The sequence below is a fragment of the Tachysurus fulvidraco genome, chromosome 12 (genome assembly GCF_022655615.1).
Source record: "Tachysurus fulvidraco isolate hzauxx_2018 chromosome 12, HZAU_PFXX_2.0, whole genome shotgun sequence".
Classification (NCBI taxonomy): domain Eukaryota; kingdom Metazoa; phylum Chordata; class Actinopteri; order Siluriformes; family Bagridae; genus Tachysurus; species Tachysurus fulvidraco.
In genome coordinates this window covers 2728911-2789858 of record NC_062529.1, presented here as the reverse complement: position 1 = coordinate 2789858, position 60948 = coordinate 2728911, and the positions used below count along the sequence as shown (strand labels likewise).

Sequence of the window (60948 nt, the reverse complement as noted above, 5' to 3'; positions counted from 1 at the left end):
GCATTATTACTATATCTTTTAATTTCTTATTAAAAATCACATTTATTTTCTGGTCAGATTTTATTAATAGACATGTTTTGGGTTCATGCGTGTGTAAATATTTACAGTAGGTTAAGGGAAAATCAATTAGCATTTAGCACCCTGTTTTATTTATTTTTTATTTTTTTACTTCATATTTTAGCTAGCTAACATGAGCTGAGCTAATACAGTTTCTGAGAAACATTTTAAGTTAATAAATATTTTAGCTAACTGTTCATGCCGTCTAACATGAACTACCTTATTTAATTTTTCTTACAGTCCATTATTTTTCCTGCTAATGCTAGCTTTTGGTTTTTGACAAGTTATTAAGGCATGTGTTTGTTTCATACTCTCAAGTGTTTACTGGTGATGCTAGCTAACTTGCTAGCATGAACTAACCTGACAGGATTTCTGAGGGGATTTTAACTCATATTTATGATGTTCATTTCTAGAGCTGGCTAGTTAGCTAGAGCAAACCTGAAGGGATCTGATGTCATATTCACAAATGTTTATTATGCTCACAGCTAAAGGTAGCTAGTTGGCCAACATAAGCTAACCTGACAGGATTTCTAAAGGGGATTTTATGTCATAGCCACAAATAGTTTTCTTTCATTTCAGCTTGCTGGATAGCACAAAAATAGGAAAAAAAAGATTTTAAGTTTTATTTATAATAATCACTAATGCTAATGCAAACTAGCTGACTTACATTAGCTACTGTTACATGATTTCTGAGGGGATTTTCAAGTATTACTAATTTTTTCACTGCCTTAGTTAGCTAGCTGGATAATTATATTCACAACATTCTCCGCTAATGCTAAGCTGACATGATTTCTGGGGGGATTTGAAGCCATTTAACAAATTTTCATTCAATGCTAATGCTATCTATCGGGCAAAAATGAACTAACCTGATACCATTCAAATGGAAAAGAAAGCTTCTTATGTTAGCTAACTTGGTGTTAGATTTCTGAATGAACTAATTCATATCTGTTCATAATTTTCTTTAAGTAACATCATCGAAACCTGACAGGATTTCTTAGAGGACTTTTGTAGATTTGTGTAAAATGTAATGCCAGGGAATTTAGCATGTTTATAAATTACATCTCCATGGTCAAAGATTGAAAGCAACAGCCATTTTTCTTCAGAACAGTGTTACAGAAACGATCGTTATTTATGTGTAGAAGGTTTTTTGTTCATTTTTGAGATATCCAAATGCGCTAGTGAATCATGCTATAGGTATCTACCCGACGCTGGACTGTATGATTGGAGTGATTAGCTTTACGTCCCCAAAGAGACACGAATCTGGTGTGTGTGTGTGTGTGTGTGTGTGTGTGTGTGTGTGTGTGTGTGTGTGTGTGTGGTAGCTCCATGGAGAGGCAGGCTGAGTGTGTGGTTATGAGTGCTGGTGACCTGTCTCCACTCAAGCTTTGATTTATGATGTGACAGACGTGTGGAGACCTTGTCTGGTCGGACAAGCCTTTTTCCAGCTGGTCACTGTGGTTATTTGCAGAAACTATTTTCTGGAGATGTAGAAGGCCTTGGAGAGAGCAATACAACCCTGATGTGCTTAAAACTATAATTCTGGGCTTATATTTCTAAATATAAATATACCAGATGACCGCCAATTCCCCTTTTTGTGGCTCTAGCCTGAGTGAAGAGATAAACAGATTTAATTTTTTAGCGGTTTATGGCCTTTTTGGACAAGGCTATAATATGAAATGCCTTCTTGTACTAGGATATTCGACCACTAATGGCTGCGGGTGCCCGCTGATGTTAGGGGTCAAATTGTCAGAAAAGGGTTTTGAGTGAAATCTGACCATAAAGAAGTTGCTTGAGATTCTTTATCTTGTTACATTTGTTACGCTGCCTGTCTTATATTATTAATCTTTCAACTGTCTGGAACATTGTCATGTAGTGCAGCCCAAATGATGGCTAATGTACTGTAGGTTTGTTTATTTCCTTCTCCGTTATTGCTTAGTGGTGAAGTCTATAAGGCTATAAACTGATTATTTTCCATTAACATCACTTCCCATCCATCCATCTATCCATCCAATTCCTCTTCTGCCACAGCAACGTTTTTGTAAGCTTTTATAGTCATCTTTAATTCTGTTACTTCCTGTTTTCACTTACTTTATAGCAGCTATGAAGTAATTCACAAGAAGGTTTTTTGCTAAGGATTTTTTAAATTATGCACAGGAGTCTAACAGAAAGCTCACAGAAACCCTATCATCACGACCAGCGTTTTTATTACAAGCCGTTAAAAGTCTTTTACTGTAGAAACAATGAAGTATTAGAAGTAAAGCGAGAAAAATGTATATAAAATTGCAGCCATGATGACTGTCGGAGATGCTAACAAACAATAATGGAGTTTAGAAGTGCCTAATAATAATAATTATTATTATAATATTTATAATAGTAATAATAACGAATGATTTGAAATATGTAATTGTTCCAATACATTTTTAATCAGCTAGAAATAGCAAGGACAGGCTTAAATTAAAGATTAAGGATTATTCAGTGATATGTTTAAAAGGAACCTGTGAAAAGTTGAGCCACTTCCATGTGTGTTAACCTGCTGTTATATTCAACCCAACCAGTTATCATGAGCTTTACATGACACAAAAAATGATCATTGCAGAATTTCCCCATTAGCTAGCATCCAGCTTATGCTATAATGACTTGTACGTACACACGTGGACAAAATTGTTGGTACCTTTCGGTCAATGAAAGAAAAAACTTTAACTTTTCTGGTCACAAACTTTAATCTGACAAAAGTAATAATAAATAAAAATTCTATGAATGTTAACCAATGAAAGTCAGACATTGCTTTTCAACCATGCTTCAACGGAATTATTTTAAAAAATAAACTCTTGGAACAGGCCTAGACAAAAATGATGGTAACCATAGGAAAGACTGGGACATGTTAATTCAAAATGTGTCCACTAATTAGCATCACAGGTGTCTACAATCTTGTAATCAGTCAGTGGGCCTAAATATAGTGCTCCAGGTAGTCACTGTGTTGTCTGGTGACATGGTGTGTACTAGAGGTGTTCACGGGTCCAGTTAGATCGGAAAACCCGAGGTCCGACCCGAGACCCGAGCGGGTTCGGGTCTAAAAGTTTCACGTGTACCTCAGACACGGGTCGGGTTTAATAATAGCGGCATCGGGTCTTGGGTAATTTAAATTGGATGTATTTTTACCTAACGGACCTGAGAAGACCAGAACTACTGTATCTCGCGTATGTGCATCGACTGGAGTCCTTTTCCAACCTCTCCTCTGTTTGCCAAGACCGCTGGCGACATGTGGCTGGTGACGTTTGGCTGGCGGTAAGCTAATTTTTGTTGAAACAGACCTGCCAATCAATTTTGAATCCACTCTGTAGCGGTTACTTTAGTGTAGAGTTATGCAACATTCAGGTCCAGTCGGGTTAAAAAAAAAAAAAAAAGCCAAAGGTTCCGGACGGACTCGGGTCTATTTTTTGGGGGTTTGTCTCTTGTAGGGTTTTTCTTAAAGTAAAAATAATTATGCACCTCGGGTTTGGGTAAAAAGTGATTCGGGTCACTTTGGGTCAGGTACATTTCTTTAGACCCGAGAAGACCTCTAGTCTGTACCACACTCAACATGGACCAGAGGAAGCGAAGGAGAGAGTTGTCTCAGGAGATTAGAAAGAAAATTCTAGAACAAGCATGATAAAGGCAAAGACTATAAGACCATCTCTAACCATGTGACTTTTTGAACTTTTATAAAAAGATATCCTAGAAGCAAAAATCTGGAAAAAAAAATACACAAAATAAAAATATACAGTATATATATATATATATATATATATATATATATATATATATATATATATATATATATATATATATATATATATACTGTATATTGAAAAATTGTGTAAGAAAAATAAATATCGTAAGAAAAAATCAGGTTAAAAAAATAATGTGGTGAAAATTAGATAAAACAATCTAAAATGTAAAAATGCGTGAAATGACATGAAATGTTAAACATTTCTGTTATTTTTTTGTTACATTTCCAGACTTGTAAATTGAGATGAACTGCAAACATCACTAATTTATCACCTTATTAAATAAAAAGGAAAAAACATTCAAAATGTTAGCTGAGAGGACCGAACAAAAATGACGATACTTTCCCACTCGGCGGGAAAACGGGAAAAAACTGCAGCGTATTAACTTGACACGTGCTTTCAAAATGACTCTTTGTTCTGATTTTTTTTTTTTTTTTTTTGGTCTCCACAAAGAAAGTGTAAAGTAAATATGACAGCAGTGTTGGGAAACACAGCGAGGCAGATCAGAGAAAGCTTCTCTTCGGCCCGCGTTTTCATCTGCAGGCCTCGAGTGTGTGCAATCACTGGAAATTATACGCTTTTAGAAGGATTTGATACCAAATATTGAGACGCTCAGGGATGTTTGGCAACTCGGATCATTCAGAATTAGATTCAGAGGCACGATGGGCTCTGAGGAATCCTACATTTTCCAGCTGCTTTCTGAGATGAATTGGATCCTGGTGGATTTGTGGAACAGGATAAATACAGACATGGAGCGAGGCTCGTGTTCACATTGGGCACCACATGGCGGGATGGAAACTTCATTTCCAAGCTGCTCAACCCGAACCAGATTCCAACAGCCCTCTTCAACAGGAGCGTCACAGGAAATTGAAGAGGTTTCTTTTTCTTCTTCTTCTTCTTTTTTTTTTTTTTTAAATAAAGTCCTCCCTCTTCATTCAGCTCGTTCTGCTCACGAGGAGCATTGACGAGGTCTGGTGTGTTTAGTGTGAGAGACGGGACGGTTCACTGTACCATCAACTCGCCATCTAATCAAGCCCAAATTTCAGGAGATCGTATAGGATCTATAGGAAAGCAGTACAGGGGTTAGTTACGGAGCTTCGTCAGGTTACGTCAAGATCCAGATTGTTGTGTAGAGACGAAGGGAAATCTGAGATGCTTATGACGTGTCGTACGATGAAGTTGTAATCAATGAACAGATCCTTTTATTACTAAAAAATTTTTTTACAATATAAGCTATAAATACTGTCTCTGTAATAACATTTATGGCACATGACCTTATCCAGAGCGACTTACTTTTCCTTTTTAATCCCATTTGATGCAACTAAGCAATTGAGCGTTAAGGGCCTTGCTCGGGGGCCCAGCAATGGCAGCTTGTTGGCCCTTTGAGCTCATGACCTTACGGTTGGCAGTCTAACACTTTAACCACTATGCTAAAACCTCTCATAAGTTGCTCTTGTCATTATACAGTATATTATGATTATCATCAATATTGTTAATGTTATATTTAGTATTAATAAAATTCTCCTATATTCTGGTCAACTATTCTCAAACATGTCTGACTGTTACCATAGTAACAACTCATTCACAGGGAATTGTATATATGACGCTTCACATAATCTAAGCCTAATAATACATTTATATATATTTTAAGCGTGTTAGGCTCTAGTTCTCTCTCTCTCTCTCTCTCACACACACACACACACACACACACACACACACACACACACACACACACACACACACACACACGGTATAATCATATTTTTTTCTAAAAACAGCTTTGTGTGTGTTTTTTTTTCTTTCCCAAAAGTGTATTTTTTTCTGCCCTCGTTATTGATACGCTATCGTTTCCATAGTAACATGTCATGACGTCATAACATGCCTGACGTCATCCGTTCCCAAAGTAGAACCGTACAGTCGTAATTTTTGTAAGTAAACATTTATTGTGGAAGGAGTCTCCAGTGTCATTGGGTGGTGGTTGCCCCCCCCCCCCCGTCACAGCTTTCCTATTCTTTTCCTAAGCATTTTTTCCCCCTTACATCCACAATGTAACTCTATAAAATAAAGTTATTCTAATTCTAGCAATATTCTAATCGTTAACAAAATCATGTGATTTTAAAACACTTTAAGACGTGCTATCACAAGGAAACGATCCACTTCTACATCCCACCATCACGTCGTTGATGATTTTCCCACGACTGCACTCCCTTTTCTTCCACATTGCACCGTTCTCTCTATTATACACAGTATACCTTCTCTAATTTCGCTTATTCTACCCGATTTCCCTGCGCGTCTGCGATGACACTAAATGTTTTCTATTCTATTTACTCCCTGTCTGTATTTTTTGTATTTACCCTGCGATCACAGCTGCTTTTTCCTGATGAGAAATGCAACAATCAGACCTTTAACAAATAATATATTAGAGGGTTTATCAAAATGGCTGTGCGCGTAAAAGCCTCATTGCGAGTCCAGACCAGTCCGCATTTAGCATTAGGCTCGCACGGATAGGTGGTAATATAAAATAACAGACATAACAAATCAGCAGATGCAGTAAGAGAAAACACATGTGATGGGAACGCAAAACAAATTAAGGGTCATGCCACGAGGAAGCCCATTTAATTTCCAATCTCCAAATACATCTTCTCTATCAATATAATCTAATCTGTTGGACGCTCGGCCAAGAGTAATATTCGCAACAAGACAAAATTGCATATTTGGATAGACAGGCAGCTGTGTTCGTACTCTACGGGGGAAAAAAACAGAGAGAGGGGAAAAAAAAGAGACATTTGGAAAGCTTTTATTCATCAGTGAAGATCAGGATTGGACTCAGAGTGTGTACGCTCTCAGAAACGAGGTGCGTCTGATCTACACTTATTTTCATGCAGAGGGAGGGGGAAAAAAAATGTAGCGTCCACCAAACACAAGCCAATGTGTATTTGACATATGGCTGGGGTTTGAAATGTCATTTCCTTGTCAGAGCTATCTTTGTGGGTTCACATCAAAAATCTTTTCATTATCCAGAGAGCTTTCGGTGTCAGCGGACATGTGACTGGGGAGGATGTTTGTTTTATTTATTTATTTGTTTGTTTGTTTGTTTATTTATTTATTTATTTATTTTGGTGATAAAATAAGTTTCTAATTGCCAGAAACGTGACAGTGGTGCTTGATATCACGACGCACAAGTTGATTACTTGTACTGATTATGATTTGCAGATCTATTTCACGTCAGTTTGTAATCAAAGCCTGACATCTTGTAATTACTTTCGCATGCAATGTATGAGGAGGAGGAGGAGGAGGTTGGACACTTTTCATCAGTTGTGTTAGTCTGTCAGGTAAGATAAATTGAGGTGTTGTATACGAGGAACGTTTGCATGCGGCACGGGTTCACATGCGATTCCTGGGTTCACTGCAAGGTGAACTCCTGACTTCCTGACTTCCGCAGGCCAGGTTCGCATTGCATCGCATCGCCTCGTCGTCCTGCTTTACAATTATAATTATAGCCAACATGCACATGAGGTACTACTGATCATCGGCTGCGGCTGATCAAATCCTCGTTTACGGCTTTCCGATTTCTGCAAACTGCTCTTTTGTCTGCGCAGAAGGGATAGGATTGACAGGCCAGTTTGTATTTTAAGTGCTCCTAATCCCCTGTTTAAGCACTCGCTTGGTTTTTTCCTTGAAATGACTCCAGTCATTCTTCAGCAGCGTGATCCACAAGGCCAATGTGGTGCGAAGAAGATTTCCAGATCCAGAGTGTGGCCAGGCGGCACGGACCACCCGTACGGATCAGATAAGAGTGTGGAAAGCCTGGGCTGAATCAGCCTGGCACTGGAAATTACAGTGATGTTTGCAGGACGTGAAACGTTCCCGTCGTCCTCATTCTTTTTGCCCATAACCACACTGTTCTCAGTAATAGATTTCAGGAGGGGCTTTCTCTCTCTCTCTCTCTCTCTCTCTCTCTCTCTCTCTCTCTCTCTCGTCTGTGGTTGTTTATTATTGTTCCAAATGACAGACTGCAGAGTCGGAGTGAGGGAGGGCATTGAAAACAATCATCGTCAAACTCGAGCACGCCGACTGTCACTCGCAGGAAAGGCCTTTGGAGAGGGAGAGAGAGAAAGAGAGAGAGAGAAAAAGACAGAGAGAGAGAGACGATTTATGAAAAGGTTAAAAGGAATAAAAAGGTTTCAGTGTGTGGATTGAACACATTTTTTTTAAAGGGTGCATTTACTTATACAATAGTTGCAGGTGAGTGATCTTAGAGTCTCTGGTCAAAGCAAGCCTGGTTCTCACACACAGACACACACACACACACCAAGCTGCCACTGCTGGGCCCCTGAGCAAGGCCCTTAACTCTCAATTGCTCTGGATAAGCGTGTCTGCTAAATGCTGTAAATGTACACACACACACACACACACACACACACACACACACACACACACACACACACACACACAGAGGCCTCCTTACACTGGCACAATGTGTGTGTTCTTTCAACAATCCGAACACCTGAGATGCCAGAGGAACAAAAAAAACAAACCCCCCCAGAATGAGCTTAACAGTTACAGCCTCTTGAACAGCGTCTCACTCAGTTGTAAGGAGAACTCGCCGAGTTTGACTTCACTGTACTGAGAGATTAGCATGGATTTAGTTTGCAACCGCAGCCCAAAGTCAATTTAGTGCAAGAGATCACAGTAAGGGGTTTCTACTCTTTTCTTCTTTTATTCTGTTATTTATTTCATGGCCACCATAAGGATTTTTATTCACCGCTCGATATTATTTTCCACTTCTTTAATAAAGGAAGAGTCCGTGCTGCTGCTCCTGATTTTATTTATACACTGCGTTTATTTATTTGGTTGCTCTTCAGGTCTCTGGGATGGACAAATAGACAGATAGAAAGGTAGACAGATAAACTGACCGACGTAGTTGCGTAGGCTTGAATTATTTCTATTCTTCTTAGTGAGATACCAGTTTACATTTTCCTTTCGTCCTTACTTACAGATTTACTCACTTCATTATTTCTTATTTACCTACCTATGTACCTACTCATGTAATTAATATATATATATATATATATATATATATATATATATATATATATATATATATATATAAACAAAAAAATAAAAAATAAATATTTATATTAAAAAAACATTTTTTTAAATAAATAAAAATCAAATAATTTTTGTATTTAAAATTTTTGTAATTAAAGTATTTTTGTTATATATAACGATAATCCCTACGTGTCATACTGTGTATTGAATTTATTTTATTTATTTTATTTTTTATTTTTTTTACATTTTTATTTGTATTTTTTTTGGATCACATGCACCCACAGGATACAGAGTTTCTCATCACTTGCCCACTTTGTAAGCTGCAATCTGATTGGCTGATTGACTTCCCATACCTACAGTTAGCGCTCAGTAGTCGTGCATTATTGCTGACAGTTAAAGTTACAGGTAAAGAGATGTAGTTGGTCACCTGCCATGTCAGTTCAATAGCCTCTTTCTGTGGATGTAGCAGCACTTGGCAGCATTTATGTACCAGACTCCATAGTAAATGTAAGCGAGCTTGAGCTTGAGTGACTAAGCACACAATACATACAAACGTGTCAAAACAAGCTGAAGATGTTTCATTAGATTGATCTAATCTGTCAGGTAGTATATTTTGAAACCGAATAAAAATTTCGGGTGTTTATTTGCTGCGTTTAATGACTAGCCTCGGTCTGATTGATTGTTGGTCCTGGTTGGTTAAATGATCTGAGGTGGTACCAGAGCTAACGTAGGCATCTCAAAGCTCAAGGAACTGGATCCGGTGCTTGGTTTACCGACCGAGTCTTTGTTTTGCAAGTCCTTCAGTTTTCCTTTCTGCCTTTAGCTCGATGCTACGTCTGATCTAATAATAATTGACTATAGATTTAAACAAAACGTCTAAATCCTGGTTGTGTCCATGTCCAAATATGTCCATTTTTCAAACTACTCAGCTTGCTGATTCCTACTTGTGTACTGTCTTCATCTTGCAGCCTAAAGAAGCTTTTATTGTGGAATTTGAAGCTTTGACCTGATCAGAAGTGATCAAATCCCGACATCACCAAGCAGCGACAGTCAGGATCTTGTGCTAGATTTAGTCACACAGGGAGTATATAATTTAAAGGAACAAACTAAAATATATTTCTTACCGGTTCTACACAACAATCCCTTTAATAAGTTATAACTACTGACCACCCATAAGAAGCCATCTATCTATCTATCTATCTATCTATCTATCTATCTATCTATCTATCTATCTATCTATCTATCTATCTATCTATCTATCTATCTATCTATCTATCTATCTATCTATCTATCTATCTATTTATTAATTTTTCCCAAGAGTCTAACCTTTAACCTTAACGTTTACTTACGAAGTTGCTGAGATCGATGGATCCTTTCATGGGCAGTCAAAACCCTGAGGTTATAATAATTCTTTATCTCCGTAGGTCTGTAACTCGTACTCAATTAAAGAAGTTATTTTCTAAAAGATAGAACTGCAACCTGAGAGGTGAACTTTTTCAGGAGCAATTGAATTTTTGGAACCCGGCGTTGCTCGTCGCCGTAAAGCTGATGAGGCCTCTTTAGCTAAACACTGCAACACTATCCGAGTTCTCCGTCCTCGCACGGAGCGTACGTTCACGTTTCACTGTTGATTTAATAGAAATGGAACAGGATGGATTTGGGGATATTTCATTAATCTTCCTTTCCTTTCACTGGGGAGGAAATTGAACCAAACAGAACTCAAAACTTTGCTCCACTATTGTGCTCTGGGCTGCCAATGAATCTAAATCTCTCTCTCTCTCATTCTCTCTCTCTCTCTCGCTCTCTCGCTCTCTCTCTCTCTCTCTCTCTCTCTCTCTCTCTCTCTCTCTTCTTTCTCTCTTTCTCTGGCAATGTAGAGCTCCATTAGTCACACACATTCCTGTGAAATCTCTCATTCACTTGACTGCCCCATTGCCCATGTACAGCAGGTGCTAACAAAATCATCCTACTTATTTATTATTTATTTAAACCCGTCTCACTTCACTACACCTATACTTTATTACTTACTAAGTAAATTATTCATTTCTTTTCTTTCAGCATTAAAATTTCAACCTTTTTACAGTCTCATTCTTGAATTATTATTATTATTGTTATTATTATTATTTATTTAAAAAAAAAAACCTTGCTCAGTGGACCACCCGTAAACACGAAGGTCAACAGGAAGTATGCATATTTCTACCTACAAGAAAAGTACGATCTTTCTGTATTTTTTTCCCTCATTTTCCGTAACGTTGATATATTTAGTGAATAACATGTAAATTAATCTCAAATTTAAAAGGTTTAATTTGTCCTGAATTGATCATTGATCAATTCCTTTAAAAAGCTACTTGGCAACAGTGTCCATTGTTAAAAGCTTTATATTTAAAAAAATGATTTGAGCTTTCAAATATATATATATATATATATATATATATATATATATATATATATATATATATAAATTTATGCATGTTTTTGAAATGTCATCGTCCTTATGGCAATAGAATGGATGTTTATTAAGCACAATTCAATAATAAGAATAAATTTTATTTTATTTAATTAATTTATTAGTTAATTGATTAATTTATTATTCTTTAATATTATATTATTTATTATAATAGAGACCTTCACCAAGTTACTCAACCTGTCTGAAAAGAAAAAATGTTTAAAAATTAAAAAATAAATAAATAAATTTACAAATGTTTAACGTTCCGTCTAGCAAAACTAATACTTTCGATATTTTCAGAGTTCAATGTAATCGTGTATAGTATAATTTTCTTACTATTCTTTTGGAAGGTAAAACACACAATGCTAACCTCAAAAAAAAAATAGTGAACGTATGTACGACAAACACGAAACATTTCCTCATTTTTTTTCAGCATGAAACTTAAATGCAGTTTGTTCTGATTGAATTAGATTCTGATAAAAATCTAGCGGAGTCGAGAGCCAACAGCAACACACTAAAAGCAGTCTAATTCAATAGCTTGTAGTTTGGGGCTGTTTCGGGGTTTCCTGCAGTTGTTTTTACGAGCAACTTGGTTTTTACTGTAATTGAGCGACACGCATTTTCAGCCTGGATTCACGTGATCGAGTAAATGTGGCCGCTGCTACAACCGGAAATAAAGAAATCACTACAGAAATAAATATGTAAATATGCGAAAGACCTCATCGATCATGAGCGATAACTTTTAGCGAGAGTCGAACGGCTAGCCGGGGAGAATCGTGAACGAAGCCTTCGATGAACCTTTCTGAGGGGGGCAAAAATAATTAGTTGATGTTTTGCCCTGAAGCAAAGAAGCTAAGCTAGCAAAGTTCTCGGGTCAGAAGCAGCATTAATATGTGCTTCCAGGATTATTGAATTACGTTTATGATACATTTCCTTAGAGCCTGAGCGTACATTTAAAAAAAAAAACAACCTAAATCCTAAAACCTCGTTCTCGTGCATGCTCCAGTTACAGCTAATGAGGGTAATTATTAAAAAGCTTAACTGTAATGCTGCATAGATTCTTCAGCTTCGGTAGGGTTAATACCCGAGCGTATCAAGACAGGATTAGGGCCTAGTGTATACAACAAATAGGAAAACTGGAGAGTTTTGTGGACAAAATATGTGGCTAATTCCATTCTGTCAACAGTGGATATTAAAGATTATTACCTGGCACGTCGGGTTATTCGTAAACGACAATGGTGGCAGTGTTTAATTCATCCCTAATTTCCACAGGCAACAGAAAAGCCTGTGAAAGGTATCATATTAACGTAAAGCTCTCTAACCTCATTATGGTATTATGAAGTTTCTGTTAGCTTAAAGTTTTAAAGATGTTTGAACCAAACATGCGCATGATAGGTTTTGATGATATTGTGAAAGACAAATAGAGATAAAATACATATATGTACCGGAACGAAATTATTATCATTATAAGAGTGAATTTAAGAGTGTTTAAAATAAATTCTAGAAACATCTCTGGAAGTAATTGAGTGGACGCGTAATGAATTTACTGACATGACGATCTGGTGGTACGAGTCGTTTAGCACCTGTGATGGATTAACCTGAGCTGGACCACCAGCAATTCGGGCTCGGGTTAAGCTTTCAGATTGAGTTACTTCTCCGTGTTAGCCATGTTAGTCCAGGTGCTCGCCGTCCTTCCTCCTCGTGTCCAACAATACAGTTCTGTCTCAGCGATCGCTTCCGAATTATGTGACGTATCCGAAGCTAATTTAGCCGTGCTGCTGCTTCTTCTTCCTCTTCTCCTTCTTCCTCTTCTCCTTCTTTTCTTTTTCTGTTGTGTCCACTGGTGTTATTCATCCAGGCTTGTTTTTCTCCATGTGCTACACTTCACTTAAAAAAAAAAAAAAAATGACATCAAACTGCAAAACAGAAATACAGTACAACAGCAAATTCCAAACACAACGGTAAAAAATATATACATTTTATTATATTAATATGGTTTCTGCTTTTGGTTACAGCGCATTTCAGGACGACTCCTTAATCCCTAAAGATAAACAGCAAATTCACTTTGTTTCACGGTAAATAGACCATGTAAACAGCATTTATTTATTTATTTATTTATTTATTTATTTATTTATTTATTTATTTAAATTGGACAGCAATATTGAAGCTTCGAGGAGTCTTATCGGAAGCACATTCGGACACTTGTAGCTGTCCATGGTGTGTAGTGCCTATGCAGTGAATGCATTAGGTAGTGAATTAAATGCAGTAGGTTCTGAGTCACAGGAAGGAAGTACTGAATCGAATGCCGTAGGTACTGAATTAAATGCACGAGGTCGTGAACTGAATGCGTAAGGCAGTGATTCGAATGCAGTAAGTAGTGAATCAATTGCTGGAGGTTCTGAATTGCATGGAGTAGGCACTGTATCAAATGCAGTAGGTAGTGAATCAAATGTATTAAGAAGTGATTTGAATGCAGTAGGTGCTGAATCGAATGAATTCGTTAGTGATTAGAATGCATGAGGTAGGGACTCAAATGCAGTAGGTACTGAATCAAATTTATTATGTAGTGATTCGAATGCAGTAGGTACTGAATCGAATTAATTCGTTAGTGATTTGAATGCATGAGGTAGTGAATCACATGCATTAGGTACTGAATCAAATGTATTAAGTAGTGATTTGAATGCAGTAGGTGCTGAATCAAATGAAGTAGGTAGTGAATTGAATGCATGAGGTAGTGATTTGAATGCAGTAAGTAGTGAATCACATGCATTAGGTACTGAATCAAATGTATTAAGTAGTGATTTGAATGCAGTAGGTGCTGAATCGAATGAATTCGTTAGTGATTTGAATGCATGAGGTAGTGAATTGAATGCAGTAAGTAGTGAATCAAATTTATTATGTAGTGATTCGAATGCAGTAGGTGCTGAATCGAATGAAGTAGGTAGTGAATTGAATGCATGAGGTAGTGATTCGAATGCAGTAAGTAGTGAATCACATGCAATAGATACTGAATCAAATGTATTAAGTAGTGATTTGAATGCAGTAGGTACTAAATCGAATGCAATACTCACTACATTTGGGAAGCATGCAAACCTGTGTGTTTTTTTATTTTTGTTTGATTGTTTTTGTTTTTTGTTGTTTTAAATATAGAATTTGTTGATTTTTATTGTCTTCTAAACAGAACCTGTCTTGTGTACATTCCGTAACATCAAATGTAACTATAACAGTACAAAATGTGTCATTCTAGCTGTCCATTATTTTCCATATTTTAACAGCACGTCAATTTGTGAGTTGTTTCGTACAAAAAAAAAAAAAAAAAAAAAAGACAGCTCTTTAGTGTTTAGACATCATATTAAACAAGCATAATAACGCATCAACTCGGCAATCTCAGGAAATTAAATGAAAAATGAAAGAAATTAACATGTCGCTAGACGTTAAGAGGCCTGCGCTAAGGCTGTAAGATGCTACATTCGATTCATTTGTGTCAGGCCCGGGCCTCGACTCGCTTGATGGAATGATTCTAGGTTCTATTATGATTCTGCCAAGTCTCGCAGCCATTTTAACATTTCTGCGATCCCTCTATGCTCTTTTCAAAAGCACGCTGACGTGAGATGGAGATGGCGATGGAGAGAGATGGAGATGGTGGGGGTGGGGGGAGAGGGAGAAAAAGAGAGAGAGAGAGAGAGACTGAGGAGGAAAAGAGGTTTACATTTTCCTCTCAAATGCATGAATGTGTCTCTGAGTTTCAGCTTGACACACGGTCCAGATAACAGGCCTCAGAGTGCACTTCAGGCTCAGTGATGCCTCCGATGCTTTTAATCAGTAATTGCTAGGACAGAATGATGGCTTCGCGCTGTAACTAATGATTGATACTCAGCCTCTTTCACACCCGCTGACATGTGCTCGCGGTGAACTCTTCTGGAAGTTTCGTGATAAAAGTAAAGAAAACCATTTAAGTAGAAAATGGCTGCGGATGGCTAAATTGCCAGGTTCGGGCTGATCGTCCAAAAGCTGCTGTGTTTGTGATTCCTATAAGCATTACACACTCAAAAAAAAGAGGCATTTCATTTCACTGGCAGCAGCAAGAAAATATCTTTCCACTTATTTTGTTGCTTGTAATCTAAAAAAAAATATGTCCTTATACAACAAATATCGGCTGTTTGTTCCTGTTGCTCCGTACTCCAAAATTAATGGCACCCTTCGTGAAAATAAGCAGAAATGTGACACTTCTAGTATGTGCCATTTTCAGCTTAAACCTACAAAGGATGGTGTGTAGCTTTATATGAGTACAGCATTTCTTTTTTTCCAAGCCAAAAAAAAAAAAAAAAAAAATCCTAAATGGATCCAAAATGCTTGAAAATTATTGGAAAGAATAACAAAGCCGAGCCACTTTCTGTAAAGTGTAACAAGGTAGAGATTTTAGAGAGTACTATAGAGAGTATAAACGATACCTTCTTCCTTCATACACAACATTTTCTATTCATCTTGAATTATCGGCACCCCAGTATATATATATATATGTATATATATAAACGATGACTTTTTTTTATATATATATATATATATAAACGATGACTTCTGATCGTTTATATATATATATATATATATATATATATATATATATATATATATATATATATATATATATATATATACGATCAGAAGTCATAGCTGAGTTTCTGTTGATGTTATAATCAATCGTTAATTGATTATAGAGAGTCTGAGATGGATTTAAATTAAAATGGATTTAAATTAAAATTTTGTTTTCTATTTATTGAGTAATCTTTTTTTTTTTTTAAATGAATTCCACTATCTATGAGGCTTCAACATACAGTACTATAAAAAAAATATAAATCACATACTGTGCTGTGCGAATTATTTATTTATTTGTTTGTTTGTTTGTTTATTTATTTATTTATTGGAGAAAAGTATGAAATTTTAGAGAAAAGTTTGAAGAAAATAAACATTTGTAATCATACAGGATTAAAAAAAAATACAGTTTTAGCTGAACTGAAATTTTGCTAAAATATTTTTAAATCAGTTCCTTTCTTTATCCTGTATCAGGTTTTGTACAAAATGCAGAAATCTCTTCAGAAATTTCTCATTCTCACATTATTGCATGTATTGTTTATTTGCAATGTAAACTAATTGCTTCACATAAGTCATACTTGCATACACACAAGTGCGACCCTGCTATATTGTATTGGCTATAATAATGACAATATTTTACATTTCTTTATCATGGGGTGAGGGTGGGGTGTGGTGGGGCGGGGTGGTAAAAGGGGTGGAGTCAGTGCTCATGTATAGGATCTTTAGCTGATCTTTTGATGGATCTTTTTTAGTAAGGTGGTCACCGTATTGCTGACCAACTGTTGAAGCTTTTTAAACTCAGGCTGTGCGGTCTTGTAAGACACACACACACACACACACACACACACACACACACACACACACACACACAAACACTGTATGACAGCTCAGACATGAACAATAAATACACAATCTGCAGCGGCACCACTCCGCAGTGATGGATTAGATTCTGTCCTTTTTTTAATCCCGTGTCCGTCTCCCCCTCACCTCACTGTCCCTGCTCAAATACACAGGAAATAAACACACACTGCAGTCTGGCACCAGGCGATACTGAGCCTGCACCTCTGTCTACTGCTTCAAACACATACACGGAGCATAAATATTGACACCCTGTCTGGAAATAATCAACACATTTAACCATATAGGAATGAGGTATAGTTTACACACACACACTGAGTGATAGTTTGAGCTTTAACCTGCTATCTCTATATGGACTCCAAAAAATATTAGCACCCATTCTGGAAATGTGGGATGTATGTAGTATATAATGATTTGGTATGACTCTCTAGGAAGACTTTACAGTCAATTTTGGAGGTTGTCTGTGGAAATGTGCGTATTCATATCAGGTCAGGAGGCCTGGGGTATTATCAGCATTCCAGTTCATCCCATAGGTGTTCAATGGGGTTGATGTCAGAGCTCTGTGCAGGACAAACCATCAGATGTCTTCATTGACCTCTATCCTCAACTCTATAAAGTGTTTTAAAAACAAATATTTCATACATTTAGTGATCTATCTATCTATCTATCTATCTATCTATCTATCTATCTATCTATCTATCTATCTATCTATCTATCTATCTATCTATCTATCTATCTATCTATCTATCTATCTATCTATCTATCTATCTAGCTCAGATGAGTGATAGATGAGGACTGAGATCCCTTTTCTCAATCCTCTCTCCCACATTTCTCAAACATTCTTCATTTTTCTTTCCTCTACGGTTTGTTTACGCCAGTTACGAAACAGTTATATTGCAAAGTCCACTTTGATTTGCTGCATTAAGCTAGATTTGAGAGATCAGGCCCATGGCATATAATGTGTGTCGTGCAATAAAGATGGCGGCGTGTTGAGGCTCCATTGTAGAGGCCTGTCAGTGTGTGAGCGCAGAGCCGCCATTTAGCCTCATGATTGACTGCAGCTATTCAGGATGTAAGTGCTGCCTTCACACCTCTTTGGAGGCTTTTCATTTCAGATGGCCATCTCAATTTTACCAATCCTTTTTTCCTGTCTCCTTTCAATGGTCACTTTGAAATACATACATAAAAATAGTAAATAATAAAAAATAAAAGGTGCCATTTATTTTTTTCCCCTCATCTGGAATTACAGGGAAGGCAAAGTGCATGAAATGGATGAAATCTTTACATATCAAAGGAATACAGACCAATCTACATGAAAAATGATAATCAGGCCTGAAGTTACAGCTCCAGCTTCGGAAAGCTTCGTGTATAAGGATTAATTTATTAGTTAATTTATTAGTCCTAGTCCTTAATTTATAAAATATTAGTTTTGGTGTTTGATATCACGTATAAAAATTCCTGCAGGTTTTAGATCAGCATGGATTAATGTTAACTTTTAATACATTTACAAAAAAATTAATTTGTCAGTATGTATCTGTGTGTGTGTGTGGGGTGAAAGGTTGAATAAATATAATATAAAAGTGAACGAAAGAATTCTGCCCTAAATTAATTCAACACTTCTTGTTTTGCTGTATAGTCTTTATAAAGATCTAGTAAAAAAAAAAGACCTCAAACCATCTAAACAATCAAATTCTGCAACTTGTTTTTCCACTTTGTATATAAAACGTGCTGCGTCTTTCTTTATTTTATAAATCCATAATTGATATAATACACATCCATTTATGAATCTATTTATGTATTTAATATCTCCCGTAGCTATACAATGCATGTCTATATACATATAATTACATTTTTTGTTCCTGATTCGTCCATTACATACAATCCAAAGACAATTTTCTAATAACAGCTTCTCTGTGATATTGTAATTATATTTAATTTGTAATTTAGAACAAGGACAAATAGTAAACGGTCACCAATAGTAAAAATATCCATGACAAAAGAAGTGACTTGATTAGTCTGGATTCCTCAATATCATTAAGTACAATCTGAACTTCCTGACACACAGCTCCTTCCTGCTAATGAGATTGTTTTTCAAGTAGCCTAATAAGTCTGTTTTCAGATTTGTTAACGGGAGGCGTGTGTGTGTGTGTGTGTGTGTGTGTGTGTGTGTGTGTGTGTGTGTGTGTGTGTGTGTGTGTGTGTGTGTGTGTGTGTGTGTGTGTGTGTGTGTGTTTAGTAGAGGTGTGTTGTGTGAGAAGTGAACACGGGCGATTTGCAGCAGCTGAATAGGATGTGGTGGTGTGTGTGTGTGTGTGTGTGTGTGGGGGGGGGGGGGTTGAAAACCCACCCTAATCTCCTCTCTGCATTAATCTATCTTCCTCCATTAAGAGTCGTGTCACACCGAGCGCTTTACAAATAACACACCCCATTAGGATTCATTTAAGCAAAACACACCTTCATAACCTGTAGAGATAAACACCAGCAGGAGCTTTGAGCAGAAATAGAGAAACACTGAAATCTTCATTGCAATAGACGTCCTTGTATAATTTAGCATCACATTCAAATGACAAAAATGGTGTTTATCTTTGCGCGCCTTTATAATAATTAAAGATACGGAAATAGTAGTATTTTTGCGCACTACACGCACTTTTCTAGGTTAAAGATACGGTACTAAAGGTACTGAACGTGTACCAGTAAAGGTCCAGAGTTTAATACCTTGTTTTCTAAACCCATCAATTCAGTAGAACAAATGGACGCCGGAGAACATTTTGCGTCTGCGTAAAATACCGAAAGGAATTTATTCTGTTTAATAATATCATATTTTTTTAGACGCGTCCAACCAGAATACTTTGGACCTTTTAAAGTTTTACTTAAAGGTCAAATTGTGCACTTTATTTTTAAGGTACAAATATACTATTATACACAAGCAATGGTGTCTTTTTTTATTTTTTATTTTTAGTAAATAAGAAATAAAGTGCAATAAACAAATGAAACATAACCAAGCGTTCTTCTGATTTTTATTAATTAATTAACTTATTTATTTATTTATTTATTTATTACGAATTATTCGTGCACATTTTCAGGACCCTGAAAGATTTCTCTAAATAAATTTTCACACAACATCCAAAATAATTTATCAGCCAACAGTTCGTCCAAACGATGCATATAATTTGGTGCGCAAACAGCATTTTATTACCAATCAGGACCATAATCGAATTATCCGTCCTCAATACACAAACTTGTTTTCACACCTTTGAGTGTTTGTGCATGTGTTAACATGTTGCTAAACCCCAAAACCCAAATCCAAAATGTCCATCCTGTACAGAAAGTCAGAGGTGTGCGCTTGTGTGTGTGTGTTTTACCCCTCCGGCGGATATGCAAAAAAGGAAAACTCCTTCTCTGACGTCAGAGGGGTATAAAAAAGGCCAAAAGGGGAAAATTCAACTGGAGCGCAAAACACGAGCCTGTACACACACACACACACACTCACACAAACTCTCACACACACACACTCACTCTGTGCTGCTTTGGAAATTTTTATTTCAGCAAAAATGAGGAGCTCTATCGGAGTCTGATTTCGGATCCGTAAACTTTCCCGACTTTAGGTATTGCATTTTTTACTCTCTCTTTTTACGCATCGCATAGGCACATCTGTTCTCGCGCTTACAAATCCTTTACTTGTTTTATTTTACCGTTCAGTTCGTTATTTCTTACTGTTAGAGTCTGCTGCGTGTTTTAGGCGCCCTTGGTTCCTTTCCGTCTTGTTTTTTTTTTTAAACCCCGGTGCGCTCTGCGTGATGCCCGCTGGCATGTTCAGCATCGACAGTATCCTGGCCGGCAGAGCTGGCAGAGCTGGCCGAAGTGCACGAGCAGGCTGTAAGGACTCTCTCCTGCTCAGTGGGGATGAAGGGCCGCTCATTTTCCCCGGTTTGACGGATTCATTGGCAGCCGCGGCTCCTGACTACAGCGGAGTGTATTCAGCCCGGATACCGGCTTACAGCTCCTACTGCTACGGCGCGAGCGCGGCACCGAGCTGTTGCCCCGGATCCTTACCGAGCCAGTGTCCGTGCATGCCAACAGGTAAAGCACCTTTCCTAAAAGTACCAATTTTTACTAATAATAAATACAGAATGCTGCAAAAAGATTCTTTGCACTCTATAATAAAGCTACTTTACCTACACAAAGAAACTAACTAAACTGTACATTTCTCTGTCGCTCACGTGTCATTGACGTGAAAATGTGCATACCGTGTCATCAGTTACCCTTTACACTAGTGGCCCTTAATATCCAAAAATATATAGCATTAATTATTTGTAAAGTTTTGAGAAGAAATATAGTGCAATTCTTTTCTTTAGAAAGACATAAATAATAATAATAATAAAAAAAACAAGTGCAGTTTTGTTGAGAATGAAGAGAAATGATCTAAATAATCATTTCCTTTCCCACGGTTCACGTGTGTTTGTTCTATCAACGAAAATAGTTATATACAATATCTCTATTGAATAGTATTGTAGCTCTGCTTGTCTCTGGGGTGATACTGTGACTTGTACATCTCTGGTACCTTATGTATGTGTTTTGTTTAAACCCACGTGCAGTGTACTTTAGTGCGTTTCTCTAAAAAATAAACCAAACAAACTTAAAGGTTTATTACGTATATACAATATCCTGTTAAGGATATATACATATTAAATATACAAGCAAATGTACATTGTCCCCACAGGAGTGTATAGCATCCATAATTTATTATTGCACTTTTAAGACAATACTTGAATTAGAGACACAAAAATTTTGTTTTTAAAGCATGAAAGCTATTTTGAAATTGGGGACATTACAATAATGCGTTTATACAGACAATCGGTTAACTTTACACAAGCAGTCCGAGTTTTTTATTTATATGGAAATACGCGTGTAATTTTAGGATTTTAATCATTAGAAGAAAATAAAGTTTTTAAATTATCAGAATATCTAGATCGTGTGCGCGACGTATCTGTTGGGGTCAGTCCAACACTTTAGCTTTTATAGATTGTAGAAACAATATATTAATATATAAATAAATAACAAAATGTAATGACACATCAGTCCTAGGTGTCATTTAACTGCTTCTTTTCCTCATAGAAGAAAAAATAAACGACAACAAAATCTTTGTGTGTGCCTTGTACATATGTGAGAACTGTGAGAATTTAATTAATCTCAAATGCATAAAACTGGTGTCTCTCTAGTGTCTATCTATCTATCTATCTATCTATCTATCTATCTATCTATCTATCTATCTATCTATCTATCTATCTATCTATCTATCTATCTATTTGTTTGTTTGTATGGAGTGTGTGTGTGTGTGTGTGTGTGTGTGTGTGTGTGTGTGTGTGTGTGTGTGTGTGTGTGTGTGTGTGTGTGTGTGTGTGTGTGCGCGCGCTTGCTTGCTTGTGTGCGTGTGTATTGCATATTTACCTGTCAATTTGTTTCTGGCAAACACACACACTCCATAAATCCTACAAAACATTAAAACAAACAAAATAATCTGTATTTGAGTTTTTAATACCTGATAAAGCAGCAGCAGTCTGTACACATTAACAGTTTACTAATCAATGTTGTCAGCACTTTATAGGCCTCATAAACCCATATTAAAGTTAACTGAAACGTAAAAGTAATGATAATACAACCACTTTTGTTTTATATGTCGAGTGACGTAAGAGTCACTGATTTCAACTATGGATCAGAGAGGATGGATCAGAGAGGATGGGATCTCATGATTAGAGCATGCTATTGCTGAAAAAGGGCGTTCACGTGAAAGCCAGCAAACAGGAAGCTTTAGTAATGGGACATTTCTTGTACAAATGATGCCATATTCACACCTTTATGTGTATTAGCCATTAGTCACATTGCTTTAAGAGGACATTTACATGTAAGAATGTGTTCTTTCCTTCCTGGGCAAATTGATCCTTTTGAGATGAAATATTTTAGATTCTTTGTACGTGTGTGTGTGTGTGTGTGTGTGTGTGTGTGTGTGTGTGTGTGTGTGTGTGTGTGTGTGTGTGTGTGTGTTTTCTACTTATTTAATTATTTAATATTTCTATCTCTGTAGCTAAAGACTTTTCCCTCGAAACACATTTCTCATCCCATTTCTCTACATTTACTGCTTTGAGTGTTTAGAGAATTAAATCTATTTTGATTTACAAAATAGATTTACAAATAAATCTTTGACTGGGAAATTTCGCTTAAAATACAGGCAAGTAAAATGTTTGGACACTTGCTGTGTAAAGCAGTTTATTTTATTTTAACAGTTTATTTTAAGAAAAAAGAGCAAGTTTATTATTTTTATATATATTAATGTAAAAACCTTCTACCTTTTTTATTTATGTGCTTTATAGTCGACTCGATGCGTCATATTAAATTATATTAATTATATTGATTCACTTTTTTTTATTATTATGATCATTTATTCCTGACTTCCAGATTTTACGCATTACAAAACAAATCAAAAAACAAAAAAAACGTTTATATATGCAAGTAATAAATGAATTTTAAACGGAACAAGAATAAAACGTTATTAAAGCAATAGCATGAAATAGTCTTTTTGTTCTCGATAATTACACGTGATATTTTGTACAAAAGTTATTCAATGTACGTTCAGAGTAGAACAGTGACGTCAGCGGTGGCATTTTTATGTCTATGGATATTTATTCATTTATTAGAAATGCAGATTTTTGACGAAGATATTATTATTATTATTATTATTATTATTATTATTATTATTATTATTATTATTATTATTATTATTGTCTGTGCTGAGGTCACTCATTTTTTTGTCCATGTTTCATGGCTGTATTTCCGAGAATCCTTGAAATGCCATCACAGTTTAACCTGTTTATTCACATTTATGCTGCCTGTGTAATAGTTGCTATAATAATGAAATGGAAACAGAGATAAAATGTATGTATTTTTATTTTCCGTCTAGTGTACGACAGCCCTGGCTCGGTGCTGATGTCTCCGGTTCCTCCCCCTCACATGATGTCCTACATGTCCATGTCCCATTTGGCCCCTCTGACCCCCCTGAGCTCGGTGTCGCGTGCAGAGCTGCAGCTCCTCAATCAGCTGCACTGCAGGAGGAAGCGGCGGCACCGCACCATCTTCACCGACGAACAGCTCGAAGCGCTCGAGGGCCTTTTTCAGGAGACGAAATACCCAGATGTGGGCACGAGGGAGCAGCTGGCCCGAAAAGTGCACCTGCGCGAGGAGAAGGTGGAGGTGAGGACAGAGAACAGATGTTTTTAGATGTTTGATTTATTTATTTATTATAGTTTTGTTTATTTAAACAACTACTAAGCTTTAACATATAATAATAGTAGTAGTAGTAATAATAATAATAATAATAATAATAATAAAAAACACTTTTAAATACAGACAAAGGGAAATCACAAATGTAATGCAATAAAGTAGGCTATGAAAATAATAAACACAATCAAGTGCATCTAAGTACAATCCAACTGCATTTGTTAAAGAAATGGATGAAAAAAATAGACATTTTTCCCCATAAGATAAGATCCACATTGTTTTTTTTTTTACAGGTTTGAATCTGATATTGATAATATTTGAGAACTTAAATGGTGAAATAAAGTGTACTAGTAGTAAATAAAACGATGATGCAAAGAATGCAATTACATTAAAAAATTGTCTTATGTGCACATATGCAAAGATTTGTCTTATTTAATCTTTGCGGTAAACAATCAACCTGTATTGTACGTCTGGGCGATACCTTTATCTGTAGTACCTTTAACATGCCTATTGCACGTGTAAACGTAGATGTAGTGTCAATAATTAAAATTCATACCTTAAATTCAGACCGTAAAATTATCGATTAGATTTAAGATTAAAATGCGTTTTTTGTAGGTAAAAAGGGTACTAAAAGGTACACAGGCATTGTTTGCATTAAGGTCTTTAAAAAAAAAAAAAAAAAAGATTTAAGATTTTTTTCCCAGATTTAAAATTAAAATTGCCCGCGATTCTTCCGTTTTTGCGTTTTAAAGTGCGTGCGTAATGTTTTACTGCGCCAATGAAAGTGCTCAAGACGTCATTATATTGCGCAATATGCATAACAACAACAGTAATGTAGTTGACATTAACCTTGATTTTTTTTGTCCCAAATCAATTAATTATTTAAAAATAAATAAATAAATCGGAACAGAATCGGAAACATTGCGTATTTGCGGCGCTACGCGTCTCCTGATTCCAGGAAACATTTCCATTAATCTATTCTGCTATTTTCCGCTTAGGTTTGGTTCAAAAACAGACGAGCAAAATGGAGAAGACAGAAAAGATCATCCTCGGAGGAATCAGAGAGCGCACAGAAATGGAACAAATCCGCCAAAAGCGCCACAGCAGAGAAAACAGAGGAGAGCAAAAGCGACGCGGACTCGGACAGCTGATGAAAGAAAAGAAAAGAAAAGAAAAGAAAACACACACACACACACACACACACACACACACACACACACACACACACACACACACACACACACACACACAAACTTACAATGTCTTAATATAATCACCGATCGGACTTGTATATATGTAAAAAAAAAAAAAATGTCGTGTGAAACTGAAGACGTAATGTTATGTTTTCATGCTGTTGCACAGATGTATAGTAAATGTGACAATTTAGCATTGATTATTGTTATTTATATTAATTTAAATATTTTTTTTATACAACAGACTATAAACTATACCGTGGTCTGGTCATATGAATATTAAATATTACTATCACGTGAAAGCTCTTATTATTATTATTATTATTATTATTATTATTATTATTATTATTATTATTATTATTATTGTTTTTTTTAAGATATGATCTAATTAAAAATAGCCTTTGTCATTTCATTATTAAAAAGTTATTGCGTTATTTGTACGTTTAAAATATTCATGTCTGCATTAATATTAAATATTTGGCCTCATTACCATCGGTTTTCCAAATGAACAATAATCTAATAAAATCAGCAGACTTGCGATTTCGCTTTATTTTATTTATTTCAGTCGTGCGAATTATTATCAATGGTGATAAAATAGTACAGCATCTTTGTTTTAATGAATCTTTACAGAAACGTTAAAAATAAAATTTAAATATTAGGTTAAAAAAAAGAAGCTATACATTAGAAGAGACAAAAAAAAAAAAAAAAAAAAAAAAAAAAAAAGCTAATCAGATCTATAACTGTAATAACTTTATAGACCAGGAGTTCTCAAAGACCTGGAAAGTATACATACTGAATATAAATTAAAAAAAAAAAAAGAATAAAGAAAAATAAAGAAAGAAAATCACTGATTTATTTTTTACAAACAGTTTTTTAAATCAAGCATTTTAGTGTGTGCAGTAATATTTTGGAAGCACAACAGCTTAATAATGTTAGATGGTGATTTCCATCACATAATGTGACATATTTATTGACCCCCTGGTTATGCTTTAGAACCCTGATGGTACCCGGGACCCTCATCTGAGAGCACTGGTTATAGGTGGTGTGGTTATTTACCAGACCACATAATTACAGGTACTGCACTGTACTATGGCTGTCACTGGGGTTACTTTGCATACTTGGTAAGTAGTTGCACCTTGAAAGTGCAACTCATGGACGAGTAACAAAAAAGAAAAGATATCCCGTTAATAGAAAGCAACAAGTACAGTGTGGTCCTTGTATATCTGAGCGTATACAATAAGCTATATAAGGAGAATGACCTTGTCAGTGCCTGTATTATTATGCTCTGTATTTTATCTACTGCTTTTTAAATCCTAAGCTTAAGGGTTGAAGTTTGGTATGAGTCTTATCTCATTAGGATGTGAAATACATTTTTAGCTCAATTCAGTGATCTACAGTAGAAATTAAAAAATCTCTAAGACTCAAATCCCAAATACAGGCATTTAATATTCTTAAATTAAGAATCCTTTGAATTATACAGAACTTTGAATAAAAGTGTTGCGAATAGAATAAATGGATCAAAATGTGACACTTGCACTCTAAGTTTAATAAACTTCATCAGCTGAATAGTTTAATATGCATATTAATAAATAATATTGTTTTAAAAAAAAGCCTTAATGTGTAACGTTTAATAATAAAATAGAGATGATGGGAAGATGATTTTTCCCTGATCTAAAAAAAACAAACAAACAAAAACAAACAAACAAACAATAAACAACAACCAAGAAATCAAGAAATTACAAATTATTATTATTTTTTTAAATTTATTATTTACAACTAATTTCATTTACATTTGTGAGCATATCAAATCCAAAATATAGGGAATTTACACAAGGAATTAATAATTTACATTTGATTTTCATAGTAACTTGAAAGAGGTTGGAATTTCTGCTGATTCTATTTAATGTAATATTTCTAAGCTATAAAAATGTGTGTGTGTGTGTGTGTGTGTGTGTGTGTGTGTTTTTGTAATTAAAAATGATCAGTTACAAACGATTTCTGTGTAACAGGTTTTGCAGTTACGCATGAGTTTTGCCCTTAATAAGTTTGACCATTGATGATGATCGTATTATCGCCTTACAGACATCTTGGATGTGTTTATTTCATTTCTGTCTCATTGTTAATTCGATTAAAAGTCTGTTTTATTTCTACAGCACATTTTCCCAGCAGTCCTTGTGACAAAGAAGCTTTGGATCTGGGTTTGGATGTATGAGGAGCGAGCAAGAGGTAATAGTGTGGGGAAGAAACTGACAGAATGAAACAGGGAACATAATAATAATAATAATAATAATAATAATAATAATAATAATAATAATAATAATAATAATAATAATGGTTTAGTCTTATCATGGATCTTTCACTTGCTGGTACATGTAATCTGGTACATATCGTATATTATAACACACTCACATACAGTCGTTGAACTGTAAAATCATTTCCCCAGCCATCAGTACAGATTTATTTTTTTTTAACATAATCGATCATAAATCTTCGAATATTACGCTCAATATTGTATTGTGTACAAAACCATTTAAGCTATTTAAAAGACATTTAAAAGAGTAAATTTTCTCATGAAACATGCGTCCAATATTTTATTTCTACATTTCTTTTATTTCTTTATTTTGGATCAAAGCCTATGACCAATCAAACCTATATATGTTTATCTCTAATAAATAAGCACATTGCTAATTAATATTTATATTTAGAATATTTTTTCTTGTGAAGCATAATTAGTTAAAAGCCTATATAATTATTTATGCAGTTCAGGGGTCTCTCTGACTCTCACAGGATAAAAACTCATCATCTTCTAGACTTTTATGAACCTCACTGCGATGACACGTGGATGCAAACGAGTAACATTAAATCTGTCTCTTTCTTTCTCTCTCTCTCTCTCTCTCTCTCTCTCTCTCTCTCTCTCTCTCTCTCTCTCTCTCTCTCTCTCTCTCTCTGTCTGATTCAAAACCTTCTTTTTTCCCCTGCAAATATCTATCTCAAATTGAATCCAGCTCCTTATTGATGTCACACAGATGTGATGTGCTGATGTGGTTTAGGACACAATGTGATTTACTGTCATCTATAAACATGAACAAAATGTCACCATGGAGCTGAGACTTGTATTGTTTTATCCTTCATATCCAGTCCAGCATTTCTGGGAAAATAACAGTGTGTGTAAGATGTAAAAATATCATGCAGGTTGATCTTGTTGTTATATACTGTACAAGTAGACATACATAATAGTTAGGCAGAAGAAAAGAAGAAAAAGAAAGATGAATATGTGAGATGAGATTGTATTATGGTGTAAAGGGAACGGTTCTCACCGATCAGCTCGCTGTTTCCTTGTCTACTGAACTGTAATGCATTTAACTTTCCACGAGATACAGAGACGGGGAACAGAACGAGAAACTCTTCAAAATCGATGGCTATTCCAGACCCAGAGAGATTCGGTGTCAGAACATGAGAGTTATGAGAATAAACTCGGTATTGTAAACTGGGAAGTGGTGAAGGAAGGAAGTGTGTGTTTGTGTGTGTGTGTGTGTGTGTGTGTGTGTGTGTGTGTGTGTGTGTGTGTGTGTGTGTGTGTGTGTGAGTGTGTGTGGGTGAGAGACAGAGAGAGACAGAAAGAGAGAGAAGAATGGGAGAGTGTGTATATGCATGAGGGATTGAGAGGGATAAGAAAGAGTGTGTGTAAGTGAGTGAGAACTTGAGTGTGAATTGGAGAGAGAGAAGGAGGGGGGGGGCAGGATGTCTGTGAGAGTGTGGTAATGAGTCAGAATACGAATGTTTGTGTATTTGTGCATTGTTTTGGCATGTTTTTATATCTTGGTGAGAACCAAATTGTCCCCACAAGGCTAGGAATGTTTCATACTGTTGACCTCGAAAGTCAACGTGTGTGTGTGTGTGTGTGTGTGTGTGTGTGTGTGTGAGAGAGAGAGAGAGAGAGAGAGAGAGAGAGAGAGAGAGAGAGAGAAAGTGAGCGAGAGAGTGAGGGAGTAATTCATGTAAGTCCTAGGTTTAGTTTAGCATAGTATCAATTAGCTACAGTAAGAGGTTAGGTCCCGACAAAGATAGAAGATGACTGTGTGTGTGTGTGTGTGTGTGTGTGTGTGTGTGTTAGATGGAGCATAGAGTTAATTAATTTCATCAAATATAAAGGTCCCCATAGAGTTGTGATGAACATCTGTGTGTATGTGTGTTTATGTGTGTGGGAGAGGTTCATGTTAGCCTTAGCTTTAGTTGTAGCATAGCATTAATTAGCTTCATTTAGAAGTTAGGTAGTAGATGACTGTGTGTGTGTGTGTGTGGGGGGGGGGGAGTAGTGGTGGTGGTAATAAGGTTCAGGCTAGTTTTGTTTGTAGCATAACTTCAGTAAAATTAAAGGTCCCCATAAAACTTTTAAGATGAACGTGTGTGTGTGTGTGTGTGTGTGTGTGTGTGTGTGTGTGTGTGGGGAGAGGTTCACATTAGCCTTAGCCTTTGTTGTAGAATAGCATTAATTAGCTTCATTAAGAGGTCAGGTCCCGCAAAGGTGTGTGTGTGTGCGCGCACTCTTCAGGTTAGCTTTATTTGTAACTTTAATTAACTTTAACAAAAGTGAAGGTCCCCATACAGTTATTAAGATGAACATCTCTGTGTGTGTGTGTTTTATGGTAGTATTAGCTTTAGGTGTAGCATTGCAGTAAATATCTGGATTAACTGAGAAAATCCCCACAAGGAATCTGACTGCTGACCTTGTGGAGACATTCTGTGGAGAAATTTTTTTTCCTTCTGAGATTAAGGTCAGATTTACGTTCAGGTCCTCATAAGGAAGATAAACGAGTTTGTGTTGTAGAATATGAGTGTGTTTATATGCATTAGGGAGAGAGAGTGTATCAGTATGTATGCGTGAGGGTGTGAATTGGCATCTGAGAGAAAGGAAGAGAGATGGGATGTCTGAGAGTGTGTGTGTATGATTCAGAATATGAGTGGTTTTATATGTGTATGTGTGTATATGTGTGTATATGTGTGTATATGTGTGTATATGTGAGAGAGAGAAACTGGGGGATGTGGTCTTTGTAAACATGTATAATATCCTTATAGTCCTATATTTCATTTAATTGGACCTAACAAAGTGTGCGTAAACGTGCACGCCTTTCATAAATATGCCTTTTGACGTGGGCACACACACACACACACACACACACACACACACACACACACACACACAGCACACACTCCACAGCTTGACGAAACCCAGAGCGTGAAAGGTTGGCAGACTTGCAGACTCAAACTTAATGCATATTTATCTGTGTTTGTTTACCTGCATGTGTTCTGGATATTTATCACCTAAAAGAAATAACCGTGCATATTACAGGAACACAGATTCACTTAGCATTCGTCTGGACCTTTGGAATAACCGTGAGCTATAAAGTCTCTTTCCCTTCCACGACAAGGGCACGAAAGAAAAGAAACGCAGCTTGTCACGTTAACCAAAATCCGCCATTTTGATGACTTTCAACCGGTGAAAAACCGACAAGTTAAAGTGCTCCGTTTGACTGACACTGGAGACTCCTTCCAAAATAAACATCTCCTCACTGGATCAACAAATCAGCTAAGGCTTCGATGGAGTGTCTGCTTTACATGTCCCGCTGATTAAACTGTTACTATAGAAACGGTAACTTATTACAAAAAAAACGTGCTAACATAAATTCCCGCGATTTTTTTCCCCCTGCAGCCGGACCTACTTTCGGAAGTGAGGCCTTCAGACCAATCAGAAGCGGAGAATTCAACGAGGTGAAGGCATAAATCACGCTAATTGCCCGTGTTATGATTTCTTAACCGCCGCGGATGACCGATGTCGTTTTCTCGGCTTGTATACGTTCCTTATAGTTCCCAGTGTTTATAGAAATCTCATGTGTTCAGCACAGAGCCGTTATTTCTTCATGGACTTTTTTTTTTTTTTTTTTTTAAGATATATGTTTATTAGAATTTTTATGTAATTCTAAACTTACAATCCAAACAAAAAAAAGGGGAAAAAGTGCAGAGCTTCTATGGTTAAAAAAAAAAAAAAAAAAAAAAAAAAAGGATTAGAGAAGAGTCCGAACAGGTACTTAAAGATTTGGCGAAAACACAAACCATGAAACAAAACACATCGTAATAATAATCCCTTATATGTCCAGCTATGATTTATAAAGTGCTTGTCCCCCTGAGCACCAGTGTGATATACAAAGCGCAGGGCCAGGACCATTAATCTCCTCCTTTTTTTTTTTTTTTTACTTTTTTTTTTCCAAGGCTGTAATTTTGTATTGCAGAAAATTTAATGCAAAAAATAATAAAAAAAAAACATTATTTCTTTGACCTTTTTATGCATAGTTCCCGGCACTTGGAAAAACATAGGTGGAGTCCAAGAAAAATTAGGCACTGAGTTAACTCCAAGAGTAGATAAATCTTCTGTCCTTTAGAGAAATGCCTGCGTTCTTTTTCATTTTTCACAAGTGTTCCTCTGTGTTAGACGGCGAACCGGCGAGACTTTTCCGTGTTGCTCCTGCGTCTTACATAAGTGGAAGGTTTAGGCACTTTATACATCTCTTTCTACCTCGATTTTAACAGATGTTATCGAGTAAAGAGTGCGGAGTATCAGGTTTGATTGTGTTAGCATGTGCAGTCCGGCTAACTGTTTTAGCATTGGCAGATTTGGCAGCAGGAGTGATGGCGTTAGGGTGGATTCCGTCCTCTAAAGATAGAAAAGGGTGGCGGCAAACTCTGCGGCGTGCTTCGAGAAAACACGAGGAGTTCGGAAAAGAAAGCGAGGCGCATGTCGTGATCTTTTCTTTTTTTTTTTTTTGTGGAACATCATGACATATTGTGGACAGCCAGACAAATTGCTGAGACTCATTTCAAAAACTTTAACCAAACACATTCTTATAGAAAACTTCACCACAACATATATTTAATCAGCGCATCATCAGTAGATGTCGCGTCGTACCCAGACAAATACCCTGTAAATTAGCTGTTACCATAGAAACCGTTATGTATTATATAACAGGAACCTAATTATTATATAATAGGAACCTGCTATTTGGATTGAACCCGGCGCTACTGTACGAGCTTCCGGTATACAAAAAATTAATCAGCACTTTCCAACCAATCAGAATTTAACGCTTGGAAATAAGCAGCTGATTATATAATCGTGTGGCTTCTCGCCCTCCTGACACCTGAGTGGCCTTTAGGATTTGAAAGCCTCTGTTCTCCAGCCATGCGTGTAATTACCTCGCCTGTCACCACACTCGCTCCAACACACCAGCCATCAACTGTCTTCAATTAGCGAACCTGCCTCTGAAACCGCACAGCCGCTGGTGCGCACACACACACACACACACACACACACACACACACACACACACACACACACATATACACAAACACACACAGTGGCCAGTGGCCTCTTATCTCTCCTCTGTAACAGCTAATAATAAGCTAAGCCAACTTTTCGCCTGATTTTATATGTCTCAAATCACATCTTCTCTCAGATGTTCACTCAAATCTCTAAGCTTGCTCTCCTTTAGGAAAAAGACAGAGTGTATAATCTTTGAGTTCTGCCAATTCTTGCCAAAGCAAACAAACCTGAGCTTGAGTAATAGCTATGAATAATATAGCTATGTGTATCTATATAGCATGTAGCATACACTCATTTATAAAGCTGTAGCTTAGTCACGCTAGTACACTTAGTACTCTTACTTATTGGGTTGCATTTAAAGGAATCATTTTTCATAAATAAATACATACTGTTTTTTTCCCATATGTTGAGTCCAGTTCAAATTCTGTAGCATCAAATTTGATTTAAGACTAAACGTAAACGTAATATGAGCTGTGCTGCAAGAATGTGTTTTTTTTTCTGGACGCAGGTTTCAATGCCTAACGATTTACACGCTAAGCCCGAAGCGACTCCTCTCAGGTAGAGTGACACCAGATCGTGGGATATTCTAAAGATGTATACCTTGAAGTCAAAACATCACTAATCATGCAGATTGTGAATATGAGTCCTAAGAACAGTGAGGGTTAAGGGCCTTGTTGAAGGCCCTAACAGTACTGGCAGTGCTGGTACTTGAACCCCCGATTAACAACCCAGACCCTTAACCACTTGAACCAGCAACTGCCCACCACAATGAGCTACCTCTTGGGCCACCATTTGAGATACCACTTGAGCCACCACTTGAGATACCTCTTGAGCCACCACTTGAGATACTTCTTGAGCCACCACATGAGCCACCACTGCCTGCCACATTAAGCCACCATTTGAGCCACCACTTGAGTCACTACTTGAGCCACCACTTGGGATACCACTTGAGCCACCACTGCCCACCACATTAAGCCACCACTTGAGCCACCACTTGAGCCACCATGGTGTTGCTATTAAAGTGAACCGTTAGAGAATTTATGTTATGGTAAATATGCATGTATGTGTAAAGGCTGCAGTATTTTTTAAAACACGTTGCCGTAACATAATTAGGAAAGTAAATTTTTTCCTAATATTGACTTGTTTTAGTGTAATAAGATAAGTAATGTAGTAATTATATGGCATCAAGACACATCAAGTGAGAGTTAGTTATTAAAACAGTTACTATAAAATACCAGATAAAAGGCAAGCCATTGAGGACATGGCTTTTACAGCACAGGTACTGCAGTTAGCAGCACGATCTAACTTCATTCCATTACTGAACACAGTCCAGCTTTCATTCCTTTACAGCACTTTGAGCCAATTCAGGGTCCACCAATAAGGACAACCTAATCTTCATGATTAACTTCAGTCGTCCACGAAGTGCAGCTGAGGCTTCATGATTAGGTGACGTGACTAATGTTTCTCTGTCACTAATTGCTGATTAACGGTGTGCACTAATCCAAGGCCTGTCAGCGAATTCTGCCAGGTATCATGATTAGCAGCATGGATAAAATCCAGTTCAGCACTGAGCACAGCTAGGTTTTATTACTAATTAGCAGCATGGGCAAATCCAATGCCCATCTGCAAGCACTGCTAGGCTTCATGATTAGCCATATGGACTAGATGCTAATTTGTCACAAAGAATGCCTCAAGTTTCATTTTGGATTAGCAGTGTTTGTTTATGCTAGTCCATCACCAGTTGTGGTCCAGACTTCATTGCAGATTAGTGCTGAATGCTAAGTATAGTCAGTAATTAAGTTTGAGGTTTAAAGTCAAGGTTTAAAGTGTAATTAGCAGCGTAGGGTAACTCTAATTAACTGGCAAACACAATGTTTGCTTAGCAGTGTAGGCAAAGCCAAGATGCACATGGCTCTAGATTCTTTGCTAATTAGTGGAGTGTGATAATTATAGTCCAACTCTATACGTACTCTAGGCTACGGGTAATTAGCGGTGTGGTGTAGTTTGGTACAATGTTCACAGCCAAAAATATAAATGTTGAAAATATTAGCTGAATGCGATTATAAGTTCACAATTAAACCCATAATTAATAGCAAAATTTATTAACACTCATAAATATTCAACACTGTGAGCTAATCCAATACCCATGACTGAGCATAGCCAAGTATTATTCCTAATTAAAGAAATGTCCAGGTTTCTGTCAGTGAATGCTAGCTGTCAGATGTATTACTGTACACTAAGCTTCTTTTCTTTACAAAGTTTAAATGATTAATCTACTAATTCCAGTTTAATGCCACACTCAAACTGATTAACACTAGTTGCTAATGCTGGTTCTGTAGCAGGTAACGGATTCAATTTTAAACTAGCATGAAAATGAGCTAGTTATGCTAGTTGTGGGATTACATTGTTTACATAGCATTCTTCTTAAAACATTCAAGCTAGAGTTGCATTGAATTGCATTGTTGTCTTTCTTCGTCTCCTAATTGCACACTTTTTGGCCGTGACCCTCCAAAAGTCAACATATTTTGAGTTGTAAGAAAAAGAAAATGAGCAAAATATGACTGACATAACCATGGCGACCAGTATAAACGTGCCAGAGAGAAATACCACAAGATTTGTTGGGTCGATATTTATTTATTTATTTATTTATTTATTTATTTATTTATTCATACATATTGTTCCACATGAGCAGTTAATAATAATAATAATAATAAAAGGCTGTGTAAAAGTTTTGCCCCCCCATCAAATACAGAGCAGCTCTAGGAGTCTCCGTTGCCGTGAAACAGTGACAAACACGCACGAATCCGAAGCCCATAACACTGTCCAGAAAGATTTTATTTCAGCCCACATCAGTATTTATGACACCTCATAACACGAAACCATACTTTTTCCTCCTTTGAGAGAGTCCGAGCTAGCCGTGGTTTGTTGCGGCCCAGCAGGATGAGTGTGTATGTGACCTCTTATGTGCTGGGAGCTCAGTATAAATAAAACATTGTGTAGATTAATGATCGAATGTGCACAGCGCTCCTCCTACACAGAGGAAAGCACACACATTTTAAGGAGATCAATCAAAAATATTTGGTCTGTATCAACAATGGAGGTCGTTAATGTTATGGGGGATAAATCATGTCCGACCACAGAGGCCTGGCTATAAACTATATAATTATTAGAATGATTATAGAGGAAAGCTATATATTTTTTATTGCTTTTTTTTTTTAACGTTTCCTTAAACAAAAAATTTCACAGGCATGACAAAATAAAATAGGATGCTGTCACCTCGACCTAACCATTTATAAATGACATAAAAAAAAAAAGGTTTAGCCATCTAGATTCGGGAAGCAAGTGGAAATTATGAGTTTCTGCTTTTTAATGGATGAAACAAAGGTATTATATAAAGTAAATTTATCTCAGCAAGACAGCAAGTCTTTGGTAAACAATTTATGATCTTGATCATTGTTATAGCGGATCCCGAGCCAGTGGATCACAGGAAATTGACACAAAGCGAGAATAGACATTGGAAATGATGTCAGTTCATTCATTCAGTAGACCAGCAGCTTCCTGGCCTATTTTTGGAGGTGAAAGGAAACCAGAGAACCCTGAGGAAACCCACATGGACATGGGAAGAACTCCTCGCAGAGGAGCTCCCCTTGTATCACACAGTAAAAAAAAGAGTGAGTTTTGGTCTTTTACAGTTTTATACAATGAATGGCATTGTTTGTTTTTAAAAATCAAGAGAAAAAAACAAAATCATCCCAATCGGCTTGACTCAATTGCACAGCGTAATTCCAATAAACCTATAAATTCCAAAAACAAATGATTAAAGACATTACCTAGAGATTGTTGTTCTTTCTGGGCAGAAAATTATACACTATACACCATTTAACTTCTGAACGAATTGCCAGTTACGGATGCAGTCTACAGGATGTAATAAAACATAAGCATATGTATCTTAGTTCACAAGGGCCATGTAATTTTCTATCTTTAGCTTTGAGGCTTCAGTTTGAACACGTATCAGAAACAGTCGGTTCAACCGAAACTCGAGACCAAACAAAGATCTAGAGCAAGACATCTGTGTGATAAATGCAGCAGGCCATCAATTAATCAACATGACACATTTACAATATGATGACAAATGAACCGTTATGCAAACACTGAGGCCCACGATGACCAAAGTACTGCTTCGGTAAACGCAGACTGAGATTTTAATTTGAATGTAATCTAATATTTAACTCTATAGGATTTTTGTCATTTATAAACGACATACAGTAAGAAACTTTTCAAAACAGAATAAACATTTAAGCAATCATGTTTTATTTAAATGCTGTCACTTGATGTCCTCTTTAATCAGGAAAATTGAAGGTTATTTGTCATGTGATGAACATTTTTAGCTACGAGGACATAAATAGAAGGCAGCATGTTCAGGGAGCCGCAAGGTTAAATTTGGCCTGGATTCTTTTTCCAGAAAATATAATTACCATCTCTAAATATACTTTCCTGAAGACCCGTGTCTTTTCCCCACTCTAGATTTTTTTTTTAAATAAATAAAAAATAAGGCACCAGAGGTCAAAAAAATGTCTCAGTTGGCAAAATATTACGGGGGATTTTAATAGAATGTGTTTGTTTGCTCTCCTGAGATCCGCAAGTCAGAAATCGTATTTGTTGCTCGCCAGCTTTTACTCTAAACAAGGAAATGCTGGGAATCATCAGTAGGACATGCGAACATAATGGATTAATAAAAGTCTTACTTAAACGCACGTGTGATGTAAGAATGAAACAGCAACAAATGTTTGGATTTAACAGGCTCCAGAAGCTTGGAAAATGCAGCTTTTTAACATTCATGCCCTTCATCAGTGGAGGGAAATGAGGTATAGACTAAAACTTCATAATCTGGTATCAATTTGTAGATTAAGTCATTTCATTTGACCTAATTAGTCATGGCAATTAAAAAAAAAATTGGGTTGGAATTTTTTTTTTTACTTTTTAAATGTTTTAATATTTCTTAAGTATTTTAATGTTTTAGTTCTAGGTATTATTATTCTGATTTTTTTTTACAATTTATATTAAAATATTTCATGTCTTATTTATATTATTATTTATTATATTTGTAAATTTATTTTATTTAATTTTTAATTTATTAATTTAGTTCTTTTTTCAATTACAATTTTGGTTGAATCATATTAATTTCAAATTTATTTATAATATTTTTATTGCCATTTTCTCTGCAATTGTATCTTTGGCAATAAAGAACAGAAAACTAGCTAGTCATGCTAGTTACCGCTAATATTGATGTTTCTCCATTTATGTACTACCTCCAAAACGTGAGCTAATATGGCTCTTAAAGAACATTTAAACACTGCTTAACTGCACATGATTGGCTTTAAACTCCAAAAGACAGCTCATTTTTCCTGAGAAGCTTATTTACCTAGTAACTGGCTGTGAGAGCTAACTGAAAGTAAAAATAAAATTAGCTAGTCATGCTAATCGTTTACACTGACACCTTGACTCCTAATAATTTTCCTAATAAGTCCTTCTTAACTTTGTTGAAGTCTTTCTCAGTTGACAAACTGCATGTTTTCTTAACTTTAACCATTAAAAGCTTTATGCTAATCAAGGACTATTAGCAATGGCTAAATGAATAAATAAGTATTTTGCTAGGTTTTAGAAGAGCAAATTTAGATATTTTACTAATTTATTCTGAACTTCCTCAAATAATGAATCATCTAGCAGTGACTAAATAGCTAAATAGATCGTTTTTATTAAGAAAATTAATATTTTTGTTAATATTTTGTCAACTTTTCTTCAAAGCTTTTATACTTTACATTAGCTACTTACTTAGGTTACTTTTGAAATATAAAATTAGCTAGTCATACCAATCTTGTTATTGTATTGCACTTTTCTTCTAAAATCCAAGCTAAATTGTGTGATTTTTTTTTTTTTGATAACTGATTCATTTCTTAATTTTGGCTTTGACCTCTAGAAGTTGGAGTCACACACAGCAACTGTGAAAATATACCAAAAAAAAAAAAAAAATCACATACACATGTTGAAAAACCTGCATTCAATAAATCACAACCATGACGCAATTATTGACCCATCAGCTAATAACACTAACACTAACACTAACATACATTTAAAAATATTAGTGCATATTACAACACATCAGACTGAGATAAAGTGTTGTGTCTATGCTGCCCTCTAGTGGAAATCATTCGTAACGACATGGCAGTCAGTAGGAAGTTAAGTTCTGTTCCTAATATATAAACTCATGCCATTTTCTATCAAATCCAGATGAAACATATCAAGAGGCACTTACACAGTAATGCAGTTTCCATTATACACAGACTATAGACTATTCAGGGCCAGCAGTGATTCCAGAAAGAGAGCAGGGCGTCGTTGTTATTGTTGATGTTGATGTTGTTGATGATGTCACAACATGGCACTCTGCAACCAAACCGTACAGCACTGAGCCATATAGAAAGCGTGTCATGTTATTTTTACTCTATTAATTGGCATATCCAGTGCACAGACCCCAGAGGCGGCCCTGGGGTTAAACACGCAATCAGAGCCGTAAGCTAGGAGACTAGCACACGCGGCTCTGCTGGCAGTGTTACCCATGATCCCCTCAGCTATAACAAATCATACACGTGGCCGCTGATGGACAGCTGGTTTACAGCCGGTGTCAGGCATTAACAGATTTGATCCGTATTGGAGGAGGAAGGCAGGGGCAGAAAGGAGGGGAGTAGAAGAGCTAGGACCTCACCATGATTCATGACTCAAGAAGGGGTTTCCATGCTTATATGCTCTGATTTATCGCTCTGTGTGTGTGTGTGTGTGTGTGTGTGTGTGTGTGTGTGTGTGTGTGTGTGTGTGTGTGAGTGTGTGTGTGTATGTGAACGAGAGAGAGAGAGAGGGAGAGAGAGAACATTTCTCTTTCTGAGATGTAACACAATCATATTAACCATATGTGGTCCTCATAAAAAACAGAAAAAGTTATAAAACAGATTAAACAGCACCAGTGAAATAATTGGAACAAAATCATGATCTAACATGCAAACTTTTATTTTTATAATGCTTTTTTGTCATGCATGTTCTTTTAGAAAGTACACTAGATGTGTGAGAAGTGAGTGTATGATGGCTGTGTGTGTGTTTGTGTGTGTGTGTGAGAGAGAGAGTGTGTGTGTGTGTGTGTGTGTGAGTGTGAGTACATAGGCATGTTAATGTGAGCGAGAAAGAGAGTACACTAGACGTGTGTGTGTGTGTGTGTGTGTGTTTGTGTTTGTGTGTCTCCTGGTGATGGAGAGAGAAAGTACACTAGGTGTGTGTGTGTGTGTGTGTGTGTGTGTGTGTGTGTGTGTGTGTGTGTGTGTGTGTGTGTGAGAGAGAGAGAGAGAGTGAGAGATTGCTTTATTGCTAAAGCCCTTAACCCACCCACCCACACACACACACACACACACACACACACACACACACACACACACACACACACACACAAACACACCTAGTGTACTCTCTCTCTCTCTCTCTCTCTCTCTCTCTCTCTCTCTCGTGCAGTAGAGCTCACACAGCAGAGAAACAGAGAACCCGTGTGATGCTTTACGAACTATGAAATTCACTTAAGAGCAGAGCGGAAAGCGAGCGATGCCCGTAAATGGGATTTACAACGTAAATCCTACAGTAAATATTTGGGAGCGTTGTGGAGGGCGAGCTGAGTGAGGAGGGATGATGGATCGAAGGATAAGAGTGGCAGCTCATTCGAAACGGATACACCGCAATCTCCCAAACTCTTCTGATTGCGCGCTCTCGATGACCTCGTGAAGGCCGAGGCGCTGGCAGCTTGCGCACAAACTAATCTCCTCCTGCTAAGTGAGTAATTGGATGTGAGCGCTTATGTATTTTTGTAACGAGCTGACAGCATATTTCCACTGCCTGCCCAAAAGGTTACCCTAATCAACATGGTCACGCTGTTTCTCTCAGAGTGACAGCGCCGCTCTACGAGCATGAAACACACACACACACACACACACACACACACACACACACACACACACACACACACACACACACACACACACACACACAAGTTGCCAGATGTGGGCATGTCTGTTCCTGCACGTCCCGGTGAGCCGTCTCGTCATCGACGTCAACGCAAACCAGTCCTTTATCTCAGATGTGAGATACTGCAATAAGTCGACCGAGGATTTGTTTAAAAGGAACATATTTTAGGATGAAAGCACACTTTAGATTGTACAGTTAGGGAAAAACAACAAAAGTGGTGCGGTGATGTTGTGGCCTGATGCAAAGTAACTGTTTGTTACCTTCATAGAGCATTGTATTCATTTTGCACCACATATCTTATTTTCCTGCATGTTGTAGACTTTTCCTCACCTTTTCCACACCTAGAAAGCCCCTCATCACATGTACCTAAACCCTAAAGAATACTGCGTTACATATTTAACATTTTGACACATTTTGATGAACCCTTTAGGGCACTGCATCTCTTTTTCCCCCACTAGACGCCACCCTGGAGGTCCCTTCATCACTTACTTTGCACAGACAGGAACCCTACAGGACACTGCACCATGTATTCTCTGTTTAAAGACACGCTAAAGGGAATTTGTTATATTTTCTCACTGCATCACATTTACGTCACCCATCAGCGCACTTGATCATATTTCCTTAAACATAGTAGCAGCATGTAGCAGCCTAGAGGGTATTTTATGTTCATTCATTCATTCATTCATTCATTTTCTACCGCTTATCCGAACTTCCTCGGGTCACGGGGAGCCTGTGCCTATCTCAGGCGTCATCGGGCATCGAGGCAGGATACACCCTGGACGGAGTGCCAACCCATCGCAGGGCACACACACACACTCTCATTCACACACACACACAATCACACACCACGGACAATTTTCCAGAGATGCCAATCAACCTACCATGCATGTCTTTGGACCAGGGGAGGAAACCGGAGTACCCGGAGGAAACCCCCGAGGCACGGGGAGAACATGCAAACTCCACACACACAAGGCGGAGGCGGGAATCGAACCCCCGACCCTGGAGGTGTGAGGCGAACGTGCTAACCACTAAGCCACCGTGCCCCGCATTTTATGTTTATTTCTTTTTTTTTTCTTCTTACATTTGTTTTAAGAACATTTAATATGCAAGGCGTTATCCTTGTCATGTTTTATCTGTCATACGGGCAACCTCGAGGGCACATTTGGATTTTTTTCTTAGCCATGAAGCAACCGTTAATGGTAAAACATTTCAGAAAAGGTCATGTGCTAGAAACCGTGACATTATCAAGCCTCTTTTTCTGACACCTACACTAGTGTGCCGACAGCAACACAAACCTGTTGTTATTGCTTTTTTTGGGATTACGAGGAGTAAAACCCAAAACGAGGCACTGGCCAGAGGAAAGCCACATGTGGCGAGTCATATTCTGCGTTTTTAATCTGTAACCTAATCTGATGGCTGTGTGGGAAATCAGAGAGCGGCATGACGAACAGCGACTCTCGCGACGGGCGGTCCCTTGACCACAAATGTTTCCCTCTTTCACTGGCGAGTGTGGAATAAAACAGCACACAGCGGATTGTTTTCCATCGCACACGGAGGTGTTCCGTTTAAAGCGCCAAGACAATTTCAGTGCTGCGGTCGAGATTTTGTATTCCGAACCCTACTGAAACACGATGGCTAAGCTCGGGAGTTTAGCGTTTCATAGGAAACAGTTTGGAGAAAAATCAATCTCGCGTCATTTTCCGTCTCGAAACAAACGTACGCGGATTTGTGCGCTGAGCCGTACAGTAGTATAGTAGTATCCATACGCTCGAAGCTCCAGCTATCTGTACAGTTTCCACCATTTCCACTGAATGAACAACAACAAAAAAAATCCAGTCAGATTCAGTCTGCCATCATAACAGTACTGTATATAACGGCCATGTTTATAGATTAAAGCAAGTGTGAAGAATGTGTCAATGTGCTTCTTATAAAAGTTTCCGTTATACGGCCGAGTGACGGAATGTTTATTGCCGCTCTAACATAAGCAATAACCATGATTTGTGGACATTCCATAGTATTAAACTCAACTATAATTGGATAAAAAGTTGATTATTTTCCTATAACACAACAGCCTCAGGTGTTTACTGTACACATACTGTACAAAAAGTGCACGTTCAGTAGGAGACGGCAATCCATTTTTTTTCCCATTTTATAAAAAAGGATATTATTGGGATGCAGTTTTGACGACTTGTTATACTTGAAGCTGTAGTTCAAAAAACAGGAAATCTTGTGTACGTTCCATTTCTCGCCACTTTCCTTTAAAGTTCTCCGCAGCTGCAAGCCTTTAGAGCTGTACTCGCTGTAGGAACGTCACAAACACACATAAAGGTTACTGTGGATACACCACACAGCAGTGTTTTACTTTCCTGGACACAAGCAATCAGACCCCTATAATTTCGCCGTTCCACATGGACTTGCGTAAACTGTCCTTCACGTCCTGAAGCGCTTTTTTTCTGTGCTTCTGTCTATCCGCGGTGCACGAATCATCCGTGCAGAACTTTATGTAATGTAATCAAAGTCAGCTTTGTATTTTATACAACCAATCAGGCTCAAACGGGCCGCGCGCTGGAGCGCTAGAGCGCTGGGGCCGAGCAGGCACAGTACTCATCAGCCTCAATGTGCTCGTTGTTTGAATTCCTTGTGTTTGTATAAACCAGATTGGTTTGCACTTAACCCTGTAATATATGCAAAACAATCCTCCAGATAATACTCTTAAGCTTCACCAGTTGCCACTCTGGCAGCTGCAGTAAACGCGGCCTGCGTAAGAATAATGGCGTGTAATAAATTATGACATGAAGCAGCGAGCGTCACTCGGGCCCGCTCAGAATCCAGCCACGATCAGCAAGCGGGATATTAAAAATGACACCGCAGTGCACATGTGCGGGTCACAGGGTCACGGACATTGGGGAAGCCTAAAGAAACAGAGGCCTCGTAAAAAGAGTATTTAAACAAACAGGATTGCGAGAGGTGACTTCAACACTGCTGATTTACATCATGCAAGAAACTCATGCACTAATGGCTTTGGAAGGAAAAGTGTCAGGGACAAGTTCAGTCAACAAAGTGGAGAAAAAGAAAATAATACATTTCTCAATTACGCAGCCTTCGTGTGCTTTGGGGATTTAAGACCTAGTTGGAGCTATCTATCTATCTATCTATCTATTTATTTATTTATTTTTAATTAATTGATTGATTAATCAATTAATTAATTAGTTTATTTATTGACATTTATTATTTATTTTTTAATACAACTTTGCCACTGCTGCAAAAGTTTTGGCACCCCTCATTCAAATGACCTAAAAAAATCATCTTAAATAAAATCAACAACACCTACCGCGATTGACTTCAGAACTCAAACGAATGTCGACTACAATTTATTTAAACGTTACTTCTTTCCCCCTTAAAAGTCAGTCGCTGAAGCAATGAATTCTTTTCAAAAGTATTGGCACCTCAGAATGAATATACTCTAGAGAGAACATAGGTTTTTATGTCATTCTGTCAGAATAATTATGTACATTCATCTTAGAATCTTACATAGTCGAGTTCATGACCCGGATTTGTTTTAGATGTAATATTTATAATATTGTGAATGTTAGGAACGATTTTGTTAAACCGTAGATCAGGTTACTTGAACGACTTTGCGAGCAAGTGGGAAAGAGGACGATCAACCGAGTGCACAGAAACACCATTATTCTTCATCAAAGCTCATCAAGTTGTACATGAAAATCAACACAGGAGCTAAATTAATGTTGGGAATGTTGTTCCAGTTCTCCATGATGGACAAGCTAAACATCAGGCCTTTTATCCCTCCTGTTTCCTCTGAGCTATATTTGGGAGCACAGCCTCACGGCCTGACTGCAGATGAGGAATCTACAGTCAGGTCAGAATGAGTAGCTCTGTGGTTTTCATCCTCCACTGCCACAGAGAAATGTTGGTGCTCTGCTGCCAGATTTTCCTGCTGAAACCTGATACAGGACGCTGGAGCCTGAAGACAGGGGCCGCTATGCAAATGAAGCAGTAATCAAAACGCCATGTTCTCCAGAGTTCAAGTGCACCCTGGCGTGAGATCTGGGTGTGAGCTAATCCAAACTCCTCACGCCCTGTAGATGCTAATTAAAAAGTTCTCTCTCTCTCTCTCTCTCTCTCTCTCTCTCTCTCTCTCTCTCTCTCTCTCTCTCTCTCTCTCTCTCTCACACACACACACACACACACACACACACACACACACACACACACACACACACACACACACACACACACACACACACACACACACAGACTTGAAGTCCCACAACAGATTAAAGAATAAACTGCACTTTATGTGCTGCTCCACCTTAATACCGCGAACAGCCACAAGATGGCAGACCAGTCCAGAGAATTATATGCTAAACAATTCAGTTCTCAACCAAAGATAGTTATTTTGCCTGTAATTCAATATATAATATAATATAATATAATATATTATAATATAATATAATATAATATAATATAATATAATATAAAAGCTCGATTTAATACCTCATGGTTTCTATAGTAACAGCTATTCACGAGTCTTGTATGTTATATTTCATTTAAAACTAATACTAAACAGATTAAAATGTGCTTTTATTTATCAAAACAAAATGAAGCTGTGATATTATTTAATATTTAACGTTTATAGAAGGAGTCTCCAGCGTCATTGCTTTATAGTCAACTTCTAGCACAGGAAAGGTTTTAAGCTGGTTTCTTGTTTTTAGCTGTCTTATTATATAATAATAATAATAATAATAATAATAATAATAATAATAATAATAATAATAGTAATAATTATTATTATTATTATTTTGTTTCACAGATGTTCCACCAGATTAAATATAATGCCAAATGTTTAAAAATAATTAAATACAGAAATAAATAAAATTGCTGCGGTATAAGCGTTTGTTTTGTAAAATACTCGACGAAATCATAGGCTGAGGAAGCAAATTTGATTTCTTTTCACTATAACCACATGTGCTGAAGTGTTTTATTTCTCTCCAAATGATTAATATGTAATATTTCTAACACAGATATTCTTATTTTGTTTACACACAAATACTTGTCAGAATTTTAGAATATTGCACCAATCAACAGGAAGTTGCATCATCCACATTTCCTGAACCACAGGTTTTATTTTGAATTCTTTTTATTTTCCCCCTTTAATTTTTAATGATATTGTGATTTTGACTGTTATTTGATTGTAGATAATACAGGAAGTTATGAGGAAATGTTTAGAAGTCGTTCATTCCTCATGGCGTTAGCACGGATGCTAGTTATCCACGTTGTGTTTGCTAATTCTGTGCTAACAACATCAAAAACCTGTTTAAAAGCTAAATTAAGTCATTGTTTTCTTTTCAGTGCTTTTTAATCTTGTTGAAAATGCTTCAATACGTTGTGCATATAAAAAAAAGACTTTTTATTTATTTATATATTTATTTGTTTGTTTAATGTGAACGCAAAATCTTCCACACTGATGTTCAGCGGTTCCTTCAGCTGCCCTAAAGGTTAAAACGCTACCACAAACGTTTACATGAATGTTTTCAGCGTGTTTTCAGTCAGATCAGGACGAACGAGACCTTTCCGAATAAGAAACTCCTGATCCCCCCCCCCCCCCCCCCGCGCTCTATAACCTCCAGGCTAGCTTGAAATTGAAATGCACTTCGAGAATATTTATGCCTCAGGAAGGGAAACATCTGGCAGGGCTTTTCGAGTGGTTCCTGATTTCGGGACCCTCGGGGTGCTGGTTGTATGCTGGAAGATGTAAGCCGATTTAATCAACATATACGTCGCCTATTAAAAAACTTCCTACTGGATAAACAATGACAGGCATTTACATTTCACCAATTCTCTGCAGCAGCACAATTAAAAAAAATCTGGGGGAAAAAGAAGAAGAAATAAATGATGGACCGCACTGAGGTGACATGGTTAATCACTGTAGCCATAAATTAATAAGCTCACACATTAAGTATAATTTATTTCCCGTGTCACAGTAATAGCTATGAATTTTACCTTCACAATCTAAGCCCTGATAATAAACTATTCAATCGTTCATATGGTGCAGTTTTCCATATAAACAGACTTTAAGGTTTATGTTTATCTTCTATTAGCATTTACAGAAGGAATCTCTGGCGTCGACGTCGGAACAGACGGCTTTGCGCTTCCTTTGCGTTGTCTTGGTAACATATTTTATATGAAATGTATATTATCAAAAGAAAAAAACACATTCTGTGTAGCTAGTAACGTAAGCGATAACATGAACCGTAGATAAACGGATAAAACGTATGACGTACTGTATGTATGTTAATAGTGTTTCATTGTGGACTTAATTCTGGATGAATTATTGATTTGATTGTAAAATAATCAAGCTGGATGTGGCACTCATGTGGAATCACATCACTCATAGATTATTGATTACTGATTAGGAACCTGGACTCACTAATGATTCTGAAAAGTCACGGAAAGTTGATCTTTGTTAAAATCTCTCTCCAGCACAAGGCCTTTTCCGTCTATGAAGCATTTTTCTCTCCGATTACCAGATGGCACTGTTGAGTCACTCCCTCCATTTAATCGTCTTATTTCCAACTCGTACCCCTGGCGAGATCTGATTTATGAGCTAACCGTCGAATCCTTAATATCATCGCTGCTCTCTGCAGGTCAGAGCTGAGAAGCCAATATTTGAACACAACTAGTAGCACATTATTAAGCCTGTGTTGGCCACTTATTCAGGAGCATTAGCATAATGCATGCCAGCTCTACTCAAAGACAGTAGCTCTTTTCACCAGGTCCCAGCTTCACCCTCGATTTTAATTGGTGCTGTCTCTGGATGGGATGGGAGAGTCGAACCTGCTTAGCCCTGTCACACACGAGCCACGCGGCGGGCTCTGTTCATTTCCCACTCATCTCACTTTCAATTAGTGACCTGCCTTTTCTAGGCAGGATGCTAGCAAGGAGCCTGGACAGCTAATGGATCTAGGTGTGGGGGGACGCAGGGACGTAAACCTATATCACACACTAACTGGACCAAAGTCATCATTCGACAATCTGCTTCTTCACCGATGTGGTTTAGAGCACCGTACGACTTCCTGTCATCTTTAAACAGCAACAATTTTAAGCACAGAATCTAAGCAAGTGTAACATTACCAAGAAAAATCAACAAAAAGTCTGATCGTGAATTTAGGAAAGACATTTTTTCTCACAAATGAGCCTCAGCTGTTTGAGCCAGAGTGCAGCTTGCATAAGAAATAGCTCCATCTCACAGGAAAACAAATCCAAACTGACCCAGAACGTTTGGAGCAATCTGGCTAATTGGGGATCATTGGTGTTTATGTTAAAAGGCAAAATGCAGAATCAAAAAGATGTTGATTATTAATATTAATCTAACATGTAAAATAAAAATGAATTAAAATGTCAGTTTCAATGAGATTTAAAAAAAAATGCTTTATGATAAGTGTGAATAATTACGACTGCGTTGCTCAAAGTTCTGTTTGCACACGCTCAGTGTCGATTGCTGGTTCTCCATCTCCTGAGGTGTGGGTGTGGCTTGTGAGCTTTAATTTGCATATTCTCTAAGGAACGTTAAACGATTCGTTTGTTGTTTGAGGATTGTTCGAACGTTTTACTGTACTATGTATAATGACGTTCGACATGAGCCTGGGTGTTTGTACGGTACATATCTTCACTCCTATTGGTCGCTCCAAATGTCACTGACCACGCCCGCATCTAGACGGCAACGGATTCTGTCGCTCATGTCGTGGAAAATCTGGTATAGAATGATCTATGGTCACTTTGTCACTGCGAGTCTCCAGTGTCAGACTTTGAAATATTCAGTCCCTTGAACAAACATGCTCACTCCCCGACTTCCTGTTTAGAAAGGAAACATTTCGTTCAAACCACAGATTTCAAGCCATTTCACCGTCTGCTGTTTTTCTGTCTTATTAACTGAGAGAGAGAGAGAGAGAGAGAGAGAGAGAGAGAGAGAGAAGAAAATAGGGAAAGAAACAGAGAGAGAGTATAATGAATCGGAGAGACAATGAGAAAGAGATAGTGAGAATGCGAGAGAGAAAATGAGAGAAAGATACACACATAGAGAGAGAGAGAGAGAGAAAGCCTGAGAAAGAGATAGTGAGAATGCGAGAGAGAGAAAGATACACATGGAGAAAGAGAGAGAGGGAGAGAGAGGGAGAGAGAGAGAGAAAGAGAGAGAAAGAGAGAGAGAGGAGGAGAAAATAGGGAAAGAGACAAAGAGAGAGAGAATAATGAATCAGAGAGACAATGAGAGAGATAGTGAGAATGGGAGAGAGAGAATGAGAGAAAGATACACACACACATAGAGAGAGAGAGAGAGAGAGAGAGAGAGAAAGCATGAGAAAGAGATAGTGAGAATGTGAGAGAGGGAGAATGAGAGAAAATGAGACAGAGAAAGGATGAGAGAGAGAGAGAGAGAGAGAGAGAGAGAGAGAGAGAGAGAAGGAAAAAAAGATGGTGTTATAACATAACAGGTCATTCACAGACATTCCATCATATTTATAAATAGCTAAAAACAATTTTAATTGTGATCGTTGGCAAAACACTGTGCTGTTATTAGAAGAAAAAACCCACCATTTAATGTGATGTGCTGTTATTAGAAAGTAATCAACTTCATCACACCATCCTGTCAGTGATCAGCACACACTCACTGTACTCCAATTCCTTTCTTCCTCACTTATATTCCTTTCTGTTTCCTCTTTGCTGCTTCGTTATTGTTATAAACTTAACGGTGGGTGAAACCCGAAGCAGAATGGAAATGAGAAATGAACGTGATTTTTAACAAAATAATCTTGTTTGCTTAAGGTTGCTTAATGTACCGAGACAGTCGTTAATTAGTTCGGGGCCTTCAGGTTCATCAGATTCTGTTCTTTGTCTCACCTAGTTATAAATATTTACACAAATCCTGTTTTAGGCCTTACGAAGACCTCTGGATGTAAATCCGAACGTCTCCCACTGTGCTCAGCAGTTACAAACTATATCAACAAGCCAGACTGGGTGACTAGATAGACGTCGACATGAGCACAGCATGAACACTCGCGTATCGTCTTCCGTGTGATAAGGTCCTTGTTACCTGATGCCACAGCATTGAAATGGCACGTTAGATTGTATTAGCTTTATTAAACATTAATTACTTGCTAAAAAAAAAGTTGTCAGCAGCGCACTTCGACTTGGCAGACGGTGGGGTGTGGGGGTGGGGGTTTGGCAGCCGTGTTCCTCCGGGTCCTAAAAGCCACAATTCACAATTTAATCACCTCTAATTCAGTTAATTGTAATACATTGAATTAAAAGCTTGAAATCATCGAGCAAGGTTTGAAGATTCGAGGACTGGTGACAACGCTGGGTATTTAAACAGAGTTATGCTAAAGGAGCGGTTCAAATACCATTAAATAACTTCATCAGTTACCTCAGAAGTAGTGGAGGGGTGTTAATTTTGCTTCTTTACACATTTTATTTTCAAATACAGTACAGAAATAATTTGTTTTTACAACCGAAAGAACATTTCTAAATGACACAATAGGTAGTGGGATGCTGCCTGATATGAAACAAACATTATTAATAATTATATTTCTTATATAAGATTCCAAAATTGCCCGTTCCCCAGAAACACCAATTCACCCAAAACCAGCCTACTACCATAACCACCCATCCTAACCCCACTACCACCACACCTCTACATCCTAACCTCACTACCACCACAACTCTACATCCTAACCCCACTATCACCATAACCGTACATCCTAACCCCACTACCACCACAACTCTACATCCTAACCTCACTACCACCACAACTCTACATCCTAACCCCACTACCACCATAACTCTACATCCTAACCCCACTACCACCACAACTCTACATCCTAACCCCACTACCACCACAACTCTACATCCTAACCCCACTACCACCACAACTCTACATCCTAACCCCACTACCACCACAACTCTACATCCTAACCCCACTACCACCACAACCTTACATCCTAACCCCACTACCACCACAACTCTACATCCTAACCCCACTACCATCATAACTGTACATTCTAACCCCACTACCACCACAACTCTACATCCTAACCCCACTACCATCATAACTGTACATTCTAACCCCACTACCACCATAACCACATACCCATCCCAACCCCACTACCATCACAACTCTACATCCTAACCCCACTACCATCATAACTCTACATCCTAATCCCACTACCACCATAAGCATACATCCTAATCCCACTACCACCACAACTCTACATCCTAACCCCACTACCACCACAACTCTACATCCTAACCCCACTACCATCATAACTGTACATGCTAACCCCACTACCACCATAACCACATACCCATCCCAACCCCACTACCATCACAACTCTACATCCTAACCCCACTACCATCATAACTCTACATCCTAATCCCACTACCACCATAAGCATACATCCTAATCCCACTACCACCATAAGCATACATCCTAACCCCACTACCACCATAACTCTACATCCTAACCCCACTACCACCATAACTCTACATCCTAATCCCACTACCACCATAACTCTACATCCTAATCCCACTACCACCATAACTCTACATCCTAATCCCACTACCACCATAACTCTACATCCTAATCCCACTACCACCATAAGCATACATCCTAATCCCACTACCACCATAAGCATACATCCTAATCCCACTACCACCATAAGCATACATCCTAACCCCACTACCACCATAACTCTACATCCTAACCCCACTACCACCATAACTCTACATCCTAATCCCACTACCACCATAAGCATACATCCTAACCCCACTACCACCATAACTCTACATCCTAATCCCACTACCACCATAACTCTACATCCTAATCCCACTACCACCATAAGCATACATCCTAACCCCACTACCACCATAACCACATATCCAACATAACCACAAGTACCACCACCTCCATGGTAACCTAGCATACTACCACCACCCACCAATCCACCCTAACCCCTCATACACCCAAACCCTGCCTAGCGCCATAGCCACAAATTCACCCTGACCCCACATATCCACAACCACAGGTCCACTGCAACCTCGCCTACTACCGTAAGCACCAATCGACTCTAAACCTGTCTACCACTACAAGCACCAATCCACCATAACCCCACCTACCACCTTAACCACCAATCCACCATAACCCCACCTACCACCTTAACCACCAATCCACCATAACCCCACCTACCACCTTAACCACCAATCCACCATAACCCCACCTACCACCTTAACCACCCATTCACACTAACCCCATGCACCACCACCCACCCATCCACAGTATCCTCACCCATTACCATAAACACCCATCCAACCTAGCCCTGCCTTCCAGCTTAACCACACATACACTCTGTCTACCACCCATCCGACACCCACCCTAACTTTGCCTACAAACATACACTGTACATCCTACCCATCCATACTATCTTAAACACCCACCCTAACCCCACCTCCACACATAGTCCCTGTGTTACCTCTAATGTATATAATATTGCGTCAACTTATTTATTTTGATACATATTTATTTAGCATCTGTGCCCCCCCCCCCACATTTCTATTTGTTTTCTTCAATTCCTACTTATTCTGATCTGTTATTATATATTGCTTTGCCAATACATGCCACTAAAGCACACACTGAACTAAATAAATGTGTGGAAGTAAAAAAAATAGAGAGTGATTTCGATCAGGGCTAAAATACTACTATATCTCCCATCAGACCTTTTATTTGCTTTCATTTTACGTCACTCGGTCCGACTCTAATTTATTTGTCTTTCGATTTTCCACCGTAATCCGGACGTCCAGCTCACACTCACCAGCTCAGAAACGAATAACCTTCGTGTGATATACATCATTTCATTCAGATCGTGTGATTGGACTTGATCTATGACTTGATTGTTATAAAACTGCATGTGCATGTTATTTTAATTTTTTTTTACACTTCTACACCTTCGTAACGAAATCCAGTGATTAATAGCCATATCACGTGACACAAATCAGACAGAAAAGGAAGATTTCTTTACAGTGAAGGAAAAACATCATCCCCTTTAATTCACTCTCAGACCATTGCTTTGATTTTTTTTACATAATATCCTTTTGAATGAATAACGCAGCGAGTGACATTTTGGATTAGTTTTGGAGAAACAATGAAATAAACATTTCTCCGTAGCGGACCCAGACCTTCGTATCTCGACTATAAATGAAGAGTTATAAGCCTCGTTCACTTTCTGTTTCGCCATAAACACAGCGAGAGGAAATAGTGCAATATGAGTTATGATGTTTCTGTAGAACCCCTTGTGCGGATCGTAAGCGCCTCAGCTGGCTGCGGTGTTGCCGATAGAGCCGAGTTTTCCGTGCTCAGGTGTGAAAGGTCCTCACTGCGATGCTTTGAATTCAATCTCGAACGGCACGATTGGGTTCAATTCAATTTCAGGCCCATCCAATTTAGAAAGTTTTTTTTTTTCCTTTGGTTCTCCTAAGAGAATCATTTCTGAGCTCTGATCTCTTGTGAAATACATGCCAATTCTCCCTTTGAATCAGAGATTCAAAGTAATACTTGAATCGATTGCATTAAAGATAACGTGTGTGAACTTTACTAGGCGATGTTCTTTTCTGAGAGAGATTAGATTGAATCGGTGTTGCATTCATTTTAACTTGTTGCTTATAATGAAAATTATGGGCCGTGTTCAGAGATGAGTTCAGCACGCATAAAGAGGAATTACGTATTGATGTGAAAATTGCACACACTGATATTCAGTCCTCTGAGGTTACCGAATACCGAATAGAGAGTTATGCAAGAGCTTGGGTGGCGTTTGCGTAAACAGAGATGTGTCCCGATTCTGAACTAGGCATGTTTTACAGGCTTGAGCAAGGAACACCACTTTCTGACAGTTTCAGGTAAGTACAATAATTTGCAGTAAACACACATGTCTAAACACACACACATACAGTACACACACACACACACACACACACACACACCATTTGAGGCTGACATTATGCACATAATCATGACACTATTAATGAATATTAAATATGTTTCAAACTGTTGTTATATATGTTTCCTATATAAGATCGCACTTAATTAACAAAAACGACATTGTTTATTGATAAAACAACAAAAATAGCCAATTCAAAGTAAAATAAAACAGCACAATAGCAGAATGTACACATATTACAGTTTTATGACCTTAGATTATAAAACAGTACTCGATTCAATCAGATTTGCTGCAGCTTATGTAATTACTCATGCACCAATAGATTACAATGTATTCTACATATATGACTAATACTGTATATGTAATAGACGTTTTGGTTTATTTTCCCTACACCAAATGGACAAAACTCTAAGGTTTAAATTCTATTGAAAAACCTTTGCCTCAGGCACAAGCTAGTCATTTTATTTATTTATTCATGATTTCTGAAATTCATTCATTCATTTACTACCACTTATCCGAACTTCTCGGGTCACGGGGAGCCTGTGCCTATCTCAGGCGTCATCGGGCATCGAGGTAGGATACACCCTGGACGGAGTGCCAACCCATCACAGGGCACACGCACACTCTCATTCACTCACACAATCACACACTATGGACAATTTTCCAGAGATGCCAATCAACCATGCATGTCTTTGGACCGGGGGAGGAAACCGGAGTACCCAGAGGAAACCCCCGAGGCACGGGGAGAACATTCAAACTCCACACACACAAGGCGGAGAGGGAAATCGAACCCCGAACCCTGGAGGTGTGAGGCGAACATGTTAACCACTAAGCCACCGTGCCTCCCGCTTTTTGAAAATGTTTTTATTTATTTATTTTTATTATACAGTTGCCGACAAGGTGATAGCATTTAACAAGGAATCAGAAGCTTTCTCACCTTGTCCATGGGCTTTAAGTATGATTTTTCTTTTGATAAGTCTTAATAAAAAGATCTTGCTGTGCATAGATCCCGCTGATCTTACGAACACTTATCTCTGTAGTGACCATAACAAGTGTGAGCTAAAAGTAGAGACTGTTTAATAAGGGTTTCATAAAAAGAATTCATAATCCGAGCTCACAGTCAGGGTCAAAATAGCTGCAAATTAGAGGCACACGTGTGTCCGACTAGTAAATCTATGATCAGTGATTTAAAACTGGCAGGATAAAGTAAAAATCAGAATATATATATATATATATATATATATATATATATATATATATATATATATATATATATATATATATATGTATATATATATATCCTAGCAACAAAGAGTAGGTATAGATTTAGAGTGTAGCACATACATTGTTCTCAAAATATTAAATGTTTTGTTAAAAAATTTGGACAAATTTAAAATTACGCTTATTTTTATGGACAAGAAATAATAATAAAAAATACATTTAAATGAGTTATTACTCCTTACTTAAATACCCCAATATGGCTGACTTAGCTAGCTGGCTAGTAAAGCTGACTTTTTTAATTGTCTTTTGTATTAAAATAAATTTTACATTTTATACTGACACTTTTTTGGCCAAACCAACAAAATAAAAAAATCTCCCAAGTGAGAAAAGAAAAACAAGCAAACATGGGGGACAGAGTGACCGTGAAAAATGAGTCTTATAGGTGAGCGAATATACAGAGACGTAACCTTGACATATAAGATGGAAAATATTTTAAATCTACAGAGAAGGCAACCGACATCCTCGTCACCTGTTTTCATTTTTATTCCTGAGAATAATAAATCTAATCCAGAGAGCAAGCTAGGCTAATTAGTAGCGAGGATTGAGCTTTGTAATGGTTACAGAGGGATGCACAGATTTTTTTCCTTCTTCTTTTCTGCATAAAAAAAGATTAGCACATAAAATAAAATAAAAAAACCCATATATAGAAAGCTGGCTTAGAGAGATTTAAATGTCATGTCATTATTGTTTTCAGTAATTTTTTCTCTCTCTAATTTGGTTTTATTCTACACTGTGGAGCTTTTTAAGCAGCCCTGCTTTCATCCTCTCAGATGTAAAGTATTAAATATTTGGCACGGTGGTCAGTATTATGAGTTGGGTCTCAGGAACAAAGCCGAAATGAAACCCACACTACTGGCAGTAAGACGCGGAGGCTTGGACAACACAACGCTAAAACCAAATGGACAGGGATGAGAATGTTAACCAGGGAGAAAGCTAAGGAAAACCAGAAAGACTATAATTAAGGGGTGCTTAAATATTGAGAAATGCTTATGATTCAAAAACTAGAAAGAAACTGCACACTGATTTAGCATATTCAGTTCTTAGTTAATAGCCTTCTTGCTAATAGGTTATAAGTTAATTAGAACTTTACATTTAGCTAGCTAGCTAGCTAGCCGATTAGCTGAGAAATGTTAAAGAAACTGCCTCATAAAAGCACCAAATAAAAAGAATATCATATATGTGCTAATTTAGCATACAGTATTCAATCGCTAGCTAATAGCTTGCTTAATAATACACATTATGGAGTAGTTAGTTAGAACTGTACCTTTAGCTAGTTAGCTAGGTAGCCAATTAGCTGAGACAAGTAAAAGAGGTTGACTTACAAGAGCAATAAATAAAGACAATGTCATATATTATGCTAGTTTAGCATACTCTTTCGCTAGCAATTACCTTGCAATTATTAGTTAATTCTAACTAAATAACTACATAGCTAACTAACCTGATAGCTAATGAGATGTTTTATAGCTAGCTAGCGATGTTGATGAATCTCTATTGCTTTGAGATCTTCAGATTTGACCTTTTGTTTCAGTCAGGTGATTTTATCTTTCTTTATGTTTTTCTTTACTGCATGAAAGCTGACTAAAAATGCCACACGTTTATTCAAGACACATTTTATTCTTCTCCTGAACCACTGAATCCACTTCAACTGGCAGAAATCGTACCCTGTCCCTATTCTTCAAAGCACTCGAGAATCCTAGCGGCTTTTCACATCCGTGTGGATAAGGGGTCCAAGAGTACTCCAGAAGGAAAGGTAGACTAAGTCCATGTCAAAAACCTTTTTTTTATGTTTAAGCTAAAGTATCTGTTGCTGAGTAAATGACCCTGCTGGAGTTTATTGCTATCTAGCTAGCAACTTCTGTAAAATGTCTTTTTGTGAAGATTTAAATGTGAACCCAGAAACAAAAAGTAACAAGGAGTCTAAATATTAGCGGTTTTGTTTTGTTAGTGTTTTTTTGTTTTGACTGGTTCACAACTCCAGCAACTGAGCCTCACCTGCAGAGCTAACATGGCTAACATTAAATATCATACACAGAATGTTAGCATTAGCCGAAGCAGAAGAGTTGTAGCTAACTGGGTTAACTGAGTTTTAAATAAACACTTGCTTCATTTATAGCTATTGCAATAAGATATATTCTGTCCTGAAATTAGCAAGGATTATACAGTGTGATGTCACAAAAAATGCTCAGATAGTGTTTTTTTGACTGGTGCTAATCCAATTAAGATTAAATTGACCAGATAAACTATCTAGCCAGCTAAACTAACCAAAATCTAAAGTGGTGTAGTGCTTCAGTGCTTCTATCTTTTGATAAGAAGGGGTAGCTGATCTGGTTGCAGGTTGATCTAACGGGTCAGGACCCTTTGGAGAGTGGTCTGCGACTCAAGAGGTGAGAATGCTGCACAGACCATCTAAAGTTTCTGACAGGATTGTTGGAGTGTTCAAGCTCCTTTTTTGTCTGTAGATTTCATAAATACTTTCAACAGCAAGCTGCATACTTGGTTAAAGCAGTGATTTACAAATGAGCCTGAAAGAGAATTACACCCTACGTGTTGGTTAAAGATCAGGGGGAAAAAAATAAGCAATGTTTCTGTGCTGTGCATCAAGTTCCCCCCTGAGCTGGTGCTGAAACAAAGGCAGAAGAATAGGATGTGAGACTTTGTTCTGGTAATGACTCCGGGGCCAAGCTCAGCTCCGAGCAGCGCAAAAATAACCTGCTCGGAACGGCTGCGGAGCTCGATCAGCATTAATGCAAATTCTGCCTGGCTTCTCTCAGGCTTGTAGCTGTCCAATCTGGGTTCCTACATGAGGAAGTGATAGTGGTCAAGAACAGATATTTGTATATGCAGATGTCGCCATCACTGATAGTTGTCACTTGCCAAGGAACGGTTCGGTGCCTCGGATCTTCGGACATTCCTGCTTCTGAACAACCCTGAAACAGGAAAGAACACCGCATGGTGTTGCTGGTGAAAAGGAAAAGGTTCACTGCCAGGTTTCTTACATTTATAAGTAGAGATGATTCTCTTAAAATATCTTGCATGACTTGTTAATTGAACAGATTACCTTACCTTATAGTACTTCGTTCTGAAATGAACTTGAACATGATGAGGGTGTTAATCTCTCTTGTGCTTCATTTCACCGAGAGTCAATAGCAGACTGATTAGTCAGCGGTAAATATATTTAGAAAAGACTAGGAGCAAATTAGTCACGGTCACTAAAATCACTCAGGCTCTCGATTCTAGATTTCTAAACGCTTAAGTGGAACACTTTCTAAACACTTTTTTTTCCCCTCAGCACTTTCAAGTTTCTAAATATATCACAGGGTTTAGGTTCTACAGTACAGTACACACTTACAGGGTTATTAGCTGTTGTAGGAAAGGTAAGTAATGAGGCTTGAAATCTTGAAACACTTCCTTTTATACTGCTGTATTTAAGTAGTTCCCTCATTACAAAATGTTCAAACAAAGTTTTAGACAAATAAAGTATGAATTCATATCCGGTGTACCGTTATCCTAGACTAAAGTTATCTCTGTCTTATTTTTCTACTCTATAGATACCAAGCTAATGTGACAAACAGGTAACATCATCCAAATCTTTACTTAAATGTTTGTTCTGTCATTTTGAACATTATTAGACTTACTATACTGTTTGGTGTTTAGAGCTAAGATTAGCTTAGAATCGTAGCCTACAGTCTATGAAGAGAACGGATTTACATCAGCATATGAAGTATTTTCGACATACGAACAAACCGAACGATGGCGAAGTTGCAAGTACGTCTATGAACCGTTCAAAAATGGTTTGCGCCAGTGGAAAGCCAAGCAAAGCCCACCGGAGCGAGTTTACAAATTATTTTCAGTCAGCGAAAGCTGTTTCCAACCCACGATACCGACGTTGCCTTCGGCATGCGTTCATACAGTAAGCTATGTGATTTTTTTGCGTGCATTTTTTTGTTGACAGATGGGCGGTAGAGTGGGTGGTCTGTTCTACTTTTAGATCAAGCTTCGGGCACAACTTCATTAGTGTTTGGGTTTTTTTTTTGTATGTTTTGTTGGGTTTTTATCTAGATTACAATCCAATCATGCTAACAAAGAAGCTGAGAGACGTAAACACCCGACAGGTCAATGCTATTCCACTTCCTTTCATCTAAAATGTAAACGGGTTTAAATTATTTAGGTGAATCTAGCTAGTTTGCTCCTTACGTATTATTTACTGTACGTTGTTATATCCAATAAATATAACAAGCTTGCTATAAAATAAATACAAAAATATAAAAAAATTTTTTTTGAATGGCATTGATTGTGAAGAAGGTGTCTAAAAAGTTATTTGTATACTTAAGAGTTTTCTGTTCAGCAGATTCTCCGATTTTCAGTTATTTTTAACTGTTGAGTTGAGTCACAAGCCTGGAAGCAGTAGGAGTAGAGGGCAGAGGTGTTAATTTAGTTTGGATATTTTATATATATTTATATATATATATCACACAATAATATCGTAACCGTGAAGGTGTTAGAAATATTTTTATATCATGTGTGGTTTTTGGCAGTGTGAATGTAAACCTGTAGCTTTTCTGCAGTAAAGACATGTTCCATAAATTAATAAAAGAAAATTAAAAAGATTATAATAACAATAATAATTAACTTCCCATATTCCACATAAATACAAAATATTTAGCAGGAATTTTGGTCCAGAAGCACTAGGTTAAGGAAGAAATGAGGAGGAAAACCTGTTAGAAACTCACTCACTTACTTACTCATTTGCTACCGCTTATCTGAACTACCCCGGGTCACGGGGAGCCTGTGACTATCTCAGGCGTCATCGGGCATCGAGGCAGGATACACCCTGGACGGAGTGCCAACCCATCGCAGGGCACACACACACTCTCATTCACTCACGCAATCACACACTACAGACAATTTTTTCCAGAGATGCCAATCAACCTACCATGTATTTCTTTGGACCGGTGGAGGAAACCGGAGTACCCGGAGGAAACCCCCTGTTAAACTGCAATTCTAAATCATTTCCTGTACAACTCTGGTCAAAAAGTGCTATTGGCTAAGCTGTCCATTAATACTAGTTCTGACAGCGAGTTTTTTTAGTTTGAACTGGTCACTAATGGAGACTTGAGTGCTAAACTCGAGTATTCATGGAAATTGCAGTCCTAAATATAGCCATCGTAGCAAAAGCATCCGTATCAGTTTCAGTGAGTCAGATCATTTCGCTCATCTCCATAAAAAGAGTTAACTCTCAGCTCACATCCACAATCCATGGTTGTGAGATTTTGACCAGTGATTTCAGTTTCTTTGCCTATGCGTGGCTGAAATTGTTTCAGTAAAAAAATAGGTTCTATTTCTAAAAATATTTTTTTTTGGCATATTAGAAATTAGATAATGAAAGTATATTGTTATCATAAATCATGAATCACTTCAAAAATGGTTCATATCCCTGCATTGTTATAAATCTGTGCTTCATTATGATGGTGTAGTTCATCTTATCTTCATAACCGATCACTTCTAATAATACATTTAACACCCACATAAACACAGCTTAATACAGCAACCAAGCATTCAGGGGTAACTCCCGGGGGTAACTCCAGGGGTGTCTCCTTTTTGTATACTATATAGAGTATAAATTAAGACTAAATAAAGCTGTTGCAAAAGAGTCAACCCACGATACCGACAGTGTCTTTCGGCATGCGTTCAAAAGTCATAGCACCATGGGGTCCCAAAGAAAGTTAGCAAGGACTTTAGCATGAAAAAGAGGAAGCCACATTCAGTGGAAATTAAGAAAGAAATCATCACTAAAAAAGCTAGAGTGAGCGATCGTGCTAAAGAATACGGACAGCCATCATCCACCATAAGTACAATCTTCGAGGAAAAGGACAAGATTTTGAGTGTTGACGTAGCGAAAGGTGTAATAGTGCTCTCATATACTGGTAATATTTTTGGGTGGCTGGAAGTTCTTCGCCTTAAGAACTCACCTCCAGAACTAATTAAATTCATATCATTAAAA

The 60948-nt window shown here is 37.5% G+C and overlaps 1 protein-coding gene across 1 annotated transcript; it reads left to right on the top strand.

Annotated features, from left to right (window-relative positions):
- Positions 1-19940: 19940 nt before the first annotated feature.
- Positions 19941-25530, top strand: gsc (goosecoid). Its single transcript, XM_027160081.2, has 3 exons — positions 19941-20850; positions 23726-24015; positions 25041-25530. The coding sequence occupies exons 1-3, from the start codon at positions 20568-20570 to the stop codon at positions 25191-25193; spliced, it is 726 nt and encodes a 241-aa protein (XP_027015882.1). The 5' UTR covers positions 19941-20567; the 3' UTR covers positions 25194-25530.
- The last annotated feature ends 35418 nt before the right edge of the window (positions 25531-60948 follow it).

Coding starts and splice junctions, on each gene's coding strand:
- gsc (XM_027160081.2), top strand. CDS start 20,568: ATGCCCGCTGGCATGTTCAGCATCGACAGTATCCTGGCCGGCAGAGCT. Junction 20,851..23,725: donor GTGTCCGTGCATGCCAACAG/GTAAAGCACCTT, acceptor TTTTCCGTCTAG/TGTACGACAGCCCTGGCTCG. Junction 24,016..25,040: donor TGCGCGAGGAGAAGGTGGAG/GTGAGGACAGAG, acceptor TTTTCCGCTTAG/GTTTGGTTCAAAAACAGACG.